The sequence below is a fragment of the Nuphar pumila genome, chromosome 15, assembly GCF_984573655.1.
Source record: "Nuphar pumila chromosome 15, dmNupPumi1.hap1.1, whole genome shotgun sequence".
In the NCBI taxonomy this organism is placed as follows: domain Eukaryota; kingdom Viridiplantae; phylum Streptophyta; class Magnoliopsida; order Nymphaeales; family Nymphaeaceae; genus Nuphar; species Nuphar pumila.
Window position 1 is genome coordinate 16,264,886 of NC_143263.1, and position 72,089 is coordinate 16,336,974.

A 72,089-nucleotide genomic window follows, 5' to 3' on the forward strand; every position below is an offset into this window, starting at 1 on the left:
ATTGTCCTGCCTTGCCCCGTTTGGATTGAGGATGGAGGACATGAAACAGGGATGGAGGTTAAAATCAAAACTGGTGCAAGGATGGAGGCGAGCGGAGATGGAGGGTAGGATTTTGAGACGGGTTGGGGGTAGAGACCTTGCCTCCCCACGTTGGTCAATGGCAGCTTCGATCTGCGTTAATTTGTCTCATGCATTGAAACCAAATTGAGTCGGCTTGGCAAGTTAAAGTAGGCTGAATGGAGGGTTGGTCTCGGGCCTCGGCTTTGCATAGACAGGACACCTGTGCTAAGCTGGACTGGGACTTGAGAAGAAGGTGACACAGATGAGCAAATGACATGGCTTTAAGGGCTTGTTTGATGGCTTATTCAGGATTGAATAAAATGAACAAATAAAATAGACATGGTGTGCTTGAACTAGTTTTCATAAACACTGCTCCTACCAACTGGGGCTCGGCATGGTTGCTAGGGGCTGTCAGTAAGTCTCCTTGTGGTAAGAGGTTGAAGGTTCAAACCCCAGTGGTATGCTCAATAATAACTGGTGGGGTCTGCCTAACCCCAACTTGCCTTTCAAAAAAAAATAATAATAAACACTGCCCCCGTGTCAATACCCCACCTAATTTGAGGATACGTAGGTAGTCAGTCGAGTGAATTGGAGTTGGATTTGATTAGGCGACCACAACCAGGATTTCCTCCTTTGGCTCTGTTGGGAGCCGTGTGACAAATATTGCAAGATTTATGAAAAAAATCTTGCGAAAATATTATGAGAAATTACCTAAACGTTTTAAACTTTTATTTCTCATGATATTTTCAATATATTGTGAGTTTTTTCTTAGAAACATAAAATTTGTGTTTTAAATCCGATATTTATGTTTTTATCGGTTATTTATCATTAAAATTTGTATTTCTTAGTTTTCACTATTTTTATTTGTATTTATTTATAGTTTTAATTTACTTTTTAATGCTGATATTTTGCCGAAAAAACTCAAGATTTAAAAAAAAATCTATTTCTTGCTAGTTTTTGGCTGCCTATATCTTGCCGTTTTCTACTTTTGTCATTGTGGTTGGGAGCAGTGATGGGAAATTCACCAGGTTGTTGAAAAGCTGGAGTATCAAAACACTATCATTGGTCGGGCGCCTGGTTCTCATCAAATCAGTGTTTGCTTCTTTTCCAGTTTATTAGATGTCTTGTTTTCTTCTTTCTGGTTCAGTTATAGTGACCATAGAAAGAACTATGAAACTTTTTTGTGGCATCATCTGCACCTCATGGCCTGGAATATGGTTTGTAGATCCAAGTTAGAAGTGGGGCTGGGCATCAAATACTTCTGTGATCACAATGTTGATTGCTTATCAAAGTTGGGATGGTTGATTCTGAAAGAAGCCCCAAACCCATGGGTTCGTGTGATTCAATGTAAGAAACTTCAAGTTCCCCAAGTTGGTGCTCAACGGATCATAAGGTTGGAAGAGTTGCTGTAATGGTCTTAGTCACATTGGGAAGAACATTAAATGGGAGGTGGTAATGGCCTTCAAACTTCTTTTTGGCTAGACCATAATTCTCCTATGGATGGTAGTGGAGCGGGGCGGGGGTGTCTCAAAATCCTACCCTTTATCCTTGCACGGGTTTTGATTTTAACCTTCATCCCTGCCTTCATCTCTGTTTCATGTCCTCTATCCCCGGTCAGGCGGGGGTTGGGGCCTAGTTTTCTCTGGGTCCACTGCCATCTCTAAAGAAAGATTGAGGACAGGGCAAAGCAGGACAAGGCGGGGATCGAGGACAAGGACGGGACGGGGTGGGGGAAAGCATAAGTCCATCCCTGCACGGGTTTTGATTTTAACCTCCATCCCAGCCTTCATCCCCGGTCTACATGGGGCGAGGCGAGGTGGGACCTCATTTTCCCTCATCCACTGTCATCTTTAAATTCTCCGTTAATTGAACATTTGGGGCTCCCTCTTAGCAGACTCCTGCAGCCGGTTAATGGATCCTTTATACGAGCTAGATCATGACACGCCAGAGGTTATTAGTCTGTGCATTGAGAGGACAGGTTTTCGGGTATGTGAGCCTCTGCCTTACCCGAATCAAAGTGGTATAATCTCTTGGGCCATCCTAAATCCACTCTCTCCAACTTGATCTGGTACAAAGATCATTACCCTGAGGCTGCTATCACATTATTCTTTGCGAGTTTGGGGTGGCTTCTTACCCAAGAAATAGAGATGGCAGTGGACCGGGGTGGGAGACACGGTCTCCACCCCTACCCTGTCTCAAAATTCTGCCCTCCATACCGGCAAGGGTTTTGATTTTAACTTTCATTCTCGTTTCATGTCCTCCATCCCCAATCCAAACGGGGCAAGGTGGGGCGAAAATCTATTTTTTCTCTTTCCACTGCCATCCCTAAAGAAGGAGAGGAAGGTTTACTAACGGGTATTGGAGACGGGGCAGGGCGATTAAAGTGTAAGTCCATCCCCGCCTCCATTCCTGTTTCATGTCCTTCATACCCACTCTAAATGGAGCAAGGCGGGGCGGGAGCCGTTTTCCCTCAGTCCACTGCCATCCCTACCATGAAAGGTTGCAATCGTTGGGTTTTTCTTTCTCTAGTTGGATGCTGCCTTTGCAGTGGCCCACCTGGCTTGGAAGCAAGTTTGTAGAACATTTGGTCAGCGAGGTTCCCTTAAAAAGCCCATTGGAGATTAGCTACCGTTCCAACATAAACCCCTTTTCCTAGCATGGATTGTCTCTTTTCAAATCATCATTTGGAAAGGGTCAACGTTGGGTCTGGAGCTAAAGATCACAACGGATTAGCTACCTTGGACTTGTCCAACATGGATCCAGACAATTCCGGATCAGATGCAATCACATGGCACAAATTTTGTGCATTAAGCACCTGATCGCCCTCCATCAGGCCTTAGGCCCCACAACTGACAAGCCTGTCCCCCAAGATGGAGGGTGATCAGGTGCTTAATGCACAAATATTTTTGCAATCATATTGCACCTGATCTTTTCAGGTCCTGGACTTGATCTCTCATGTAAAGTTGTTCTGTCTTAATAAACAACCAAATCAACAGAAACCCAAGCCTTCCTAGGTAGCATCCCCGCGTCCATATGACACGATACGTAGACACGTTTTGCATGAGTCGAAGCCTTTTGCCAACGGCCCATTCTGGGATGGGAGAGAAGTATATGCGCTGTAGAGGTCATTTACGGAAATGAACAGGGGCAAATCGTCAAGGCCCATTTTTTGCCCAAAAGCAGAGGTACTTTTTCGCTTTTATTGTGTGTGTGTGTGTTTGGGGGGGGGGGGGGGGGGGGGGGGGAAGAGAGAGAGGGAGGCATCTGCTGTTGCTCTCTTCTCTGACTCCTCTGGGTCATGGCTGGAGACGAGCCCTCTCTCACTAGATGGACCTTTCAGGTACACCCACTCTCTCTCTCTCTCTCTGCAATTCTGTAGTCTTCGAGCTGCTCAGAGCTCCTAACTGTTCCTACCTAACCTCGTGCATAACGCGACCGAGTTTTCTTCCCCTTGCGGTGGATTTAACCATGTCTCAACTGTACAGCTCTGGCTTCTGATCCATTATTTGATCCATTCTTTATTCATTTTGTATTCCATTGGTTGAATTTCCGTTAGGAGATCAATTATCCCAAATTTTATCATTATTAGAGGAATGGTTCTTGTGAATGTGAATTGTAGGTGGTAACATTGGGATTTGGGAGAGTTGCTTCAAATTGAGTAAATTAAGGAAGTTTTGGGACTTGGAACAATGTCTGTTAATAATCAACATGAATGAAGGAAACTGCTAGGAAGATAGAAAGATGCACATGGTAGTTACTTATACGCATCCCATACGATTACTTGGAGCGATTTCGGTGATGGTCGATGCCTTATTTGTGGTCCGAACATCAGATGCATGTTGCAATGAAAGGAGATCATAGGAACGTGCATGTACTAAGGCTACAGTTTTTTTTTTGAGGGATGGAAACCATTGTTTTGCATCCTTAATGATTTTGTTGAAGATAGTGTTTGGAAACAATCGGAAGCAATGCATTCATGTGCATCATAGAAGACAAACTTGTGCTGATTCAGGTTGGGCTTGAATCGAGAATGTTTGAGCTATTCTTGCAAACTATAACCAATGCTTAAGCAAACATATTAGGTTAAAAAGAGGATTTTCCCCCTTTTTTGCGTTTGTTGAAGGTAAATAGCTAGTTGGTGAGGGGACTTTTTTTGTTTGTTTGTTATCGGTAATTAACTAGCTGGAGCGGAGAGTCCAGGAGTTAAACACTGTCTACTGACTATACCATGCAAGAACCTAGCAACCTTGTATTGAGATCTTGTGTTAGTTTTGAAACATTCAACAGACGCTTTTACATCTATAACCTCAACAAGTCAAGTTTGAAGCAAGTGTAGCCTAGTCATGCTTACACTCTACTTGGTTCGGAAGCATCGGAAGATCTATAAGACAGACGTTTTAATAATCTTTGATGAATGCTTTAAGAATAGAGCATTACTAGAAAAATTAGACAAGTCTATGCTTTGTGATTATTTTGAAAGAAGAAGGGCCGTGAAGTATTTCAAGATTTGTACCAACCTATAGTCATAAATATGGGTTGCTTGTGATAAATGGGGGGACGGAAATGAGAAAGGTAAACTTGAATGAAGGCCAAACTTTATACATGGCCAACTATCAGCTTAGTTTTTTGTTTGAGGTATTTGCCAAGAGACTCTTGACAAATTTTTAAGATAAAGAAAATAAAATTTTAAAAGTTAAAAAAGCAAACATGATTTTGAAAAATGAAAATTTTAAGAAAATAGTGATGATATCACAATATTATAGTAGTTTTATTATGATAAATTTGTTAAATTTGTTCTGGAGTTTTTTCTTGCTAACTTTCATAATATTGTTCTCTTGACTTGAAAACCTTTATGAATGCCACAAATTCAAGAAAACACTGTTATTTGTCTTGCGGTTGTAATGAAATAGGATGTGCACAAATACAATGCCACTAAAGGGCTACAAGATGCACAATCACAAAGGACACTTATGGGCAAAATACACAAAGCCACAAAGGGCTAACACACAAAGATAAAAAATATAATATTTATTTAAGATTGAATACACACAAAATGCATAACATACACGGGGCTTGAAATCCTATATTTATACACAAAGTGGGGAGTGAGGAGCTCCCAATATAGTTGTTGGGAGCTCCCAACAACTATATTGTCAAGGGCAATAATGCCCTTGACAATATAGCAATTGTTACCAATAAAAATAGAAAAAAATTAGAAAAATACAGTTTAGCCCTTAATGGGATGTTCCTATTACAAGGGTCAAAAGACCAAAATACCCATAAAGGGTAGAACAAATTACAACCACAATATATATATATATATATATATATGCACAAGAATCACACATATCATATTCTAACACTCCACTCAAACTTTCAGAATGATAACTGAGAGTTTGCCAAGTATAAAGTGGAATCTGGGGGAGGGCTACGCCTTCGTGAAAAAATTTGCCAATTGATACTCATATGGTACATATGGTAACAAGATGATATTCTTCACAAAGATAATGGCAATCCATTTCAATTCGCTAATGAAATGTATGATTGTTTGCAATATAGACGACGCTCTTGTTATCACAACATAATCTTGAAGGTTCATTTATATAAACTCTCAAGTCTTCTAGTAACTGTCACAATCATACCAATTCGGAAGTCGTAGTGGCCATGACATAATATTCTGCTTCTATAGAGGACATGGACACCTTTTGTTGTTTTTTCATCTTCATAATATTAAGAAATCACCTATAAAAATACAAAAACCGGTGGTTGAGCGATGATCATTTATATCTCCTCCCCAATTATAGTCAAAATAAGCAATAACATCCAATGGGGATGAGGATGATAAAAACAAACCATGACTAATGGTATTTTTAACATATCTAATTATCCTCATTACAACATTCATATGTACTGTAGAGGAAAAATGTTGAAATTGACTAGCAGTATGAATAACATGGGCAATATCAGGACGAGTAATAGAAGGGTAAGTTAGAGCGCTAATCATTTGGCGATATGGAGTTGAATCCTTCAAAGGTTCTCTATCATCTTTCTTCAATTTTGCATTTATGACCTCTGGCATGTCAACTTTTTTTTTGTAACGACCCCAAACTGACCCTTGAAAATTTTGCAATTTTTTTTAAATCGAATAAATAATTTTAAAAAATTGCGGAAAGATATCCCAATGACCCGAGGTACATCATAAATTTAATATACACAATCCAACATACATACCATACATCGAATAAATCAAATCATGAATTTAAATTGAATTGAATTTAATAAAATAGTCCCCATTTAGGGTTCAACAAATTCTCCAAAACAGTAACTCCAAAAACTATCAGAATCCGGTTCACAAAAAACATAACCCTCAATCCCTCCAGCAAGCCGGTCCCTCCATCACTGAACCTCAATACTTAAAAAAGGTTTTTAAAAACGAGGTAAGAATCAAAGTTCTAGTACGAGACCCTCTCGATATCCAACAGGATAAATTGATAAAAATGCTCCACACCCATTTGTTTTTTACGAAATTCAATATCTTCGGGGCAATGCCATTTTGTCTCTAAAAGAGTAAATTCTTTCCAAAGTTTGGACAAGTCATTATAGTATTTTCTAATACTTTTTTCACCTTGGGTCATGGTTCCAACTCTATGTTGCACATTACACACATTTGCAATATTCTTAAGAGAATGCATTCTCTTGAGATGCTCCCAAGCCTTGTTTGCATGTTCAAATTTGGCAAGGCTAGATCATTTTTTAACATCCACACTACTAATAAGCCAAGACATGATCTTGACATGTCCCATCCTCAAAGCTTTTGCACAAACACACTTTCACATAAACTTGAAGAAGAGCATCACTTATTTTCCAAGCTTAAGTGGCACACTTTTCAATGCACTGAAAAATGGCTTGATCACAACCAAGCTCTGATACCATGTAAGAAGATGAGAACCACAATCGAATTTTCAAATGATTCTCACAAAAGAGATCTCTCACAAGAACCACGAAGGTTCATAAAGAATGCACACTCACAAGAAGCACTAGGGTTCAATCAATTTTCTTTTGCAGATTAGCTAGGGTTTTCTAATTCTGAAGGTCTGATGTATCTGTACAGGATTTCAAAATTTTCTATGATGCAAAGTTTGGCCGGAAGAGAGAAAACAGATTGCAGGATCAGAAGGAAAGCCAAGCAAATGGTGGGGAAAATGTTGGGACATCTGGTAACGGTTATGCAAATGGGATAGACCAGGAAAATAGAAATGTAAATAATTCATCTGATATGGCTATATATGAACAATTTCAGGTATGGAACACGTCATATGTATGGATAGCTGGTTGCTTCTCATAGTTTTTTTTAATAGTTGGAAATGTTGCATTCAAATTATTTGTTGCTGTTCTTATGGGGTGTTTGTTTCACCCCAAAATATGGGAAAGAGGCTCTCTGGTGGGCCCCATGATCTTTTTTGTGGTCACAATCCTCAACAACACCAAACCCCTCAACCATGGGAACCAACCATGGGAAAGCTCTTTCCCATGGGGCCATGCGTTTCACAAGAAAGCTCATCCAAGCTGGTGGGTACATAACAAAGGCCCCCCTTAAAGAATTGCTGGGAGAAAATATCACTTTTTCAAGAATTTCATAGAGTAATAATTCTGCATTATACAGGAGAATAAAGGCCTGGAACAACTTCCTGGTGGTCTTCCAGACAGAACAGCAGCACCGTAAGGCTAGCTTTCTAATTCTGCTATTTAGAGTATTTGCAACAAAATAAGTTCAAATATATGCATATGCTTGCATGCCCTATGTTGAGGATATGCATCAATTATCATTTGTTGCATATCACAGGGACTGAATATTGTGGGTGTTTCCTGGATTGGCAGATGTTACTTGATTTATATAGTGCTGCTCATGCTTCTTTGCTAGTTTATCTTGAATAAGAATAAGTTTACTTGTGGAACATATCATGCTTGTTTACTTGTGCATGTAAACTTCATGAGTTTGCATGTTGAAGCATGAATGGACAATAAGATCTCAGTATATTGAAAGAAGCATGAAATTAAATGCTTCATTTTGTCCATTTATTTACATAACAAAAAAGTGCTGACACCACAGCTTGCTCAATGTTTTGCTTTGTTCTGAACCAATAACACCATGCAACTTCATGTACGTAAACAATGTGTTTGCATGAATGCACAATAAGATCTCAGTATATTGAAAGAAGTATGAAAATCAATTCTTCTTTATTTATCTATTTATTTACATACATAATAAGTCTTGGTACCACAGCTCTCACAATTGTTTCACTTTGTTCCAGGACCAATGACACCATACAACTAATTCTTTTTATAGAAATCTTTAGTTTGTATATTCCACCAACTGTGTATTGTTCGCTTTCAAGAATTTACTTAATATATGATATGTTAGTTGAGTGCCATTCAAACAAATAATAATTTGATTATGTTTATAGCCATATAAAAAATTGTAATTACTTTTGCTATTTATTATTAATAGATGGTTGAAATCAGGGCCAAATGATATTCTTAATGGAAATAGTTTCTAAGCAAGCCAAATTGGCTTAGCTGGGTCTGGAAACTAAACCTAGGACAGTGAAAAACTGTCAAATACTAGTTACTGATAGTACACATTGTGTTTGCTTTCTCCGCAACCTGTTTTCCTCTACTTTCCCTCACTATCAGTGCATCCAAGTGCCACCCTACAAAAAATGCAAATTAAGCAGTACATTGTGTACTAAAATTTGGAACTCAGTTTGTTCCCCATTCGAGTAATTTTTTCGTCCTCTTCAAGCTTTAAGAAAAAGTATAAAGTTAAGTCCATATGAGAAGCATAGAAATCAGTGTTCTTTTTAATATACCAGAAGCTATGTCACAGGGATTCGGCTAGCAGGGTGCCGCACCCGCGTTGACGCGACGTGGGTGCAGGTGCGGCACCGGGTGCGGTCAACCCGACCCTGGGTGCGGGTGCGGCACCGGCTGCGGTCAACCCGACCCTGGGTGCGGTCAATGCACCCAGGGTCATTTTGGTCCAATTTTTTGGACTTAAATTTTTTTTTGCCAAGATCAAACTACAAACACAGCAAGACCGAAGCTACACCAAAATAAACAACAAATCCTACGGGATTCCCTTTTTCCTAACGCATCAACATGGAGAAGAGGATTCCTTCTTTTCTAAAGTACCATCATAGCAAACAACTATCATTCAAGCAATCAGGTTACGTTAGCGTCAACCACAAAAAAGAAAGGAAAAGATCGTCCCAAAAATGTCCACCATCTAATTAGATATTTGGCAAGATGATAGATCGATTCATAAAGAAAGAGGCTAAAAGACCGAGGGAAGGAAGATCGACGCCGAACCTGACCCTTCACTTTGAGATTGATATGTTCCGATTGATCCATCGGCTTCTTGTCTTCCTCCTGAGTCACGACAGCTCCAGACATGGCTAAAAACCCTAGACTGCTCCTCCTTCCTTCCCTTCCCTCTGAAGCAGAAAGAAAGATTCCGAAGAAGAAGACGAGTGAGGGACGACGACGAAGTAAACGAGAGAGGCAATAAAAAGGAGGAAAAATAGTGGGCCCCTTCCCCCTTTTATAAGGCGCGTCTGGTAAGGGAAAAAATAAACGGGATTTGAATTTTCGAGCGAATCGGCTAGGGGAGCGATGCCCTTTCCGCCATCTCTTCATCTGACGGCCATGATTTGAAGGTACAAATTGTGTGGTCGTGAGGGCGTATCAGAAAAGGAGTAGGAGCATCACGCAGATTCATAGTTATCTGATGAGTATCTTTCGTGTTGAAGGGAAATCCAACTTGGACAATTTCGGGTTGGTCGTGGTCCATGGACTGGCTGTCAACGGGTCGGGTTTGTGTGGGATCAGGGTTTACCCATTCTCGCACAAATAACACTCAACGGGGTTCACGTAGGGCTGGGAACAAGCTGGGTTCAGCTTGACTTGTATAGGCTTGTTTATATATATATATATATATATATATATATATATATATATATATATATATATATATATATATATATATATATATATATATATATATATATATATATATATGCCGCACCCCCGCACCCGGGTTTTTTGGAAGTGCCGCATCCCCACACCCGCACCCATGTGACATAGACCAGAAGTTGATTAGAGTATTAGAGTATTTTATGTCACTAACGTCTTAGATTTTAATGGCTTGAGGATGATCCAGATTCTTCATTTAAATAACTAATATAATTAGTTGTATATGTAGAAATTCTGTCATGCTGGTTCTGAACAAGTTATTAAGCTTCTAATAGTATATTCTTCTGTGAAGCCTTTACACATTGGCAATATGAATTGCCATGTAGAAACCGTGCTTATTCTTCTGTGTTCTTGCTGTTGTCAGTTTGTTGCATGTGATGGTGCCTGCTCTTTTGCATAAGTGACCACACCATCATTACTGATATTACAACAGTCTATTTTCTACATTTTATTGAACTTGCTAGTTGCCCGGTAGACCATCCATTTCTTTTATTCTTCTTACATTTGGAAGCTTTGCTTTGTGAGAATTTGTATGACCTCATTGTTCTGATTGCTGATTACATTTAATCCTGTGCTCTTTAATGTCTGTAGGACAAAATCGCTGCTTCCGGCTTATGAATCTGCTGAAATGCGTGCATTAGCTGAGAGTCTGACTAGGTAATCCTTATAATAGGGAATGATAACTGATTTCAACATAATACTTGGTTTGGAATTGTCACTTGGAATGGTTCACTCAGTTATCATATTGTCATGTTTTCTAAAATGCCACTGACATTTGTGTATTTTTCTTCCTTAGGGATATCATCCGTGGGAGCCCAGATGTGAAGTGGGAGAGCATCAAGGGCTTGGAGACTGCAAAACGTCTTCTTAAAGAAGCTGTAGTTATGCCCATAAAGTATCCCAAGTATGTTAATTTAATACATGTGTTACAATCAGTTTGAGACAAATGATTGTGATGCTTTATGGTAGACTTGGTGCAATTGTTTACAGTTATAGCTAAAAAAGGTGTTTTGACAGTTATGATCTTATCATTTTTTTCCCTTTTAAGTTTTTAAAAATTCACTAAATAGTACAAAAGAAAATAGAGGGAGTAAGGAATCTCCCAATAAAGAAAAGAATGGATTCAAAAGAAATAAAAGTTGAGCAGAAAACCATTGGCCAAACAATGACGCATGCTATCCAATTAATCTGGAACGTTTCATGTGAAGTTGCTGGTCAGCCAATGGGCTTTGGCATACATTTGAAGAGTTATGTGCATCTCAAGTTCTGAACATAGAAGTCCTGCTACAATGACAAGAAACCTTGCATTTTTCTTGAGCATGAAAGTGGTTGTAGCAACTATTACCAAGCAATGGCCTATGCTTGTTTGACATTCTGATTCAATATGCTGTTCCCTGGTCTCTGCAGTTCTTGACAGCTTCCACATATGCAATGAAGATAGTCGAAGGGGAAAACACTGTTTTGCATACATATGCTAAGCACTTGGAATCTTCATATTTTTATGACCTTTGTCGGTCTTTTGGAAACTTGGAATTCATTTGGGTCTAAATCCTAACTTCAGTTTTGTCTTTGTAGTATGCAATAGGTACACTTTTACGTGGTTTTTCTTGGTTGCAATTTAGTTGTTGATGAGATTGTTTGTTGTGGTCATTGCACAAGTTGAAATTTTGCATTCGGTTTCCCAAGTCAAGTCTGGTTGATGGTAAGCAGCATCACTACCATTGCAGTAGGTGTGAATTTGATAATTCTAACTGGGCTTTGGGAGTTCCTTAATGTTGTTTGTTTGTGGTTGTGGTGCTTTTATGTGTTTTATTTGAATGCTTTTTCTTAGTTTTTTTGTAAAACTAAATGATTGCTGATATGTACTATTTTCTTTATCTTTGGGTGCCATGCAGAAATGTGAATGCTTGTTACTTTAGAATGAGAAACCTATGTTTTGACGTGCTGCTGGTGGAGCCTTGGCACCCATTTTTATCTTTTTCTCTTAGTAGTTTCTGGAGGTTTACAACCATTGAATAAGATAATGATGCAGCTTTATGTGTTGAGTGAAATGCATTCAACTCTTTATTGTCGTGGCTGCTATTATTACACCAGAAGAAAGTATAAGCAAGAGTTAGTCTTCTCATAAATGTTGTTGTTATTGCTATTTCTATATTGCAATTCTTTGTCCTTTTTCTTTCTGCAGTTATAGCTCTAGCAATATTTCTAACTGATTGGCTGCAACGTTATGGACATGGAGTTAAAATATTGACTAAACATTCAGATCTGTTTTTTTCAACATGTGTTAGTATTTTCCAGATGGCGGATGAAAAATTGTACTGCTTATTATGCTTGTCAGGTATTTCACTGGTCTTTTATCACCATGGAAAGGAATTCTGCTCTTTGGCCCTCCAGGAACTGGGAAGGTGTGTAATCTGTGATACATAATCAATCCTGTAGTCATATAGTTTATGTGCACTTTACATTAGTTATTTTACACGTATTGTGGGTTGTACACTTTCAAGCAACGGATGACCTGACTGACAGGTCAATGATATAAGCCATGTGAGAAGTTGCTAATATTAACATGTATATTGCATTTATAAAGCATTAAACTAGTATTAACATTTAGCTTGTGTAGTATGATACTAGTGTAAATATGCACAACATTTAGCAACTGAGTGCTCTGATTGAAGTGCACTTGTAGGAGTGAGCTGTGAAGCATTACTACGGGAAAAAATATAAAAGATCATTATGCTATGCAAGTTCTCTATAACAATTAGGTTCCTTTCTTAAAAGTATAAAAGATCATTATGCTATGAAAGTTCTCCATAGCAATTAGGTTCCATCCAATGTTGTGAAAAGCGTTGAGGCGTAGCGTAGAGCTCCACCAAAAACTGAAGCAAGGCGTAAGCCTCGAGGCATAGAGCATAAGCCTTAATTTAAAAAAAAACTTTAAAAAATCCTTAAAAAATTTTAAAAATACAAATAAATAAAAAATGCTTTATTGATGAAGCAACAACCAATAAGAAATAGAAAATATCAAATAAATATCGACAAATATGAGATTATGTAAAAGTAACATTAATGTGTATATTGATCTATGTAAGTATCTAAGAAATAAAAAGTAGGCCACAAGAAAACATTAAATGAAAAGTAAGCCATCTCCAATTTCATTAAAGAGGCTGCTATCTATCTAGATGCATATCAAATGAATTTGAGATTGTTACTTGAAGAGATGAAATAGAAACATTTAAGCAACTTCCAGAAGAAAACATATAGAACAAAGCAAACTTGAAATGCAACCGATATGAATAGCATGACAATTATTTGAACATCAAAATTAACACATTAATATAATTTTTAGAAAGGTTAGCTGGTTTCATGGTTCATCCCTTGAGTCGGAAAAAAAGTTCAGAGGGACAGAACAATGCTAATTTTCAAAACAATGTTAATTTTTAGAAAGATTAGCTGTCAAAACAGTGTTAATTTTAAACTTGATGAACAATAATAAGGTCAGTCAACTAACAAGAAGGACAGAGAATGTGTTTGTGTTGCGTGTGTGTGCAGCGAGAGAGGGAGAGACAAAGAGAGAGGGAGAGACAGAGAGAGAGAGGGAGAAAGAGATAGAGATAGAGAGAGGGGGTGAGCGAGAGGGAGAGACAGAGAGGGCGGGCTACTGAGAGAGGGAGACAATGAGGGCGAGATCTTCTTCTTCTTCCTCCTTTCGATGGAGAGAAAGGTGAGACAATGAGAGGGTGGAGGGCGAGAGACAAGAGAGAGAGGGAGAGAGATGAGAGTGAGAGACGAGAGGGGGGAAGCCCTAATGAGTCGGACCTCCCACGCGTACGCCATGATGCGTGCACCTCGTACGGTTTGTGCCTCAAGGCCAAAGGGCCGTCGCCTTGTGGCGAGGCATGCTTTTAACAACACTGGTTCTATCCTTAAGCAAAGAGAGAGAGAGATTCTTTTTAGCACCTTTCAATTTCTGTTGCATGGGATATAAGATAATTCTTCTCATGAGTTAACTGTAATTGGATCCCAGAACGTTGAATTCATTACTTTGAATTTTATTTTCTTTATGTGAATTATATAGATGTATACATGTATTTGGTTATTTATTTATTGTCATGATTAATGACTTTTATCTTTTTCTTTTACTATATGCCATTAGCACCTTTCAATTTCTGCTGCATGGGATATAGAATGAGTTCACTGTAATTGGATCCCCAGAGTGTTGAATTCATTACTTGCATTTATTTTTATTTATGGGAATTTTATTTGCTTTTTGAGTTTTTCGCTTTGGAGATGAGTGATTATCTTTGTCTTGCAGACAATGCTTGCAAAGGCTGTTGCAACTGAGTGCAAAACTACATTTTTCAACATATCGGCATCATCTGTTGTCAGTAAATGGCGTGGTATGAAACAAATTTTGCATATACTCTTGGATGCCTTCTGACCTTTAAGAGATCGGGTGCCACCAATTTAAGTATTTTGTTGTGTGTACTTGGTAATGCCACTTTACCAAAGTGGACAAACGCTCTTAGTCTAAGCTGATTGATCAACTTATTGTAGCATATTGTCCAATAAAGTCATTTCTTTTGTTCTGATATATGCTATTATAATTTAGTTTTTGGCAGTCTCCACCAGTCTTTGGATTTCTCATGTTTTCATTCTCAGGGTAGAATGTTGATTAGCAACTATAATTGTGATAGTGGATTTTGAAGGTTGAAAGAATTTTATTGCAAATTGTGGCAAGGACAAGTAATTGCACAAGAAAAAATAAAGAAAAATAATGCTCTCTCTAGCTGGCAAACTTGTGGTGTTCTTTTCCCCCTCACTAGCATTGTTACATTTTGTTGGTTAGGCTGATACAGTTGGAAGTTGGTCGGTTATCTCCGTTGGGTGATTTCGGCATTGTGCATCATGTGGACAAAAGCCTGAGAGAATTCCTTACTGAAGATGAATTTTCGTAGTCCATGAGTCTAATAGCAGACATTAAGGTCAAGAGACTTGATGAGAGTCTAGAGGATGAAGTGCAGTCTATGTCACAGACATAGGTATATGACATGATATGGCTGTCATTGGTACGACTCGAGGGTTTTGTGAAAATAGGACATAGGAACACGACCATCTATGTCACATGGGTGCGGGTGCGAGGGTGCGGCACTTTCAAAAACCTTGGGTGAGGGGGTGCGGCAGGGCAAAAATGTAATATATATATATATAATTTTGAAGTTTTAACAGTTAACATTGTCATAATGTCATTCATCATGCATGCAATATATCAACCTAAATATCAATCAAATAAGTAAAGCAATTACATAAATCAACCTAAATATCAATCAAATAAGTAAAGCAAAAAAAAACTAAACCAAAAGTATATCCTACAATGTATATGACGATGGAGTAATGAATCTTAATAATTTTCTTCTTCATCATCAAATGCATCATTAGAAGGAATACTGGGTTCAGCTAAATCCATGTTTGTTATGTTGAAATCATGCTCTCCCTCGAAGTCACAGTCTTCTGGGTTTACATCCCAAAATTTGGATGTTCCTTGTCTGCGTTACAAACCCAATTTGAAAATATTAAATACAATACAAGTATATTTAAATGAAAAACTAAGAAATAATCAAATAACTAAGAGAGCAAATTAGTACTTGTATTCATCATTGGTTCGCGAAAGTAATCGAAGATTTGAATGAACATATACTAAATCCACTGCACGCTTGTTGGTGAGTTTGTTTCTCTTCATGTTGTGAATTTGAGAATATGTGCTTCAATTTCTTTCACAACAAGATAAACTAGCAGGCTGCGATAACAATCTTAATGCAAGAGATGTATTTTGGATTAAGAGAATGTGTCATGCAATGCAAAGGAGTGTTGCTCTTATCTCATCTTCCGACTAAAATTGAATGAATATGGTTAAAAAAATTTGAATCATCCAATGCATGATTTTTTTCTTCATACTTGAAAACTATAACTTGTATTTTTTCAATCATATTATCCCACATTTCATAAACCCTGTGAAGCATGGGCTAATCCTTATCAACTTCTCTTAACATTTTTCAAATAGGTTGCGTAAATTGAAAGAAGTATATCACTCTGTCCCAAAACTCATCATCAAGACTTCACCATCACAATGATGGATGCAAAACGTGTTTCAGCGACCTTCAAGAATTTCATGTCATAATGCCTATTAAATATAGCATTAGCACGATGGTGGTTAACAACAAAATTCTTAATACTTTTGACATTTCTTTCTAAATCTTCAATCCATGAACATAAAACATATGCATGTGAATTTTCTTCTTCTTCTTTGGGGTTGCAGATGCTCTTTAGGGCTAGATTTAAGCCCTGTGCTACATAGGGAGTCCAAAAAATATGAGGGTACTCACTCTCCAAACTCAACGTTGCACTTTTACAAACTGGAGCATTGCCTATAATGATTTGTACCACTTTCTGATCACTCACTTCTTTTATGACTTCTATAAACAACCCCTTCAAATACTATACATTTTTATATTCCCCAGATACATCAACTGCTTCTAAGAATATTGGACCACTAAGCGAACAAACAATGAAATTGATCAGTGGACGCCTTTGAATATCTGTTCATCCATCAGAAATAATAGAAACTTCATTTTGCTCCCATGAATATTTTTTAATCTCCAGCAACCTCTCCACATTTTCCCTCTCTTTTGCAAGAAGTGTGGTTCGTATTTTTTCTGAGCTTGGAGGCACATAGCCACTCAAATTACAATTTGCCAAAGATGTTACTAAATCCTTCCAATAAGGATTTCTAGCCGCATTAAATGGGAGTGAACTAGAATAAAAATACCTCCCTACTTTTCTATTCATATCCTCCCATATGTATTGAATGATGCTTGTATCGTTCCTCTACTTCCTACATTAACTTTTTTTTTTAGCATCTTCTTGGTGACTTCCAAATGGCACACTAATTGCACAAGAATCACTCATTGTCTTTCTCTTCTCATATTCTTCTTGTATTTTCTTGTATTGTCTTCGCATTGCCTCATTAACTTTTCTGCATCCTGAATGCCATGTCCTGATATCTTCAACAAATGAGCATTCACTCTTGTATAAGACCCAACAAAATCTCTTTCACGGAGCTTGCATCAAAATCTCTTGTTTCCACCACTTCCATCTCCAATTTTTGTAAGCTTATCTACATGTACCCACAGTGGCCCTACATCATCACTCCCACTACAACTATCAACAAAACTAGCAGCAGAAGCTGCAGAACCCACGTATGGGGATGAAGATGACGCAAGTCCTTTCCCTTTATTTGTCATTTTTATCCTGAAAACATAAAAAAAATTATATTAAAATCAATTATGCAGACAATCAAGATTTATAATATTGAGTCCAATGATGAGTTGTGGAGTCTGATTCAAAATTTTTGCCCTTATTGGGGGGTTCAGGGGCTCCCCCCCCTCGGCGCGGGTCTCGCTGCCGAAAATAGGAAGGGGCTCGGTCCCTCCACTGAAATCAGAGGGAGCAGGGTGGGGGGCTCGGCCTCTCCACTGCCGAAAACAGGGAGGGGCTCAGCCCCTTCCCTGAAATCAGAGGGAGCAGGGAGGGGGGCTCGACCCCTCCCCTGCCAAAAACAGGGAGGGGCTCGACCCTTCCCCTGAAATCAGAGGGAGCAGGGAGGGGGCTCGACCCCTCCCCTGCCGACCCAACAAGAGAGCGAGGGGAAGCAGTGAGGGGGGCTCGACCCCCTCCCCTGCCGACCCAACAAGAGAGCGAGAGGGTGCCTGCGACGAGGGAGAGGAGGAGGTGGCGTCGGGAGAGGAGGCGAGCGAAGTTGCGCGAGAGAGGAGAGAGGATTAGGGCAAAAAAATTTTGCTCTAATCCTCTTTCGCAGCCCCTTTTGATCGGGCATCATTTTTTTTTTACGTTAAAAAATTGGACAAAAATGACCCTGGGTGCGTTGACCGCACCCAAGGTCGTGTTGACCGCACCGGGTGCTGCACGCGCACCCGCGTGGCGTCGACGCGGGTGCGACACCTGCTTTGTCGAGTCCCTATGACTTAGACGGCCATATATATATATAGTCACTAGAATATGAGAACTGGAAATATGAGAACTAATGTGTGAACCGCAATTTTCAGGATTTTTTTGTTCTTTCCTCTTGAATCCAATCTTACGGATGTGATCTACATGCTTGGTTTTATAAGAACCCACTCTTGAATCATCCAATTTTGACGCTTAAATGCGATTTTAAAGGCTTTAAAATCAATGGCTTATAATCTTCATAAATATTCAAGCATTCAAAAATCACATTTTTTCATCTAAAATACACGATCCAATGGTTGATTTCTGGCAAATTCACCATGCCAAGCACATCCACATGGTTGGATTTGCAAAAAAAGGTGTTGGAAATGCCCATGTTTCTAGTTCTCATATTCTAGTGACTCATATCTCTCTCTCTCTCTCTCTCTCTATATATATATATATATATATATATATATATAGAGAGAGAGAGAGAGAGAGAGAGAGAGAGAGAGAGAGAGAGAGAAGTGTAGCTTCCATACTATTTATCTCCCGGTCCATCCTAGACCCCTTTAGAAAACATAGTTGCATGTGTTTTTTGCTTAATCCAAACCTAGGGATGTAAACTCTACACTAGTAGAAAACTTGTATTAGATTAATCATTTTTTATGTTTGGATGTGTTTTTTGCTCAGTATAAAAATCAATGGTTCATATTTCACCAAAAACATGATTAACTAAAAATCAAGGATTCTTGTTAAATAAATTCAATCCAAAGCATGGTTTTTAGTGAATAAGCAATGGGAAACACATCTATAGGGTTGGATTGTACAGAAAACACATGCAATTATGTTTTTTTAAAGGGATCGGGAAGATAAATGGTTTGGAAGCTACACATTTCTCTCTCTCTCTCTCTATATATATATATATATCATGAGTGTGTGTGTGATTATCACATTCAAAATTCTTGTTCTAAGGCAATAAATCATGGAAATCATTTTACGTGGAAACTTTTGAACAACAATTTTAATTCATTATGATTAAAAATATCAAATAACGAAAATAAGTTGAAAATTAAAATGTACTGTAATTGATATTTTTTTTAAAAATGCAAGTGAATTCAAAATAAGCATCCAAGATCATAAATGGAAATAGATAAAGTTAAGGACACAGTGTTGACTGTTTCCAGTACTTGTTGGACTGTGTCCATGTATCCATGAAGTTGTTAAGATGTATCTATATATACATAGTAGAATGCATTTAGGATAAAAATGTATTTTTATTTTCTTTATTTTTGTTATTTATTTTTTGTATTTTTCATGCCCTTTATAGGGCATTTTTGTCATTTAGTTAGGTCAGCCAATTAGCCGTTAGAGCTACCTAACTGCTAGTTATTCTAGCTGTTGGTATGCTCTAACGGCTAGCTCTTATCCCTTTTTTGTATATAAATGGGACTAAGTCCCTTGTTCATTTCAATGCATTCTTTGTGCATTTGAATTATTAATAAAATATTGTTTTTTAAAAGTTTGTGTGCTTTCTTTGGCCCATAGTGGCTCTTGTGCTTGTGCCCATAGTGGCTTGTATTTGTGCCTCTTGTGAGATGTGTGGGCTCTCTTAGTCCATTACAGAAGTGTCATGGTGTTTTCGAGTGTCTTGGTGTATCGATTGTCAACACGAGATATGCATGCTGTGAAGTGTTCGTGTGACATAAAGTTTAGGAGTGTATCGGACCTTTCTGATAAAGACTTGTCAGTAGGGCATACATGATACCAGAAAAAAATACTATGTAGTTTGGGATCCTAATCCATGTGCGCTCAAGATTAATGCTCATATATTGTGCATAGAGATCTATGCCACAAGACCACTTGGAGCCTGTTTTTTTTTCTGTTTTATTTTCCATGAATGTTTTGGATAATTGTGGCATTGATATATGTTTGGGTTTAGGGCGCATTTGTGTGCCAAAGAAAGGGCCTCTGCGCAGGATAATGCGTGGAGCCCTCTCTCCACAGAAATGAAGTCTGATGCCCCCCACACCCACCCCCTGCGTCAGGCTTTGTTTCTGCTGAGAAAGGGGGCTCCTGTTGAAAAACAGGCCTTTTTCCTTGCGTAAGGAGATTCCTGTGTTTCAACAGGAGTTTGTGTGGCCTGCGGAAATGCATTGGTCCGTGTGCGTTTCTGCGGAAACCCCCAACTTTTTTTGGCACACAAACATACCCTTAAGCTATGGTAGACTTTATCCTCGTGGACTTGGATCAGTAAATCATAGAGCAATAAGATATTGTGAGAGTAGTGAATTTGGAATTCAAGCTGTGTTTGGTTGCAATGGCTTTTCTTCTTTAAAATTTGCACTTTTTTAGGGTCATATCTACAGTTAGGGCTGTCAATGGGTGAGATGAGAGATCTAAGTTTGGATACCCACCCAACTCAAATCTAGGTTTTATAGTTTGTTTACGAAAATGAAAACCTGAGTAAAAATCTGGTTGAGTATAGGGTTACATTTTTAAATCCGACCAATAACAGAATGACTAGCTTGGATACCTGATTTGGACATACATACAAGGTGTGTATCATGTGACATTAGAAAAAGAGAAGTGTCAAATGTGAGATTCCATCCTTGCCTTTTGGTGTAAAAGTGGTTAGGGACAACAACTACAATTAAATGTGTTGTGTGAAATAAAATTAAACGGTCTATACATGTACTTGAAATTAATTAAATACATAAGCCTACTCAACCCCACAATGTTGTACATATCATAGTGTATCATATGACACACTATGATATGTATCATAGGTACAGGGAAAACCAACATGATACACACCTGAAACACGTTTTAGGTGTATATTGTACCTATATCAGGTATATCAACAATATACTCATGTACCATGTTATACTACAATACAGGTTATAATTATATCATATGATACAAAATCAGCACAACTTAAGTTGCACCAATTTGATTTTTTTTAGGCATATAAGGCCCCTTAGGGTCGGTTCATACTCACTCTTAGGAGTTATTGTGAAAGGCACCCCCACACCCTAGGGATCTTAAGACTGATTTGCAAGTGATTTCTTGTAAAAGGGAGAGGGATTATGCGAATTTTCACCAAGAAAACATCTTTTCACAACAATTTTCATTCAAGAGGGTGGATTAAGGTGATCTTTGTGGTAAAAATCTCTATCATCTATTCTTGAGGGCTTTGTGGTAAAAAATCTTCTTTTCTTACTTTTTGATTTTTTATCTTTTTATTTAAATCTAGCGATGTGGAAAAACTGAGACCTAGAGCAGTCATTGTAAATTGATGGAAAGTATCTACAGTGTAACTTTTGTGGTCTCAAGATTAGCAATGATGGATCAATAATTTCAAATGACATTTCACAGGACCGTGTCATTCTCCTCATCTTCCAAGAAGTGTTTAGGATGAAATGAAGGGAAATCTGAGTAGGTAGACCAAGGGTCAAGGTTGCACCACCAATGCAAACAATGTAGCTTGCAAAGTCATTGTTAGTGGTCATCCCAGATTTCGACAATGAAAATGAAATGGTGTCAAGAGAGCACATTTTGCAGAGCCACTGTCAGAGATCATCTTGGGTTATAAGAATGAAAATTCATGTTTGATCAAGATTCATCGTCACTCCTATTGTGAGAAGATATTTTGGATTCCATAAATGGAGATCTACATTCGAGCATTGAAGAAAACAAATTAGTTTAGTATTAAGTGTAGAGTGTTGAGTTATATTTTAAAAACTAGAATGTTAAGAATCTAGGGTATTAGATGAAATGTTTTGTGTCATGAACTATATTCCAAGATCAAAGTAGTTTAATCTTAGAGTTAGGGTGTTTGATTATATTGTTTTCTTTGTTTGATATATAGATGTTTTTCATTTTTCTTATTAGTTGTGAGTGCCATCTACTGCTTATTATCTTGGTTTTGGGTGTTTGATGTTTTATGTGGTTGATTGTCATTTGTTATGTGATATTTTGGCTTGGGTTTGTAGTTAGCAACATTGTTTCTTGCATTCTAATTTTTTTGAAAATATTCTTTTATTTTTTAAGAAAATATTTACATTTTTTATGATACATATTCTATTTTGAGTCTGACCTACAATACATATCCTATTTTGAGCCTAACCAATACGATCACCCATATGCCTTTTACAACCTTGCAGCTCATGTACTAACTGTTAAAATATTATGTCTCTTTTAAGTGTAAACTGAAATACCCATCAGGGGTATTTCAGTCCTTTTACTCAATAGGTGTCAGCCACCCTAATGGGCTAACATTTTTACTTTTTCTTTTTTTATTTACTTTTGCTTTTTACACTTTTTTTCTTTTTGACTGTTGTGAAAGGGACAGCTCCATATAGCTGTTGGAGCTGCCCCAACAGTCACAAATGTGACCGTTGGGTGCAGCTCCAACAGTCATATTGAGCTGCACCTGTGGCTTCTTTTTGCATTATAAATAGGCCTTAGTGGCCCTTGTAAACATATTTTTTTTTGTGAGTGCATATGCAATATTGTAAAGCCCCTCTTGGGAACTTATGAATTGAAGTTCATTTTGTTTCATGCTTTTGTGCATGTGTATCCGTGCCTTCGTGCACTTGTGAGTGTTCTCCTTTGTGCCTTTGTGCACTCTTTGTATTTCTTGTATTGTGGTGTTACACACAATCTCTTTTTGTAGAGATTTTTACATGGTATCAGAGCAAGGTTGTTTTGAGAAAGAAATTGGTGTGATTCTTCTCAATATCAAGTGCCTCGAAAAACATGCCTTCAACTTTTTGGTGATTGGAGTGGAGGCTCTTCTTCATTCAATATTTTAGAAGATTACTACAACAAAAAAGATTTAAAATCTTATTGTGGTATGTATTCTTTTCTTTCTTCTTTTCTCTCTAATGGGTGAGAAAGACTCACATTTTTCTCTTGGTTTCAAGCTAAATGACTCAAATTATCATGTATGGGCCGGAAATATGGAAGCTCACATCAAAAGGAAAGGGCTTTGGGGTTACATTCAAGGCTCGATTCCGGAACCCGAGCCTAAAATTACTTTGGTTAAAGAAGGGGAAATCAAAATCCTTGAGAGAGATGAAAGAACTAATGCTCTTGAGGAATATAGTAGGAAACATGAGCAATGGGAAATGAAGAATTTCAAGATCTTGTCTTGGATTTTCTCTTCCGTTGAGATAAGGATTAATGCCAACATTATAAAGTTTAAAAAGGCTTCTCAAGCGTGGGAGTATCTTGAGAAGATGTATACTTCTAGGGACTTGTCCCATAAGTATTATCTTCAAAAGAGAGCGTTAACTCTTGTTCAAGGTGATATGTCTATAAGAGAGTATTTTGCGAAACTCTCTTCAATTTGGGATGAGCTTGCCATGCTTGAACCCAAGTGGAGTGGAGAAGCCATAGAGCTTCGTCATAAGCAATTAGAAGAAGACCGATTCTTCAATTTTTTGAATGGGCTAAGGCTCGAGTTTGAGCAAATAAGATCTTCTCTCCTATCCTATTTTACCTCTCCTTCTCTTGAAGATGTCTTAACTAAATTAAGTGGAGAGGAAACCCGTATGGGCATTAGCAAGCAAAATCCTAGTGTGCTTGTAATGTCCACAAATCAAGAAGAATGTGATGGTGTTAATGTCGTTTCTAGACCCGATAACAATTTAAGAACATATGCCGTTTCTAAACTCCGCCTGTGTAGTTATACACTGCCGGTCCCAAGCCCGGATAAAGGAGGAGGGTTGCGGTAGGCCTGTGACAGCCAGCATAAAAACTTTGTCATACCTTATGAAAATGAACCAATATGAGAATTTCGTTGGGGCGTTCCCTACTGAGCGACGCGCTGTACTCTCTAGGCCCGGAGGCAGTGATAAATGGGCAAGGGTTGCTAGGTCGTCGCCCAGAAGCGACGCGTCACACCGGCGCCCGAGTGTGGTGTCAAATAGGCAAGGGTTCCCTCACTTGGTTGGACGGGTGGGGGTAAAGAAGTTAGTCCAAGACCATAAAATTAGGTTAGCCACTTGGAACATAGGGTCTTTAACTGGTAAGTCGGTAGAGTTAGTAGATGTTATGTGTAGGAGAAAGATTGATATTTTATGTCTTCAAGAGACCAAATGGGTAGGTGAGAAAGCAAAAGTGATAGAACCTTGGGGATATAAGATTTGGTATACAGGAATAAATAGGAATAGGAATGGAGTAGGGATTGTTATGAGTCGTCAGTTTATAGATAATGTAGTTGAGGTCCGTAGGAAGGGTGATAGAATTTTACTTATTAAATTAGTATTAGGTACGGATATTATTAATATTATTAGTGTTTATGCACCTCAAGTAGGTTTAGATGATTCCATTAAGCATCAATTTTGGGAAGATTTAGATGGAGTAGTACAAGGGATCTCTTATGGAGAAAAGCTTTTCATCGGCGGTGACCTTAATGGACATGTAGGCATTAGTAGAGATAGATTTGAGAGTATTCATGGAGGCTATGGTATAGGAGAAAGAAATGAAAGTGGAGAAAGGATTTTAGATTTTTGTTTGTCCTATGATATGATCTTAGCAAACACTTGGTTTAGGAAGAGGGAGTCTCACCTAGTAACATTTAAAAGTGGGGTTAATATGAGTCTGATAGATTTTTTCCTACTTAGAAAAAGAGATAGGGGTTGTTGCATCGATTGTAAGGTTATACCGGGAGAAAGTGTAACTACACAACATAGAGTTTTAATTTTAGATCTTAGAATTAGACAATGCCGCAAAAGGGATAGACATAGGATAGATCCTAGAATTAAGTGGTGGGCACTGAAAGGAGCTAAACAAGGAATGTTTGTAGAGCAGGTAGTTAAGGAAGTTGATTGGTGTCTCGAGGAGGATTCAGAATCAATGTGGAATAAGATAGCGGGTGGCATGAGAAAAGTGGCTAAGGAGGTATTGGGTGAGTCTAAAGGCGGTGCACCACTAGGTAAGGATACATCATGGTGGAACGAGGATGTCAAATTAGCTATTAAGGTTAAAAGAGAGTGTTATAGAAATCTAAGTAAGAGTCGTGATAATGAGAATTTGGAGAAGTATATGTTAGCAAAGAAGGAAGCTAAAAAAGTTGTTCGAAACGCGAGGGCTAAGGTATATAAGGAGGTTTATGACAAGTTGGATACCAAAGAAGGCGAGAAGGATATTTATAGGCTTGCAAAGATGAGAGATAGGAAATCGAAGGATTTGGGTATGGTTAGATGTATCAAAGATGAAACGCAAAGGGTTTTAGTCAAAGATGAGGAGATTAAAGAGAGATAGAAAGATTATTTTGATAAGCTATTTAATGATAGTCATGCTCAAGATCTTGGAGACTTCTCCATTCCTTTTCATGAGATAAATCGTGACTTCATGCGCAAGATTCAAAAGAAAGAAATTGCAGAGGCTTTGAAGAAAATGAAATCAAGAAGGGCAGTTGGCCCAGATGGTATACCTATCGAGGCTTGGAAATGCTTGGGAGAGAAAGGTTTAGAATGGTTGACAAATCTTTTTAACTTGATTTGGCGAACAAATAAGATGCCTAATGAGTGGAGGAAGAGTACTTTGGTGCCTTTATATAAGAATAAGGGTGATATACAAGATTGCACAAACTATCGTGGTATAAAACTCATGAGTCATACTATGAAACTTTGGGAGAGGGTGATTGAGTCTAGGTTGAGGAAGGTTGTCATGATATCGGAGAATCAATTTGGTTTTATGCCTGGAAGATCAACTATGGAAGCTATACATCTTCTTAGACAACTTATTAAAAGATATAGAGAGAGGAACAAAGATTTGCATATGGTTTTTATTGATTTAGAGAAGGCATACGATAGAGTACCTAGGGACGTTCTCTGGTGGACAATGATGAAGAAAGGTGTTTCTCTCAAGTACATTAGTATAATTAAAGATATGTATGAAGGAGTAGTAACCAATGTCCGCACTTGTGGAGGGGTGACAACCGATTTTCCGATAACGGTTGGGTTACATCAAGGATCTGCTTTAAGCCCTTTCCTATTTGCGATAGTGATGGATGAGCTTACGAGATCAATTCAAGAAAATGTGCCGTGGTGTATGTTGTTTGCTGATGATATTGTTTTGATTGATGAGTCTAGAGCTGGGGTTAATGCTAAGTTAGAATTATGGAGACAGACATTGGAAGCAAGAGGTTTTAAGTTGAGTAAGAGTAAGACAGAATATATGGAATGTCGGTTTAGTAAGCAACGAAGTAGTGATGGGAGTGTAGTGAAGCTTGGTGAGCAAGAAATACCGGTGGATGATTGTTTCAAATATTTGGGTTCTATCATTCAAAAGTATGGAGAAATTGATGGAGATGTAAATCATAGGATAAAGGTTGGGTGGATGAAATGGAAAAGTGCTACTGGAGTGCTGTGCCATCGTAGAATGCCATTGCGGTTGAAGGGAAAGTTTTATAGGACGACTATTAGACCCGCTTTACTATATGGTACGGAATGTTGGGCTGCCAAGAGACATCATATTCAAAAAATGAGTGTAGCTGAGATGCGGATGCTTAGATGGATGTGTGGAAATACAATAAAAGATAAGATTCGGAACGAAGAGATACGTAAGAAGGTAGGTGTTGCACCCATTGAAAATAAGATGCGAGAGAATCGTTTACGGTGGTTTGGACATATTCGGCGAAGGCCTAATGATGCTCCAGTTAGAAGGTTGGAGAAATGGGAAAATATATTAGTTAAAAGAGGTCGGGGTAGGCCTAGGAAGACTTGGATGGAGATGATAGGAACGGATATGAATGCTTTGAACCTCACCGAGGACATGGCGTTGGATAGAAATGATTGAAGGAAAAGGATTCATGTGGAAGACCCAAAATGAATTTCTTTTTTGGTTCATATCGCTGACCCCAATTGTTTTGGGATGAAGGCGTAGTTGTTGTTGTTGTTGTATAGACCTCATTTTAAGAATCAAAATCAAGGAGGAAGAAGAGATTATAGCAAAATCTCGTGTCACTTTTGCAAAGAACCGGGTCATATCAAACCGGTTTGCCCAAAATGGAAGAAACTTCTAGCAATGGCAACTACATCTCAACCATCCAAAGAGGAATCTTCAAAAGAAACTCTATCTCTCTATCAAATTGTGGAGGCTCTTCAACCTCTTCTAAATGAAGCTATTTCTGGTGCCGCCGTATCCACCTCTTCTCCTCCAGGTAAAACTTCTTGGCTCTTAGATTCAGGTGCATCCTTGCATATGACCCCAAACATTTCATCTCTTTCTGAGTATTCTAAAAATGTGTCACCTTCTTTTGTTTCGACCGCGGATGGTACTTCTCTAGAAATTAAGGGAATTGGAAATTTTAAAACCCAAAACTTCTTTATTCCAAAAATTAGACTTATACCAAAATTAAATTTAAACTTGTTTTCCGTTTCTCAACTCACGGACCTTGGGTGTAACATTCAATTCTCATCTAATAAATGTTTAATACAGGATCACCGGTCCGGGAGATTGATTGGGGAAGGCTTTAGGAAAGGAGACTTGTACTATGTGGACTTTCTTCAAATTCCTAAAAACACCTTTTGTAATGTGGCCCAACATAAAGACATAAATGTTTGGCACAAGAGACTTGGTCATCCCAACATTACCAAGTTATCCTATCTACATTTTGTTAAAGATCTTTGTAAAAATACTTTCTATTGTAATGATTGTATTCTTGGAAAAATGAGAAGTATACCTTTTGAACCAAGAACTATGTTTAGTACTAAACCTTTTGAAATTATTCACTCGGATGTTTGGGGACCGGCACCTGTCATATCCAAAGGTGGTTTTGCTTACTATGTGATTTTTGTAGATGATTTCTCACGATATTGTTGGATACATTTTCTCAAACATAAGCATGAAGTTTTTTCATGTTTTAAAACATATTTTATGATGATTAAAAATCAATTTAATAGTAATTTAAAGATATTTAGGACCGATTCCGGAGGTGAATATCTCTCTAATGAGTTTAAGAAATATCTTGAGGATTGTGGCATTGTCCATCAAAGATCGTGTCCTAAGACCCCACAACAAAATGGTTTGGTCGAAAGAAAGCATAGGCATATCATTGAAACCACTAGAACCCTTCTCATTTCCCAAAATATTCCTAAAAATTTTTGGGCCGAAGCGGCTCTTGCTTCCGTCTATCTTATCAACCGACTTCCATCCAAAAATTTAGATAAAATTTCTCCCTTTGAGATTCTATATGAAAAAGAACCTGATTATAATAGGTTGAGAGTTTTTTGTTGTAAGTGCTTTGTTCTTACCGATAAAAATGATAAACTCTCACCAAAAGTCATTCATTGTGCTTTCCTTGGCTATTCGGAAACTCAAAAAGGATTTCGATGTTATGACTCTAAGAATGATAAATTATATGTTTCAAGGAATGTAACTTTTTTGGAAAATGATAGTGGTTTTGAAAAAAATGAATCTCATTTAGAAAATGCCGATTACTCCTTTATTTTTGACCTTTTATCTAAGGATGATGATATCTCTAGTGATGATGAATCAACATATAATAGTGAAAATGAAATGGTTGTGATCAACAATAACTCTAACCCTTCTACCCCTCAAGAAGAAAATGTATCTAGAGAACCCATCACTTATTCACATAGAGATAAAAGCACCTTTAGGAGTGCTATTGAACTATATAGTGAACCTAGTGAGACTATTTTCACTCATGATTCTCATCCTAGGAGAACTGAAAGAACTAGAAGGACTCCTTCTAGATTCGTATCTTTTGATTCTTTCTCTCCTAAATATCGAGCTTGTTTGAGTGCCATTCACTCTTATTTTGAACCAATTTTTTTTTGAGAAGCCAAACAATGTACTGAATGGAGAGAAGCCATGGAGAGTGAACTCAATGCTCTTAAGAAAGCTAACACTTGAGAATTTCAATCTCTTTCCAATGGCAAGAAAACTATAGGATGTCGATGGGTGTTCAAGGTCAAGACTAAGACTGATGGTTCTCTTGAAAGGTATAAGGCTCGTCTTGTAGCTAAAGGGTACAGTCAAAAATATGGGATTGACTATGAAGAGACATTTGCTCCAGTAGCTCGTATGGTTACTGTCAGATGTCTTATCACCATTGCTTCAATTTGAAAATGGAATATTTACCAAATGGATGTCAAAAATGCCTTTTTAAATGGAGATCTTAATGAAGAAGTTTACATGGATGCTCCACCTGGTATGGAAATTCCTAAAAATAAAGTTCTTTGTCTTCGTAAAGCTCTTTATGGATTGAAACAAGCACCCAAGGCTTGGCATGATAGGTTTAACAATGTAATGACTGAAAATGGTTTCACTTCATGCTATACTGACATTGCATTGTTTGTTAAGAAATCTGATGCAGGGATTGTTATATGTTGATGATATGTTAATAACAGGTGATGATATCAAAGGAATCAAGAGCATTAAATCTATTTTGACTTCAAAATTTGAAATGTCAGACTTAGGATTTCTGACATATTTTTTGGGAATTGAGGTTGCCTATTCTCAGAGAGGCTATTTTTTGTCTCAAACTAAACTTGCTTGTGAGATTCTTGATAGATCAGGAATCACAGATGACAAGGTCTGCGAAACTCCTGAAATAGTAGGTTTGAAGATGAAGATTGATGATGGGATTCTCTTAAAAGATCCCACACTTTACCGGCAACTGGTTGGATCCCTAACGTATCTCAGCATTACCAGGCCTGATATTTCTCATGTAGTACATGTTGCTAGCCAATTTCAACATGCACCTACTAGAGTCCATATGAGCGCCATCTTTCGCATCATCAGATACATAAAGGGTACAATAAACAAGGGAGTATTTCTATCTTCTACGTCTGAATTAAGTTTAATTGCTTATACTGACTCTGATTGGGGAGGTGACACAAATAACTGTCACTCCACCACTGGTTTCTGTATTTTTTTAGGTGAATCATTAATCTCTTGGAGATGCAAGAAGCAGCAAAAAGTATCGCTTTCATCCACCGAAGCTGAGTATAGAGCCATGGCATCTACTACCATGGAGATTGTTTGGATTCGCAACTTATTGGAAGATATGAATATTCAAGTTCAAGGGCCCACAAAATTATGTTGTGATAATAAAAGTGCAATCTACATTGCCAAAAATCACACATTTCATGAGCGTACGAAGTATATCGAGATGGACTGCCACTATGTTCGTGAAGAATATTTAAGAAAAACCATTGACCTTCCTTATGTTACATCAGAATATCAACTGGCAGACTTCTTCACCAAGGCGCTGTGTTCTCCAAGATTTAACTTCCTTCTTGGCAAACTTTTGGTCGTGACACCCTAAGTTTGAGGGGAAGTGTTAAAATATTATGTCTCTTTTAACTGTAAACTGAAATACCCATCAGGGGTATTTCAGTCTTTTTACTCAATAGGTGTCAGCCACCCTAATGGGCTAACATTTTTACTTTTTCTTTTTTTATTTACTTTTGCTTTTTACACTTTTTTTCTTTTTGACTGTTGTGAAAGGAACAGCTCCATATAGCTGTTGGAGCTGCCCCAACCGTCACAAATGTGACCGTTGGGTGCAGCTCCAACAGTCATATTGAGCTGCACCTGTGGCTTCTTTTTGCATTATAAATAGGCCTTAGTGGCCCTTGTAAACATATTCTTTTTTGTGAGTGCATATGCAATATTGTAAAGCCCCTCTTGGGAACTTATGAATTGAAGTTCATTTTGTTTCATGCTTTTGTGCATGTGTATTCGTGCCTTCGTGCACTTGTGAGTGTTCTCCTTTGTGCCTTTGTGCACTCTTTGTATTTCTTGTATTGTGGTGTTACACACAATCTCTTTTTGTAGAGATTTTCACACTAACTTGGCCCTTAACATTGACAGCCCTATCTAGGGTGGTGTTACCCAAATGTTTTAGCATGTTATTTTTGTAATCAAATACAAGAGAAATGTGTTCAATACAAAAGGCTATTAAGAGCTTACAAATACAAGAGCTTACAAATGCAAAAGTCACTAAGGGAAAATGCAAGATCACAATATAATAGGCAAGCACAAGCCACTAATGGGCAAAAGAACATATAAAAAATAGATATTTTATTAAGTAGAATGCTTAAGAGAAGCATAACCTTGTGTGGGCAAAGAACCCACATATATATAAAAAAGGTGGAGTAAGGGAACTCAACTTGCCATTGGGCTAGCCCTAATGGCTAGAAGACCATTACCAAAAGTGCCCCTAATGGGCACAACCTATTACATAAAAAGAGAATAATAAAAATAAAAAGAAAAGGTACAAAAAATAAAAATACATAAAAATACATAGGACCAAATATACATACATTAATACATATATACATATTTAGGACACATTCAGTTGAATCATTCTGATTTACTTTCTCATTTGAATGAGAAAGTGAATCTGATTTGTATAAGCAGCTGAACATAAAAAGTTAAGCAGTGAGAAAGTGAATATCATTTGCCTTTGCAAATGAGAGTCACTTTCTAATTTGCTTGAGATTCAAAATCACATGAGACCCCATGTGATTCTGAATCTCAAGCAAATTAGAAAGTGATTCTGAACCATGCTTTTTGAAAGGAGCAGCCGAACATACCCTTAATGTGTATACATATTAATATGCAACTCAACTAGCCATTGGGCTAGCCCTAATGGCTAGAAGACCATTACCAAAAGTGCCCCTAATGGGCACAACCTATTACATAAAAAGAGAATAATAAAAATAAAAAGAAAAGGTACAAAAAATAAAAATACATAGGACCAAATATACATACATTAATACATATATACATATTTAGGACACATTCGGTTGAATCATTCTGATTTACTTTCTCATTTGAATGAGAAAGTGAATCTGATTTGTATAAGCAGCTGAACATAAAAGGTTAAGCAGTGAGAAAGTGAATATCATTTGCCTTTGCAAATGAGAGTCACTTTCTAATTTGCTTGAGATTCAAAATCAAATGAGACCCCATGTGATTCTGAATCTCAAGCAAATTAGAAAGTGATTTTGAACCATGTTTTTTGAAAAGAGCAGCCGAACATACCCTTAATGTGTATACATATTAATATATTTAAAGAAAATTAATATATTTTAACACTCTCCCTCAAACTTATGATGAGATCACTGAAAGTTTGTCATGGAGAAAATGAAACTGAGGAGAAGGTAATGCCTTGGTGAAGAAGTCGACCATTTGCTATGTCACATGGGTGCGGGTGCGGGTGCGGGGATTCGGCACTTCCAAAAAACCCAGGTGGGGGGGTGCGGCAGGGGAAAAAATGTAATATATATATATATATATATATATATATATATATATATATATATATATATATATATATATATATATATATATATATATATATATATAAAGGGGGTTGGGGGAACAAACGGTTTTTTTTTTTCAATATTTGCAGCTGTCAGCTGCTGACAGACAGCTGCTGCAGCTGACAGAACAGCTGTTGCAACTGACAGCAGCTGACAGCTGCTGTCAGCATAATTTTTTTAAAGAAAAATTTCGCAGCCCATTTGGGCAAATTTAAAAAAAAAAAAAAATCCAACAAAAAAATGGACCTTAATGATCCTGAGTGCGGTCAACGCACCCAGGATCGGGTTGACCGCACCCGCGTCGAGTCGCGTCGACGCGGGTGCGGCACCCTGCTAGCCGAATCCCTGTCACATAGACCATTTGATATTTCGATATAACATACGACAATGTAATTGTTTTCTTTAAATATTCTTCATATCATAGTTGCAAATCATCTCAATATGTTTGGTTCTTTCATTTAAGGTATGGTTGCCAACTATGTAAATGGTACTCTTGTTATCACAACACAACCTTGAGGGTGATTGTAAGTGAACCCTCGTATCTTCAAGTAATCTTCTCAACCATATAATCTCTGATATCGTATTAGCCATGGCACAATACTCTATTTTTGTGGATGATAATGAAACTTTTTGTGATATCGTATTAGCCATGGCACAATACTCTATTTCTATGGATGATAATGAAACTTTCTGCTGCTTCTTGCACTTTCACGACACTAGTGAGTCACCCAGAAAGATACAAAAACTAGTGATTGAGCATTTGTCATTAGGATCACCACCCAAATATGAATCCGAGTAAGCAATCAAATCAAGAGATGATGATAAAGATAACAAAAGTCCTTTAGAAATAGATTTTTATAAGTATCTTATAATTTTCTTCACAACATGCATATGCATTGTGGTAGGAGAGTGCTAACACTGGCTATTAGTATAAACTGCATGAGATATGTCAAGTCGAGTAATTGTCAAATATGTTAGCACTCCAATTATCTGACAGTAAGGAGTGAGATCCTTCAGAGGTATTCCATCATCTATCTTCATCTTGGCATTGATAACTTTTGGAGTGTTCACCCTCTTTCTATCAATAATTCCTGACCTACCTTTAATCTCAGTAGCAAACTTAGTTTAGATTAGTAAATATCTACGAGAAGAATAAGCAACTTCGAACCCAAGATCAAACATTTCAAAATTTTCTGTAAAGACACTTTTGTTATAGTTAACTCTCTGTTTATCTCTTTTAGTAATAGTCATGTCGTCAACATAGAGAAATAACACAATGATACCTACGTCAAATGACTTAACAAAGATAGCATTGTTTGTGTAACAAGATTTATAAGTTTAATCATAACAATACTAAACCTGTCATATCAGGCTTTAAGAGCTTGTTTTAGACCATACAAAGATTTTCTAAGATCAAAAACCTTTTCCAGTGAAATCTTTATTCCAAGTAGTGGATCTATATAAACTTTCTCTTTTAATCCCCCATTTAAGAAGACTTTTTTAACATTCATTTGATATATTGCCCGTGCTTTTATAGAAGCTATACCTATGAGTATTCTAACAGACGTCATTCTAGCTACTGAGGCAAAGGTTTCATCATAGTCTATGCCATATTTCTAAGAGTAACCTTTTGCTATTAATCTGACTTTATATATTTCTAATGACCCATAAATTTTAGTTTTGATTTTGTATACTCATCTGCAACTTATTTGTCTTTTTGCCTAGGTAAGTCCTTTATTTCCCATGCTTTAGACTACTTATCAAGTGCTTATAGTTCTACATTCATAGCTTCTATCTACTTAGGGTAATCTTTGGCTTGGTTGGAGGTTGATGGTTCAAAATATGAATAAATTTTAGCTAGGCAAGCTCTATACTGAGAAGAAAATTGTAATACCGCGTATTTTCACACTTAGTTAAATTTGAGACTTTCGAAAATTTGGCTAAGTATAAAAGAAAAATCGGTAGATTCTCGATTTTAGGCCGAGTGACACTCGGCTGACTGCTAGGCCTTGGCAAGTGGTGTACAGGCCCAACTTGGGCTGTGTGGTACCATGCCAGGCCCAACCGAGCCAGTCGGTTGGGCTGGAGCAGAGCCCAGTCGGCAGGGTGCTGATGGTTTAAAAAAAAAATTATGCAGTCTTGGCATGAATAATTCCAAAATTTGTCTCTATTGGAATTAGACTTGGTTATGCATGCACATGAGTAATAGTTTGCACATGTTTAAGATTCGTTATGTTATGCTTAATCAAAGTATTATTGCATAGTTGTCTCATGTACATGTGTACACTTGAAATGATATGTTTTTGCATGTAATAAATGCATGAGTGTTCACATGTTTGATTCATGAATGAGGGCATGCATTTAACCTGATTATGTGAACTCATGCACATGCATACAAATATTATTGTTTCATGCACATCTTTTTATTGGCATATATGAATGTGCATTGAGAAACATTTAAAAATGAATGCATAGTGGCATGATATTTATGATTTTTGCGTATAAATGTATCGATGATCAAAATGGATCATCATGGGTTGTGTGGGCCTTGAGCATGTGTTGCTTGTTGTTTTAGTTGTTCTATGCATTGCAAAAATCAAATGTGATATTATTGTTTTAATTGCACTGTTCTATGTTGCCATGGGTTGTGGTCCCGTGAAGAGTTTTGCATATGAATGTGCGAACTTGTGCTATTAATTTTGCATGTTGAATTGCAAATTAAAAAGATGAATCATTAACAAGATAAAAGAAATTAAAGAACAGTGTAATTTACGTTTCTTTGATGTCCCTTCTATAGTATGAGAATCTTGGACATTACGGTTTTGAGGAACCGTGAGGATACTAAAACTCTGTGTGTTGTTGTTGCCCCTGAACCCGATATTGAGATTCTTCTCATGGTCACGGTTTTAAGGAGAATCCAACACTTTACCTGAGAGTGGTGTATAGACAAAACTGTTGTTTTGGTATACCAAGAAAGTAACACTTGTGGATTTTGATGTCCCTAGTGTCCCGACATTAGATTTTGATGTCTAATGTTTCGAAGGCTGTTTCGGTCGAGGACTAAGTTTGAAACCAGTAATAAAATATAACTTGTATGCTAAGTTACCCTGACAACCCTACTTGACCTCGAAAACTTTTACCTATTTGGAGTATCTGCGGACAACATAATTAAAAAGAGAAACTTAAATTATGTGCATCTAATAGAGACATGCATATGAAAAGAAAACTTTGATAAAAGATAATAATTTATTCATACATGTGCATAGAAATCATGCATATTCCTGCTATTCATTAGATTATGCACATTTACTTATTCTTTTAATTGTGATATATTGGTGAATGCATGATGTTTGTTCTCTAATGAATGTTAAATATCTTTATTGTTTAATTTGTGGTCCTGTTGTTTATTAAATTGTCTGTCATGCTTAATAATTGTGCTCTATTGCATAAATAGTTAATTGAATTATGAATTTGTTATAATTGCATTCCTTTAAAATATTGCATGAATCTTATTTGTATTCTTTTTACTTATTTGTTTCATTAGAGGGATTCATACACAGAATTTCTTGGATCCTGACACCTCTACTTTTGTGTTTTTCGCAGCCTCATATGCTTAGTGAGGCAACTTGTTTTGAGAGCGGTTACGAGGGGACTACACGATTACTTGGTAGATACCTTTGAACATCGTGGCTCCTTTTTTTGCTTTATTTACATTTTATTGGCTTTTGTTTCAGACTTTATGTAATTTAATAAATAAAATTTGTGCTTGGTTTGGATGATGGGTATAAGATCCTTGTGGTAGTGGTTGTGTTTAAACTGTAAAGACCCCAGGGTTCTGGGAATGTTTTTGCACTTGTTTAAAAAAAAATTGTCATTTTTTTAAGGGTACAAGTTGGGGTCGTTACAAAAATGACTCATAGGGCACAAATTTATCCAAGGGTCTCGAGACTATCAGATTGCCTAAGGTTATGTTGTTCTTGGTCTCCTACTTAAGAGTATTTTTCTAATGCACTACTGGGTTGTCTATTACTTTCTCTTCTACTATATTGAATTAATGTGGGTTCGATGCCAACATTTTATCATTATTTTCACCATCCTGGATATTTATTTGTGGTTCTCCATCAACAATATCATTCACAATTACATCATTAAATTCATGCTCATTGCAATTTTTAGGCAATAATTCTAACAAATAGGAGTTCAATATCTTTCTTAGGCACATCATAATTGAAAAAGCTTTTTTTTTCTAGAAATGAAACATTTCTTGAAATATAAAGTTTATCATTTTGGGGATCATAGCATCTAAAACATTTTTTATTTTCACCATATCCAAGGATGACACTGAGTATTGCTCTTGGTGATAGTTTATCATGTTTGTTGGTTAAACCAAAATAATTGCATCCAGATACTCTCAATCTCAAGTAATCAAGAGAGTTTTATAAAGTTTTTCAAAAGGGGATATATTTTGAAGCTTGGTAGAGGGATTTCTATTAATGATATACACAATGGTAAGAACAACTTAGGTCGAAAATTCTTTTGGTACATGGTTTGATATAAGAAGGGTTCTTGTAGTTTCAATAATACATCTTTGCTTCCTTTCGGCCAAACCATTTTATTGGGGTGTATTAGCACATAATTTTTGGTGTAAAATTTCATTAGTTTCTAAATAATTTTTAAAATCATTTGACATATATTCTCCCCTTGAATCCGAGTGAAAAATAGATATATTAAAGTTAAATAAATTTTTAATCATGTTATAAAAAGTCTTAAAAATACCAAAAACTTCAAATTTGTGCCTAAAAAAATAAATCCATGTATATCTAGAGTAATCATTTACAAATATGACATAATAAGCGCATCCAACTTTTATTGACAATAGGAGTGAGACCCCAAATGTCCGAGTGCACTAATTCAAGTGGTTTAGATGAAAAGAAATTTCTTTTCCAAAAGGTAAGGATTTTATTTTTCCGAGAATGTAATCATCACATGAAAAATCTTCATTATAAAATTTCTTTAAATGAGGTATAAAAGATAGTTTGGATATGCTAGGATGTCCAAGCATTTCATGCCACAATATCTACATTTTGTATATTGCAATATAAAATCTTCTTTAGAATAACAAGATGATCCTTGTACTAAAGGCATCCTTCTCTATGACCTCCAATCAGCCTCTCTAACTGGTGATTCTGCATCATACGGTTCAATGAGAAGGAGACATTACAACTATAATTGGTGATCTGGGAAACAAAAAACAAATTCAAGTTTAGTTTGAGAATAAATCTAATTTTTGAAATTGAGAAGTTTGAAATTTTTTCAAGATTTTCAATTATTTTAATTTAAGTGAAGTTTCGTTGGCCGTGAAAACATGGGATTTACTTGAATTAGTGCAATAATCGGATATCAAGGTGTCATTTGGGGTCATGTAAAATGATGTTGCAGAGTCTAAAAGCTAAGAAATCTTATCGGAAGGCAAGGACATATTTACAACAACACCCGTGATGGAGGATAAGTTTTTGAGGAGCGGTTGAAAGGCCTCCACCAATTGAGACAAAGTCATGGTTCCAATGGATTAGGAGTCTCCACTGGTTCCATTTTTGTCCTCTTGGGAAAGACCTATTAATGCCACCTTCTCATCCCTTCCTTTTAGCTTTGAGCAATAGGGCTTGATGTGCCCTGACTATCCACCACTATGGCAAAGAATCTTCTTTCTCCCTTCTTCAACATGTGACTTTCCAAAATGTGGCTTTCCAAAGTGAAGAGATTTGTATGTATTTGTATTGGCATTGGGCCTAGAGACAGCCAACACATTATCTTTGGATTCACACATAGCCTTTTGTCTTGTTTCCTCCATGCACCTTGGCCAAGACCTCATGCAATGGTAGAATCTTCTTGGTGATGGATGATAGCCACCCGTACTTGCTCAAATTCAATTTTAAGGCCTCTCATGAGTTGGAAAAATTGCTCTTTAAAAATGTGATTCTTCCATTGAAGAGCATCATTAGGTGTCCCAAATAGGTGTCAACCTGGCTATTTCATCCCATAGTCTTTTTAAGAGTACTATAGTACTCTCTAACGGTTTTGTTACCTTGCTTGCAATTATGGATGCGGTTTCGTAACTCCCATTTGTGTGCAACATCCTTTTGAGTGTAAATTTGCTTGATGAAGACCCGAGTTTCATTGGCTATTTCAAATTCAAGAATGTTGACACAAATCTCTTCTTTCATTCTTCCCATAAAAAGTGAGAGGACTTTGGCATGACCAATCTCTCATTCTTTAAGTGCTTTTGTAGTCATCCAAGGCCTTTTCTCTTTCACTTCCTTTGAGAGTGTCCTCCTTGGTAGCTTCATCTTCTTCTACTATGATTTGGTGAGAATAGTTGAGGTTCCGGTGTGGAGCCATCAACATATTGCCACAAGTCTTTCCCCATTAAGATCCTCTTAACTGATATGGCCCACATGTTGTAGTTCCCATTGAATAATCAGAACAATCGTAACCACTTATTTGTCGGTCATGACAAAGAGAGGAAGAATTGAGAGAATAAGAGTGTGTGAGAGAGAATAAGAATGAGAAGAAGGGGGGTCGAGCTTTGCGTACACACAATCTCATGAGCACACGAACCACCAACTCACGATCCAGCAAACTCACAATCCCACGATCTCAAGAGCTCAAGGCTCTCATACCCATGTAATCAAATACAAGAGAAATGTGCACAATATAAAAAGCTATTAAGAGCTTACAAATACAAGAGTATGCACAAATACAAAAGCCACTAAAGGAAAATGCAAGATCACAATAGAATAGGCAAACACAAGCCATTAATGGGCAAGAGAACATATATATATATATTATTAAGTAGAATGCTTAAGAGAAGCATAGCCTTGTGTGGGCAAAGGGCCCACATATATATATATATATATAAAGGTGGAGAGAGGAAACTCAGCTAGCTGATGGGCTAGCCCTAACGGCTAGAAGACCATTACCAAAAGTGCCCCTAATGGGCACAACCTATTACATAAAAAGAGAATAATAAAAATAAAAAGAAACGATACAAAAAAGAAAAATACATAGGACCAAATATACATACATATATACATATTTAATGTATATACATATTAATATATTTACAAGGAAAATAACATATTTTAACAATTTTGAATAATTGTTGTTTTAGTATGGTTATTGATGCAACTTTTTGAGAAAGTATTTTTAAAAGAGTTTTTCAATGAAATCGCTTGTGTAAACCGTACATCAAATTTCAATTTTTGGTTCACATCAGTGGCGAAGTCCGGGTCGAACACAGGGAACAGAACGTGTTTAAATACTTTCATACCCCACACAAATAAATCTTTATTGTCTTGAATAAAAATAATTAAATAAATAAAATGTATTACCCTCTGTAGATGGCTCAAAAATAAAAAGGCCTATTTATAAACCCAACTTAAAATAAATGGTCCTATGGCCCCAAAAAATAAAATAAATAAAAATAAAAATTTGTAGGGATTCTTTTCCTCACGATGTAGCTTTCTTCTCGTAAAACGTGCATGACCCTTCGCTATCACGCTCTTATCTTTTAAAGTGATCCCACCTGCAAAACACACAAACATATTGCAATGAACAATTTCTAAAAACAAATGTTAGTTGTATAAAAACAAGGAACAATAATTAAAACTAAACACTCTTAACAAACTAACTATTTTGATCTAACAACTAACTAACGTGTAACAAACTAATATTCTAACTACAAAATGAATTGAAACTGACTCTGACTAACTGATTAGAATAAAAAAAAATAATTCAGATCTAAACTAGCTAGTTATAAACTATTAATGCTAACTATGAAAACTTGTTAAAGTGCATGACATAACGCCTAATCAAACCACGATGCAATCACCATAAAACAATCTAAAATAAACTGATTGTAAAACAAAGTCAACACTAACTCTATCTAATGAACTAAGTAATTCTATACTTAACAACGAACTATAAGAACCGTAAAGCAGTCTACCTAATGAATGACATGAAGTAATATAAAATTCTGATCTAATCTACTAGCTGAGAATGATTAACAGTAAAACAGATTGAATTACTAACTATGCAATACTAAATCAACTTATTAACTACATTAAGAATTAAAACTATTCTTGCTAACTATTATATAGAAAATCAAAACAAGCTAAACTAACTAAAATGTTGACTCAGTTTAACTACCTGATTACACGAATTAACTATGACAGAATCAAAGCAAACTAACTAAGTGCCAAAGAATAGTAATAAAACACGTCTAACTGACTGTGCGCAGAGTTAAGATAAATCTAACTAGTAAAAAAAATCTAAGTGCCTAACACAACTATTCTAACTGATTCAGGCAATTCAAATATGCAGACCTGAAGCAATGTGTGATCGGTGTAATCTTGGATTCAAATCAGCAATGACAGATCACGCTGATCTGCTGGATTTTTCACGTGTGTGACTAAGAAAAAAATTCTGCTTAAACAATTTTTGATCTACGCATGCTATGCTGTGATCTATGCTGATTTTCGTAATTTGCAAAAGCTGCTGACCCACAGACTGATCAGATCAGGCTACTCAGCTAATCAGGTGTCTGCCAAAAAACTTATATAGACCACAAGTCTGGGCTCGGTTGTCAGTAAGTCTGGAACACTAATCGAATGGGACAAACCGAGTAGACTCAACCTGATTGATCAGACGGATCAAATCAGGTTGGGTCTGGCGCCTGTTAACGCAGGCTGGCCAACCAGATCGGGGTCTTAGCGCTGGGCAGACTAGATCAGGTCTGATCCGAGTTGCTCTGACCGAAAGTGTGCAGTCAAGTGGTCAGATTGGCCAATCAAAAACAAAACGAGCAGCCTGCGCAATATATATATATATATATATATATATATATATATATATATATATATATATATATATATATATTCTTTTCTATTTAGTCAAACTGGAAGCAGACTACCTATGCTAAAAAGAATTTTAATTGAACAAGGATTTCTAGTATGACTCAAACAGGGAATAAATAAATAAATAAATAAAAACAAGAAAAACTAATGCATGCAATACTGTACAAGGAGAAAAGGGAGAGAGGCGTACCTGATGGTCCGTCTCCAACGGATGGGTTGAGAGAAAGAGTGGTCCTTCTATGTTGGCTGTGCATCGCGTTGCCCTCCAACGAGAGAAGAAAGGGAAGCCTGTGATGAGAAGGGAAGGAGGGAAGAAGAAGAAGAAAGAGAAAAAAAGAGAAAGAGAGAGGTGGGAAGCCGACTGGAGGAGAGAGAAAAGAGAGAGAGAAGGAAGAGGGGGCGTGAATCTCAAGAGGAGAAAGACGCCCCTCACCTCTTAATCCCTCTTATTTAAAGAAGAAATTAGGGTTAGTGCTAAAAAATATTTTCTAAAAATGCTCTAAATTTTTCATAAATTCAAAAAGACTATTTTCAAAAAGACTGTTAAGAAAAATTAATTATACAAAAACACTCAAATGGGCTCACTTTGCTCAATTTTCCTCTTTTAGAAAAATAGGAAATGCCTCACCAAAATTTGATTAAACATGGGTTTTTATTCTCTTTTTGCAAGTAATCATGCACGTAAAATATATATAATATGCATACAAATTATGCATGATCAGTTATATTTCCTAGCATAGTTAGATTCTTTGATATCTTTACTTGTTTGTTGCTTATGTTGAAATATAGTTCTCCACATGCATCATCTCTCATTGGTCTAATCCTAGTGGAGGATACACTAGTCAGAAAAGTCCGTTCTTCATAACAAATTTATGCTTTTATCTATGTCACAGGGATTCGGCTAGCAGGGTGCCACACCCGCGTCGACGCGACTCGACGCGGGTGTGGGTGCGGCACTGGGTGCGGTCAACCCGATCCTGGGTGCGTTGACCACACCCGGGATCATTTAGGTCCATTTTTTTTTTTTTGGATTTTTTTTTTTTTAATTTGCCCTATGAAATGGGCTGCGAAATTTTATAAAAAAAAATTCTGCTGACAGCTGCTGATGGGCTGCGATTTTTTTTTTTAAAAAAATTCTGCTGGCAGCTGCTGACAGCTCCTGCCTTTTCAAATCCTTTTTTTCGTAAAGGATTTTCTCTCTCCCCTTTATATATATATATATATATTTTTTACATTTTTGCCCCTGCCGCACCCCCGCACCTGGGTTTTTCGGAAGTGCCGAATCCTCGCACCCGCACCCATGTGACATAGGCTTTTATGCTCTCGAACTGTTCGAGTCGAACAAAATGGAATTGCTAAACATGTATGTAACTGCCACATATCTTATTCCAGTTTTGTGGAATGGCTTTGGGCAGGAGCTGCTTGTAGCAGCACTTTGTTTAGTTAGCAAAAGGGCTTCCTGCACCTTGCCTTATGTTTGCTATTTATCTTGTGAGGGACCTGATCACTTTGTGCTGTGACAGTGAAAATTTCTAGGGGTTCCATGGAGCTTTTTGCAATATGACTGAAGTTGGTGATTGTGTTAGGGTAGTGCATCACCTATAATTTTCCATTTCTTTGGTGGTTGGAGTCCTTGTCTCTCATATTGCTGAAATTTTTGCATATTGTGGAGGTCCGAGTCCCTTAAGATTTAAAAGCATATATAAACATGTTATTTGCATAGAACCAATACTTGATTGGTAAATTAGACAATCTGTGTCTTGGTTGCTGCAAGGTTTTCATAATTGCTAAACTAGACAATCTGTCTTGGTTGCTGCAATGTTTTCATATATGTTCTTGCAAATGTGTATAGGTGATTCAGAGAAGCTGATAAAAGTTTTATTTGAGCTTGCAAGGCATCATGCTCCATCAACAATATTTCTCGATGAAATTGATGCTATAATTAGTCAGCGCGGTGATGGACGTAGTGAGCATGAGGCTAGTCGGCGTCTCAAGACAGAACTGCTTATACAGGTTATGTATTTTTCTTGTTATATGGATGTGACTTGGTTCATTCAAAGTATGAGAATTAGAATTCTTTAGATATAACTAAGTTTTTTTTTTCACTTTAAAAATGCTTTCTAAGTGAATTCATGTTTACTAATGTAGAGCAAGGGCTCATACTCCTTTTTTATCTGAACTCATTCGGGTGCAAAAAGATGATGACTGGCCTGATTACAACTTTCTGAAGACGCTCAGTCTTTAGATCCACACTTTTAGATATTTTCATGTGATATCTTTTTTTTCTCAAGTATTCCATTGAACTGAGCTCGAAAATGGAAAAGAAAACCAAACTTGTGGCTATATATTTCTTTGATGGCAGGATTTTGATATTACTGCAGCATGAGCAGTTTCTTTATTATACGAAATAAAATGAAAACTAACCAAGGGGAATGTTAACGGATTGTTCCTAAATGCTCTCATAATGCTGGTGTAATGAATTGAATGCCCAGCACTTAGCACTCATGGAAACATGAAGGCATCTAAGATGATGGACATGCCTGCATTCTAAATTCTTTTATTCTATGAATTGGTATTGACTTTTCCTTCTTATATGTCATAAATCATGGACATGCCATTTTTGTATAATCCTTAGCCCCTTTGGAATTTACTGAATGATTGAAAAAAAAAAGCTATTGGCATCTTACATGTCATCATAGCATGTTTTTGGTCCTTGTCATGTTTTTTGACCGAAAAGAAGGTTTTGTAAAATCTGATCTCATCTTATGCGAGTTATGGCTTCACCTGAACACTTTTTGTGACATTATAACCATTTATATTTTTAACTTCAGTTTATAGAACATATGTGTTCCTGCACTCTAAAGTGGATTTTGACCTAGCTTACGTGCTTCCATTGCATGAAAAAGATGGCAGTGACTCAGCGACACTAATTTCCTTCTCTCATTGACAAAAGAGTAGAAAATATATGAAACAATCATGCACTGGTTTCCTTTAGATTTATTCCAATTTAAATATTTTATTTTTGTAGTGTTTTTTAAAGGATGACACTCATGCAAGGGCGCACTCCAGATTTTCTATCGAACCATTCCACATTTAATAGTTTGTTTTCCTCCAGGATAGGAATCCTAGACACTGATGAGGCAGATGCATAGTGTTCCTTTCTAACATTATCTTTAAAATGGATTCGTTCATCAAAGCTGTTGCAATGACACATAGAATTAGAATAGCATGGCAGAACAAGTGCGGCACTGTGAAATGGTTATATAAAGTTCACCATACTTCTAGCTAGTCTGTATAGGAGCATTTCATGCATTCAGCCATCTATTTTTTGTTTTGCTATTGCTTCTATGAGCTTCCCTTTTTTTCTACTACCACTACTGCTACTACATCATTCTCAATTGTAGTTTTCATTGTGCACAAAGTGCAGATATTCAAAAGGATGAAGCATGTAGTGGGATGAAACAAGAGAATGTTGCATGTAACATCATAGAAACAGAAAATTTGTGAGTTGTGCAAAATGAAGCATTATGATTACAAACTGATGGCAATAAGATTTCAAAATTTCCCAGCTTCTAAAATGAAGAACATGTGATTCTTATTTTGGGGAAGGTGATTATCTTTGTTAGAAGAAGCTATCTGTTCCCAAATTTCAGATCAATCTTTTTCCCGGTTAAGGTTCAGGTACCAACATTTTGGGGCCTAAGTACACAGGCAAAATGGTTACACATAGCTAATATGGGAAGCTTGATTTACTGCTTTTTAGAGAAAAAAAAGTGGAAGAGGTAGATGGCAAGACCAATCAACATTATCTGAAGTGATAGTTAACAGTGCCTTGAAAGCCAAAGATAGATTGGATGACATGCTTGTACTTTGGCCCCATAAATGGGAAGATAAATGAGTGACAGTTGGGGGAATTCCTTACATGCTAGCAGTTTTGGCAGTCATATAGTCACTTCTCTGCCTGAAGTATGCATGGACTCAAAAGAAACAAGTCTGGCTGTTAGTAGTGGACAAATATTATAGTTCACAACTAGATGTGTAGGTCAAGATTCTGGAGAATCAATGAGTGAACTATGTAGGAAGCATCTATTTGAACAAACTAATTTATGTAATGCTTTTAAACAACTTCCCACAATATATCAAAATCCACAGGAGGCACTGATCAAAATCATTGACAATGTTAATTTTTGAATAGCAACGGAATAAATGAGAGAGAGAAGTTAGGAACATTCAGGTCTCTCATTGTGGAAAAAATTTACGCTCCTATATTTCAAATAAAAGGAAGGATGCCACAGGGTTGACTAAGATAGCTGGATGGTAGAGTCACACTGTCATAACCAATCTGTTCAGGTTTGAATCCCATGTCCAAGGAAAAAGGAAATTACCACGTAGATTGATCATAGTAGAAAGCAAACAACGATAATACCATAACAAATGTTGGTATTAATCACTTTGGGTGTAATATGTTTCATTAAATTTTGAGCGCATAATGAGTGTTGATGCTTAACAAAGAACTACGATTGTTCTTAGGCCTCAAACCTACTTAGTACTCAAGTCTTAAGAATTTCCATTTGTCATCTGTTATGTAGGCCATAACAGCATATGATAAAATAATCTTTTCAAAAAAATATATGACAATAATGGCAATCGATTTGATAATGTCTGATTCGAGTATAGATGGATGGTGATGGCTGTAAGGAAAGCCAGGCTGTTAATTGAACAACTGTGTTCCTCATGCCAACATATTATATTTGTTAGAGTGAACACAAAGATTTGTTGACATACTCCTGCAGGTGCATAGATGCATGGCCATCCACAAATGCAATCTTGCTATCTAGTTATTGTAAATTTATTTTAACCGAGACCATAAATATAGAGTAATTGAAGCCTCTGGCTTGAGTCTGGCTTTATATCTATCGGGTGCCATCTTATTTTGTCTTGATAATGACATAGTGGTCAACAATGATTCTTTTGCTGTTAAGGGAGCTAATTTTCACCTAAATTTGATATGGCTTGCTTTGTAACGATCCCAACTCATACCCCTTAAAAAGTGCAATTTCTTTTTTAAACAAATACAGAAACAATCCCAGAGACCCGGGGTCTTTATAGTTTCACTCACCATTGGATAACCAATCAACCACAAGAGATCTTATACTCATCTTTCATACCAAACTAAAATCAAATCAACTTTATTCACTCAAATGTAAAGAGTCTGAGACATAAGTAAACAAAAGTAAAGAAAGAGTCACGCCGTCCCAAGAATCTGCCCTGCAGTCGTGTAGTCCCCTCATGACTCTTCTCAAAAGCAAATCCTCTCCACTAGGCATCTGAGGTTGCGATAAACACAAGAAGTAGGGTGTTAGAATTCAAAGAATCCTGCGTACGAATCCCTGAATCAAATAAGTAAAAAGAACATAAATAAGATTCATGCAATATTTTAGAAGGATGCATTTATAACAACTTCATAATTTAAATAATCACTTAAGCAGTAAGGATCAATTGCTAAACAAGAGGAAACAATTATCATCAATAGAGAATATCAATTATGCAATAAAGACAAGTATCATATAATAGAAAACAATTATTAAACCACAATTTAAGCAATATAAACATTTAACATGCATTAGGAAACAAACATGCATTCATCAATATATCAAAATTAAGAGAACATGTAAATATGCATGATCTAATGCATATCAGGAATATGCATGATTTCGGTGCAATGCATGAATAATTTATTATCTTTAATCAAGTTCTCTTTCATATGCATGTCCTTATTAAGATGCACACTCATTTAAGTTTTATTTTTTTTTATTACCATTGCTCGCGGATACTCAAAACGAGTAAGAATTTTCAAGGTCAAGTGGGGTTTCCAAGGTAACTTAGCACACAAGTTTTATTTTATTACTGGGTTTAAACTTAGCCCTCGACCGATATCAGGAAACAACATCTAATGTCGGGGACACCATGAAAACCAGCATCCACTGACGTCACTTTCTTGGTATATCAAAACAACAACTGTGTCCACACACCACCCCAAGGCAAAGTGACAGACTTTTCCTAAAACTGTGACAGGAAAAAAATCTTAATATCGGGTTTAGGGGCAACAATAACACACACGGAGTTTTAGTATCCTCACGGTTTTTTCAAAACCGCAATATCCAAGATTCCCACACTAAAGAAGGGACATCAAGGAAACATAAATTACACACATTTGATTTTTGCAATGCATTTAATAGCTAAAACAAAGAGCAACACATGCTCAAGCCTCACACAACCCATGATGATTTACTTTATCATCAATTCATTCGTATGCAAAAATCATGATTAACATGCCACTATGCATTCCTTTCAAATGCTTTTCAATGCATATTCATGGATGCCAATTTAGGGGTGTGCATAATAAAATTCGTATGCATGTGCATGGGACCACATGGTCATGTTAATTTCATGCTTTCATTCAATTTGCATACTCATATCAACTGCATACTCGAATTCACATGGTCATGTCACATGCAATGCTTTGGTGCAACACACATTTCAAGCAAACATGTGAACATTCAAATAATGGTGCATGTGTCCAATGCGTCAATTTAATGTGTGCCTTTGCATAGGATGCAACCTTGCAGTACCACTTCGGGTCAACCTAATATTTCATGTACAAGAAGGCGAATCATGATACTCTCTTACACGCATGTGGCTGAATACATCAGGAATAGTAAATCTGGAACTTTACAAGACAAACAAAAATCTCATATGCTAATTCAACCCTCATTCATACGTACATTTAGATATAAAATAAATCTAGATGAGTTCTCAACACTCGTTTTTGGATACACACAGACTTACAGGGAAAAGAAATCTCATATGCTAGATTTCTTTTCTTTTTTTTTGTGAAAGAAATCTAGCACCCAGCTGACTGACAGTCGGCTGGGGCTCAGCCTCAGCCCAGTCGGCTAGGGCCGACTGCCCCAAAAAAAACATTATATTATTTTTTTTCTGCTTTTCCTAACCTACCAGCCGACCCCACTCAGGTATGTCCGGCAGGCTCGGCAAACCCGGCAAGCCCAGGCCAGCTGAACTCGGTTCAGCTGGGCCTGTCATGGCTGCCAGCACCTGGAACCAGCTGCCAGCACCCGCAGGGACTGGGTATTGCCCAGCCGAACCCAGCTCGGCTGGGCTGCCAGCTGGTCCAGCATGAGCACAGATATAGTTTTTTTTTCTCTTTCAAAACGTGTGAGCATATGCATATTTTCAATTAGTCTAGCATGCAAATACTCCATACTTCAAATATGTATATACTAGCTTCATCAAGCACGCATATGCAACGTAAACATTTAGATTCTCATGAGAGTATACCTACAGCCTCAACGATACATGTGTTACCTGTGCTGCCATCAAGAAACATACATCGATATGTATATTACTCTTTTTGAAATCGAAATTTCTTGTGGATCTAAAGGAATAGGCTGAACATGCAGTTTTAACTTACTATTTTAGCATACATCCGATGCTCCTTCAATAAGATATTCAAAAAAAACAAATCCGTCATGAACAAACACATGGGAAGACTATATTTACCATAAAATAAAATTCTGGTTTGGTGTAAATATGTCATGCACAAAAATTTCTTTGTTGCTAGGTGTGAAAAATCGAAAATACCTTCATGAAAGAGGATTTACAAAACTTCATCCATGTATTTTAGAGTAAATAACTAGATTTACTCTTTTCTCATGGATTTTTCTCAAAAACATCACATGGAAATCCAATCCATGTTCTTTTTCTCATTCGAAACAAGAGAGAAACCCGTACCATGAATCTAAAACAAAGAAAACAATGGTGGAAGGTGGATGGATGGTTGGAGAAGCTTGGATCTCCTCTTCTTCTTCCTCTCTTTTCTCTCATTTTCCCTGTTCCTCTCTTTTTCTCTCTTTTCTTTCTCCCCTTTCTTTTTCTCTCTCTTCTCTCTTATTTTTTTAATATATATAGGCTAATAGGGGGGACGTCCCCCCCTTCTCCAGCCCATCTAGAAGGGCTGGAGAGAGAGAACTCTCATAAAAAAAATAAAACTCTTCTTTATGAGTTTCTTTGGAAATTTTAAAACTCTTCAGGTTTGACTTTTCAAAAATTTTGTTTAAAAAGAACTCTTAGTCTTCTCAAACCTTCTTAGATGATTCTAGTTAAGTCTAGGGCCTCTACCAAGGGTCCTAAACAAACATAAAAATACAATTTCGGAATTACCTTAAATTATTTATTTATTTATTTAATATTTAATTCCAAATAAATTTTTGGAGGTTTCCAAAAATTAGCAAAATAATGTGGGAGGCTTCTTAACATAAATAAACCCCAATTTAAAGTTTTTGATGAATTTAAAGTTAGAAAAATCATTGGGCATGGATTTGGATATGGATCTAGATCCAAATCCATCTCCGAAATCCAAATGGGTTCTGAACTGGATCAAATCCAGATTAATATGGGTCTTGGATAGAGTCCAAATCCATATTAATTTGGATCAAATCTGTCAGATCCGGTCTGATCCAAGTTTGGATCCGAACTGACAAACTGCTCAATTTTTAAAAAATGCAATTTTTTTCAACCGTAGCCCGAATCAATAAAAATAAAATATCGTTGCGCTCAGAATTTCGAGACACATCCAACGACATATTACACAAATATCAAATTTCGAATTTCACCCAAAAATAACCCGAATTTCGCTTGAATTTAAAGGTCAGAAATAAAACTTTTTCTCACGTTTTAAGTGGCTCGTTTAGACCTAGTTGATGAGACCTGGGCCAAGCCCAGACTCAAAAGCATCGATCTAAAATCGAGGTTCAAGCAATTTTTCTCCCAGACTTAGCCAAATTTTCGAGAATCTCAAATTTGACTAAGTGTGAAAATACGCGACATTACATGCTTCCATCGTGGAAACTGTCCAACATTGAGTTCACTGCCTGATTAGTCTCAACCTGGCTGGAATATCTATGTAAAATTTGCTTCCTGATATTGTATATTGTCTTTGCGGGCATGACTTTACCTAGCATTTGGATAATTAAATTTGGACCTTCAAAAGTATTGGTGTTAAGAAGTCAAATAAATAGCCATGATAGCCATTTCTTGGGGATAACTTATAGGTCTCTATGTCCCTTTAGACATTAGCAGTTTTACCTACACCCACCTATGGGAACCAACATTCGGGCAACCAAAGGAAGGTGCAATATCTATAACCAATGATGATCGAGCGGCTCTCCTATGGTGTTTGAGCATTTCATCAATCAGACCTTATATATTTGTTCTTTATGATGTATTTAATAAGAAATATGCTTTACATGAAGATTTTACAACATCTAGACATGTTTTTCGAAACATGAAAAATTGATGGCTCACAATTTTACAATACAAAGTATTGTCTTATTTGAGAAGGCAAAACACTACAAAGTATTGTTGGTCATCGATTTTTAGCGCTTTAAAAAATGCATCTAAATACCAAAAATTATAATCTAAAATATGTTGCTTACTAAATAAACAGTAAAAATGCAATATTTAGAGCCCTATTGATAAAAAATTGATCGTTTGAGAAAGAACTCTGCCCGATCATCATTGGTTATAGATGTTGCACCTTCCTTTGGTTGCATGGTCCCCTTCCCATATATATATATATATATATATATATATATATATATAGTGTGTGTGTGTGTGTGTGTGTGTAAGAAAACCATTTGCTACCCTCGTGGGTAAGAAAACCCCTAGTTGGAATTCATATGGGAAAGTTGTTTTGACCAAATTTGACCTCATTGATGTCTTCAGCATGGTCAAAATAGTAGGAATCAACCCTTGCATCATAGTTTTTCAACGTAAAAATATGTTTCTTTGAGGTTTGAAAAATTGGTACATTGAGTCCATTGGTTTTTCATCCCTCATAAAATCTGACATATATGTCAGAAAAACATGATCCAAAGGTCAGTTTCTAATAAACTTAATATGTAGATCACATCTGAAGGGTCAGATGTGGAAAAAAATCTGAAAAAAAAAATATTAAAAATTTTCACTAGGGGTTCCTTACCCATGAGGGTAGCAAACGTTATCCCTATATATATATATATATATATATATATATATATATATATATATATATATATAGAGAGAGAGAGAGAGAGAGAGAGAGAGGAGTAGGTGCTTACTGCAGTCGAACAAGGGTTTTCGGGGTCTTTTTTACAAATCTTACCCCACAGATGCGTTCAACATGGTCGATTTGCTAGAAGATGACACTTGGATCGTGTTTTCTCGATGAAAAAAATTTGAATTTTTCTGCTTGAATCTGTTACATGGACACTTCACCTAGGCTAAAGTGTCGGTTTCGGACACTTCTTGACACCAACATCGGCTCTGACACACCATTTTTAAAATTAAGAGTGCCTAAAAATTTGGACATGCGTGTTGAGTGTTTGACACCTTAAAAGGTATCTTGACATGCCGTGTCCAGTGTTGGGTATTATAGACACGTGCATCCAGCTTTGTGGACACTTAAACAAGTGACAAGTATTTTAAGAGTTGGAAGATACTTACCTGTGAAGTGTCCATCACGCATCGAGCATCCAACACTGCCCTTAGTCTTGACGATTTGTTTTAACCTTTTGCACTTAAAGTCTTACTTGTTCATATTACATCATTGACATTTGTGTAAATCATCAAGGATCAGATTGCAAATCAGAAAGGAATGTGCATTTTATATTTTATGGTTTTGTTTGCATAACTCTCTCTAATATATATATATATATATATATATATATTGGCTACTAATTAAGGTAAGGAACTAATGAGTAGAAATCACTCTTTTCTTAAAAAATGTCCATTTTTTTGTAGATCAAATGTTACAGATGTGATCTACATGGTTTGTTTATTAGGAAACTTGTTTTGAATCATGTGATTATGACAAGTAATTAGGTTTTTAAAGGTATAAAAAAACAACGGCCCACAATGTGCCAAAATTTAATAACTCAAAAGATCACATTTTTATATCAGAAAAGCACAATCCAAGGTTTGATCCTTAGCAAACAAACCATGTTGAACACATCTATGTGGTTAGATTGAGTTGATACAACTTGCACCTATGATTTCTAGCTCAGTAGTTCCTTACCTTTATTAGTAGCAAATATTTTCGTATATATGTATATATATATATATATATATATATATATATATATATATATATATATATATATATATATATATATATAGTCACTAGAATATGAGAACTACTGTGTGAACTGCAATTTTCATGGATTTTGTTCTTTTCTCTTAAACCTAACCATACGAATGTAATCTACATTCTTGGTTTTATAAGGACCCGCTCTAGAATCATCCGATTATGATGCATAAAAGAGTGTTTTTTAGGGCTTTAAAATCAATGGTTCATAATCTTCATAAATATTCAAGCATTCAAAAATCACATTTTTTTCATCGAAAGTACACTATCCAACAGTTGATTCCTAGCAAATTTACCATGTCGAACACATCTACATGGATGGATTTGCAAAAAAAAAAACATTGAAAATGACCATATTTCTAGTTCTCATATTTTAGTTCTCATATATATAGGGTGCTTCTATTGTGGTACTGAACCACCATAACTTATGATGGTATACATTTGATTTACATAGATAGTAAGCTTCAAAAGAAAATTATAACCTTTGGATCAAGTTTAACATGTTCTATCTACTATTTTTATGTGTCAAAGTTGACTCCAACATGATGTTTTATACCATTTTTTTAACCACCCTTATCTTCATGAATTGCGAGCCATTGATTTTTCACCATCTCAGAAAATGGAATCTTCTAGTGCATTAGACATGATAAAACCTCCTAGCATAGTAAATAAACCATGTGAAACACATTTGTATAGTTAGATCTAGAGTTGTCAGTCGAGGAAACGGGAGCGGGAAGCAATTCGGAAAGCGAGACATGTCTAAAATTTTAGGAAGTGAGAAGCGCGGGACCACTTAGAAGCGAACCAGGAATCGTTTCGGAAGCAAGAAGAGGAGATAACCGAAAGCAACCTAGTCAGCGAATCAGGATTCAAAGGGGGGATAAAGAAAGAAGCAACCTAAGATTCGAGTGTGAAGTGAAAGAAAAGTGAATAGGAATCTAAAGGGAAGCGAAAATGTAATTATATTTTTTCTAATTTACCAAAATATAATATTTATGTTATCATTGACAAAATAAAACGTATCTCTAAAAACTGAATCATATAATTTAACAAATACATATGTTGCACACATTTAATAAATAATATATGAAGTAGAATTCAGAATTCATATTCATGTTGCAACCATTTAAAAAATGCATCATGTTGCAAGCATTTAATAAATAATACATCAAAAAGATCCAAAATTCATATTTTGGTTGCAACTATTTAACAATTGCTTCATGTTGCAACTTGCAAGCATTTAATAAATAATACATCAAGAAAAAAATCATAATTCGCATTCTTGTTGCAATCATTTAACTAATACATGCAAGCATTTAATAAATAATGCATTAAGAAAACTAATAAATTTGATTAAGAAGTGCACTTTTTTCAAGAAAAGAATCAAATGACTTGTTATTTGATGTGATCTCTGCAACATAAAAAAATGAGAAATCAATAAACTAAAAGATTACATGAAGATATGGTTAAATTTTCAAGTGCACAAAATAAATTACACATTTAAGCACTAAACAGTAAAAATTAAAAACATAATTTAAGCATCCGACTAGATCTATAATCTCTTTTTTTAGACAATGAATAAGCATTCATGGTCTAATTACTAAAAAAAAGAATTTCAAATTCCTCAATAGGAACAAATTATCTCTGTCTTAGACAACTCATAGCCATTGACGTTTTAATTACTAAATCAGCCAGATATAAATTTAAATTTCATTAATAAAATTGAAATTTAAAAATTAACTAAACAGACAATAAAAACTGTCTTTGTTAACCCAGATCTATTAAGTTCACCACATAATGCATTGCAACTCTTATCCAACAAGTAAAACCAGAAAATCTGAATTTTAAACAAATGCATTCATTACATTTAAAAAGAACCAATTTGATCAAAACCATAAAAAATCTCAAATCTGAACAAGAAACTATGAAAGGCCTATCTCAATCGGACCAAAACTAACAGATTATGAAGTGAGAGAGAGACAGAGAGAGTATGAGAGAAAGAGAGAGGGAGAGACAAAGAGAGGGAGAGACAAAGAGAGGGAGACAAAGAGATGGAGAGAGTGAGAGTGAGAGTAAGTGAGAGATGGGGAGAGTGAGTGAGTGAGAGAAAGCGAGACTGAGTGAGAGATGAGAGATGGAGATACAGTGAGAGCGAGAGAAGAGTGTGTGAGAGTTCGAGATACAGAAAAAGCGAGAGAAGAGAGATGAAGACAAAGGGAGTGAGATTGAGCGAGAAGAGAGATGGAGAGACAGAGAGTGAGTGAGAGTTCGAGAGATAGAAAAAGCCAGAGAAGAGAGACAAAGAAAGAGAGAGCGATAGTGAGAAACAGAGAGAGTGAGAGATAGAGAGAAGAGAGACAAAGCGAGTGAGAGAGAAGAACAAGGAGAGTCAAAGAGAGAGAAACAAAGAGATGGAACGAGAGAGAGGATGTAGTGATATACGTACCTGAAAATACCCATCGCTGGAGGTCAGTGGAGGTCGCCGAAGATCGGTGGAGCACTGGCGGTCGCCGAGAACTCGAGAGAGAGAGAGGGAGAGAGTTGCAAAGTGTGAAACAGAAACCCTATCAATTTGGGTTTTTTTTACGAAATTTTCAAAAATAATCATTTTGCCTTCTTTAAAAAATGTTTTTTTTTATTTTTTTTTGGTAAAAGCAGCTTAAGAAAAGGGTAAAACTGTCCACCGACCTTAAAATATAGGTAACTTGCTCCTTTAATGGGAAGCTTGTTTCCCTTTAATGGGAAGCGAGTTTCCAAATAATGGGAAATGCACTTCGCATTAATGGGAAAGTGTGCTTCCCAATAAAAATGAGTGCTTCCCCCCACATGTTTTGGAAGCGCCACGTTTCATGCTTCCGAAGCACGTTTCGGGGAAGCACGCTTCCCCGGGCCTATTGGTGCTTCCAGTAACCTTGGTTAGATCAAACATTTGGTGGCTAGATGCATACAAATAAGAGTGTGTGCCACCATACGATATCATTATCAGTACAGAACTGCCATATATTTCCTTAACACACACACACATACACATACATATATATATCACTCTTCAATGGCTTTCAGAGAAATCCGTATAATTCAATATGTACTTTGAAAATGTGAAGATGGTGAAAAGTGTTCTTTTTGTGAAACGTGCTTCCTTAACAAAGCAATTGATTGCTTGAATTACAGATGGATGGCTTGATGAGGACAAATGAGCTTGTTTTTGTTTTGGCTGCAACAAACTTGCCTTGGGAATTGGATGCTGCTATGCTTCGGCGACTTGAAAAACGTGTATCCTTTTCTTGCCCCTTTGGTGGACCAGATTCTGATGTAGAGAATTTAATGTTAATTAGGACATGGTTGTACTGACTGAGCCTGTTTTATTTCCTTTTCTCTACTAGGTTGACCAAATACTGCCTGGAATCTATTTGTGATTAATTTTTTGTTTGATCATAGAAAATCTTTACTAAGATGAATATGTAAAGTTTTCCAATCATGCTTCAGCCTTAATATTAGTACTTTTTCTTCCTTTTTCATTCTCATTTTCTTTTATCTATTTAATTTTCTATTTTAAGAAGTTGAATGGGAAATCAAAAGTGTTATGTAGCATTTTATACATGCACTCCATTTTTCGGGTTAAGTAATGTTGAGTGTATATTCAGTTATAAAACTAAATGCCTGCAGCGAGAGGCATATGTCCAAATTATTTCTGTGGACATTGTTAAAATCCATAAACATCAGCATGGCATGAATGTGTGAGACATGCAACACCATAAAATGTATATTAGTCATGCTTTATGTTGTCATTTTCCTTGACTTTTCATGTGAAGATTCTTGTTCCCCTTCCTGAACCCGAAGCAAGAAGAGCTATGTTTGAAGAACTCCTGCCATCTACCAGTGATGCTGAACTACCATATGATTTTCTGGTAGAGAGAACAGAAGGTTATTCTGGATCGGACATCCGTCTGGTCTGCAAGGAGGCTGCTATGCAACCGCTCAGGCGTTTAATGGCTGTTCTGGAAGAAAAAGGCAATACATTGGGAGAAGGTATTAACTTTATTTGTATGAATAAATACTTGTATCTTTACCGTTCATTATTCTATGAACTTAAGTTAAATGGTTATTTAAATCGTTTTAGATAACATAAAAGGTATTGTTTTGCATTAGCTCATCCATTTTGTTATAGTTGTAGGTTTTCAGAAGCAAGAAAGCAATTAGGCTGTGTTTGGGAGCCGGTGTTGGCGAGGAGATGAGAGGGGTGATGGGAGTGGAGATGAAGCTGGAGCTGTCAACATCTTTGTGAAAATATAGTTGAAAATGGCCCATCTCCGCTCCCAACGCCAGCCTCATCTCCCAAAACGGGGTTCCTAGACACCTGTGGGGGTAGGTGGTATTAATTACACCCTCATTAAATACCATCTCCACTCCCATATCCTGCTCCCAATCAGAGCCTTATTGTTAATGAGGAATGTGATGGAAAATTCTCAACTTGTTCCTTCACATTGTTATTTTATAGTCTGAATTTATCTTTGTTAATTCTTTATAAAATTATAATGGAAAAACTTTTATGTTGGTGTTAAACGAATTTAACAACTTGTGGTTCTTTATTGGTTTGATAATAAAAGGGGCTCCATCTGCACAGCTTGTTTAATGGAGAAAAAAGAAAACAACCTCCATATGTAATTTCGTTAAAGATTATTAACTATATCTTTAGCAAATATTATTTTATGATTTCATCACAACCTCTAAGTTGATAACAATGTGCTAGAATTAGTGTTAAATGTTTCTAGCTTAGTTCTTGTACTTCATTTAACCCGAAGAATTTGTTACGTTTCTTATTGTAACCTCCTAGTTAATGTTTTTCTTGCTAAATGTTAGTATTACTATTAACTTAAATTCATCACTAGTCCCATGAAATTAAGTTTGTGGTCTTTGAAAATACGTGTTAATTTCTTGTTTTCTTTTCTTTTTCTTAATCAGTCATATCTTCTGTTATCACTGGGATGTAGAAAAACATAGTTACAGAAGAAATTATGTCACATATTGTAAAAAAAAATTCTTATCATTTCATTAACAGGTTTACGTTTTATTACAGTGCGATCCTTGCAAAATAAAATTTTAGGGAAATGTGTCTTTTTTTAATTTTTTTAATAGATTATAAAATTGACCATCATGTTCATGGCTTAGCAGATCCGAAAGTTGGTCCTGTAATTGGAGAAGATGTTGAACTGGCGTTGAGGAATACTAGACCATCAGCTCATCTCTACATACATCGTTATGAAAAGTTCAACAGTGATTACGGGACTCAAATTCTATGAATAATCAGTAAAATCTTGTTTAAATTTTTTTCTTTATTTCGTGTATAATTTTCTCTTCAAGTTTTTACTTTAGACAGAAAAATGCATTGTATACCATTTTCAAGTGGACAAGGTGTATCGGACACAATTGTTAGCGTTAAGAGTTGTGTATTAGTCGTTTATTTTGGTTTCAATTCTCTGAGGTGGCATTTTTAATTCATTTATGTGGACGTGGATGAACTCTGGCTGTTATCATTCCTTAATCAATACTTGGTTGCGTCTTGTTGCTTCACCGATGCTGTTGGAGACGATGAAAACATTATTTTTTCAGAGAGAGAAAAAGAGAGAATAATTCACAAATACCGGCCTAGCTTTTGATTGATTACAAAGACCGCCTAATGTTTTTGAGTTTTCGGATAGGCACCTAGGCTAAAAAAATAATTCACAAATAACCTCCCGATGTAAGTTTAACCCTTTATGGCCTCAACTTAAAGACTGTTTTATCCTTATGATACTAAAAGATGATCATACCATTCATAACTTTACCTTTCACGTTTTTAACCCACCCTTGTAAATGATGGCTTCTACCTTGTGACCGGTCGGAAACATCCCCTACGGGAACTGTGTTCTGCCTTCATTGTGCTCTCTCTCTCTCTCTCTCTCTCTCTCTCTCTCTCTCTCTCTCTCTCTCTCTTACCGTTGAGTATTTCAAGTTTGAATATGTCAAGAAATCTAATAAAAATTCTTGAAATTTCCAGCATTTTCTGATAAATCCATCAAAATTTTTCTTGGTTCGACATGGGTATCTCTTCTTGATGATTTGGAAGCTGAAGATGTTGAGAAAACTGATGGGTCGGTCTTGATATTTTCAAATTTTCGCTTTAATTTATGAGACTGCATGACTTCCTGCACAGATCATTGTGTTAATAGTTCATGATTTTGATGATTGATTTTGGTTGGTCACTTGATGGTTTTTGTTTTCTTGTTTCTCATTAAGGGTTGGTGGTATGAATGTACTGAAGAATTTTGAGCTGCCGACAGCCTCTAGCAGCCACAACAGCAGCGACCCACACCAGATAAAATGTGCAGAAAATGACTGGATAATTTGACCTGATTTTCTTAAAAAACTTATAATTTCTAATATTTCTCTTGATGCCCAAAATCATAAATATCTAACATTGTTAAGATCATTTTATCGTTCACAACTGCAAATTTAGGTCGTTTTGCGATAAAATTGTACTACCTATAGGCTATGTCTATCGTATGTTTCTTTATGTAGAAACTCTTCAGTTAACCACCGTCGTCGCAAAAGCTATATTGATGTCGAAGAAGGGCATTGCGATTCAGTTGACCGTCCACAAAAAAGGGTACTTTCGATTCATTTAACCTGCTTCATCTTTTGTATGTCGTTTACAGTTCGCTTACTGAATATAATGCAACCGTTCCTTTACTGAATATTCAGCTAATTTCAGTGCAACATCCACAAAACAAGGTGCCAAAAAACTCAGTAAAGTGCTCGAAAAGAACATCGACCAGATGCGAGATGAATTTGCAGAAGGACACACTATCAGTAATTTTGTACGTATGAAATCACTATCAGTTATACATTTACGTATGTCGTGGTCATGTATATTAACAAGTGCATATTTGTCGTAAACAGACTATAAATGATTTTGTCATATATATTCAAAGCAAGGGATTATCCATGTCGGTCTGCATCGCCACCCCTTATTTTATGGTATATCGGTTATCTTATATGTTTATTTTCTTTTTTGATTTACTAATGTACTTGCATGTTTTAAACTTACTATTATTACTGTTTCGCTCAATGGAGTATCGTCCGTCGAATGCCATATGCGGTTGGATTTCTATATGGACTATAATACTGGGGTGATGATGACCAAATGACAGACTTTTCGTCAAGTGAAAAGGTTTATGACCATATCGATTTGCAGAATGTTAAATCGATTTAAGATATTATTTTGATTCTTAATATCTATTTCTATGTTGATTCTTAATATATATTTTAAGCTATCAATAGGAATTTACATATCAATTTAAGATATTGTTCTGATTCTTAATATTGATTTATATGTTGACTCTTAATATCGATTTAAGATATTATTTTGATTCTTAATATTGATTTCTATGTTGATTCTTAGTATATATTTTAAGCTATCAATAAGAATTTATATATCGATTTGACATATTATTCTAGTTCTTAATATCAATTTATATGTTGATTCCTAATATCAATTTAAGTTATTATTTTGATTTTTAGTATTGTTTTTTATGTTGATTCTTAATATCTATTTTAAGTTATCAATAAGAATTTACATATCGATTTAAGATATTGTTTTGATTCTTAATATTGATTTATATGTTGATTCTTAATATCAATTTAAGAATCTGCTTTGATTCTTAATATCGATTTATATGCTGATTCTTAACATCGATTTTGAGATATTGATTTTTACATTGTGGCAATCAAAAAAGCATTGGGTCTTATACGTGTTGGATATACAAAAAAAAAATATAGTTATACAACTCCTTGGACAATAACATTGGTGTAGACTGTGACATTGTGCATTTAGTAATTTTCTATCTATAAGATTATTGTATCTTCTACCGTGGCCTGAAATTTACTTGTTTTTGCATAAACCACAAGTTAGATTTTTCAGAGATATGTTGGGTATCGACATTGGCCTGTGGAGGCTTCACGTCGTAGAGGATGCTCCTTTACAAAATAATGGCGCTGATTGTGGCATCTTTGTCATGAAGTATATTGAAACAATATACTATGAACGAGTACCAGAATTCACCGTTGTATGTTGTACACTTAAACATGTTTTATTATCCTATATTATTGCTGACTACATTTCTATATTGGTCTGACTTTCTTTTTTTTTCTAGGATGATATTTCTAGATTTTGCACAGAACTATGTGAAAAATTGATGAATTTTCTAATTGTGAAAGATACAAACCCCAGACTGTAAGATTACCTAGAAAGCAATGAAGGACGCGAGGCCCTCAGGAGTAAGAGAAAGTCATTTTAAACGTCTACATGTTTTCAAGGATAACGTGAAGAGGGTTAAGTTCTACTGCTGAGAGAGAGATGGCAATTTTTTGTTCAACATTCAATTTCCCGAACATGATAATTTTTTTGTGTATAGACATTTGTAACAGATTTTATAGACTGTGTATACAAATTTTGTAAGACTGTGTACGAAATTCACATTAATCCATAAACCAAAATTATGCACCTGGCACACGTGTGTTGAATACGCAAATCGCCACCTCAAGCACGCAAATTGCAACAATGTCAATTCTGTAGGCACATGTTTCAAAATCATAATACAAATATCTTACAAATTGACACATCTTACAAAATTATGCACCTAGCACTTGTTAATATTGATTTATAATATATTATACTATATTGTCGTATATCGATTTGTAAGATATTATTATTTTCTAGTATCGATTTGGTGATATTATTTTGTTTGTTAATATCGATTTATAATATATTATGTTGAATTACCATATATCAATTTGTAAGATATTATGTGTTTTATAGTATCGATTTGGTGATATTGTTTTGTTTATTAATATCAATTTGTAATATATTATGTTGAATTATTGTATATCGATTTGTAAGATATTATGTGTTTTCTAGTGTTAATTTATGAGATATTGTTTTGTTTGTTAATATTGATTTATAATATATTATGTTGAATTGTCGTATATCAATTTGTAAGATATTATGTGTTTTCTAGTATCAATTTGTGAGATATTGTTTTGTTTGTTAATATCGATTTGTAATATATTATGTTGAATTATCGTATATCGATTTGTAAGATATTATGTGTTTTCTAGTGTTGATTTGGTGATATTGTTTTGTTTGTTAATATCGATTTGTAATATATTATGCTGAATTGTCGTATATCAATTTATAAGATATTATGTGTTTTATAGTGTCGATTTGGTAATATTATTTTGTTTGTTAATATCAATTTGTAATATATTATACTGAATTGCCGTATATCAATTTGTAAGATATTATGTGTTTTCTAGTGTCGCTTTGTGAGATATTGTTTTGTTTGTTAATATCGATTTGTAATATATTATGATGAATTATCATATATTGATTTGTAAGATATTATGTGTTTTCTAGCATCAATTTGTGAGATATTATAACTTCATAAATCATAAAAACACATGGTTACACGAAACTCACTGAGATGGCAAATCATATATTATGTGTTTTCTCAGAACAAACAGGTTTGTGAGATATTATTTTGTTCGTTAATATCGATTTGTAATATATTATGCTGAATTGTTGTATATCGATTTGTAACATATTATGTATTTTCTAGTGTCGATTTGTGAGATAATATTTTGTTTGTTAATATCGATTTGTAATTTATTATGTTGAATTTCCGTATATAGATTTATAAGATATTAAGTGTTTTCTAGTGTTAATTTTTGTGAAATATTGTTTTGTTTGTTAATATTAATTTGTAAGCTATTATGTTGAATTGTCGTATATCGATTTGTAATATATTATGCTCAATTATTGTATATTGATTTGTAAGATATTATGTGTTTTCTAGGGATGAGTTTTATGATATTTGTAGTATGATTTCTATTGTAGAATTACAACAAAGAATTATAACTATACAACAAAGAATTATAGATTTATAGCAAAGAATTATAGAATTACAACAAAGAATTATTGATTTACAACAAAGAATTATAGAATTACAACAAAGAATTACAGAAAGATAAACATTACAATAATTTACACTAATGAAAGTTAAATGCTACAACTATTTTGTAGTTGAAGAATCCACACGTGATTCTTGCGTTGTGTTGCTCACTTTTGAATTGAATTGAGCATGTCATTAAACAGAACAATATCAGGCACTACATTAACTTCAACAAGAAATGCAAACATCCTCCCAAAATTATTATATACTAAAAGACTTGTCAAACTTATGACATCATTCCACTGAAATAGGTCGGGGGGATTACAGGTTCTAACGTTGTAATGCACGTCTGTAGGGTATTGCTGCATGTTGGAAATTACACAAGTTAGATATTGATAAGTTGCACATAATACAATTTACATGGAAAGCAGTATACTGTATTACATACATGTTCATGCGAAGGGCTTTGTTGCTTAGGGGTTGCTTGTTTCTTACACATTTTCTTGTAAACCAATTCCAGTGCACCCTTTGTCCTCCGACGATTGCGATCAGAGGCAGGTTCTCTTTTGATACCCTTTCCTAGGTGAATATTTTCATCATAATCTACAAGGTTTACTTCTGACTTGCCAAAGATGATGTTGACGCTTTGGCGCAACTTATCATAAGGGTCAGGAGAAGCATGATTTTTACCTATGCTATTCGATCTCATTTTCTTAGATTGGTTTTCATGAGCTGCAACAGACTCATGGTGAATTAATTATACTTTTTCAAGTAATTCCCTTGACACTTTTGTCATACATACATCGGCTTCTTCACTTTTCGATATCAAATCTGCAATATGCATAAGTGACCTACATAGTTGTTGGTAACATGAGGCTATGTGACACTTCTCATCAACACCAGATGGACTGACATTATTTGTATCCAGCAGTTCAATCTTTGCTTGTCTCGTCCATTTTCGCATTATATATGACTCAGGTATTTCTTGTATCTTCTCTTGATTAAGTGTCTTTAATGCATAACGACATAAAATACCTTTGAATTCAAACATTTTACACGTACATTCAACTGTTCTATTGTCAATATTGTACGTAACATGTGCTTCTTTCCTTTTTGGCTACTCTTCGTCCTACCATACAACATGGTATTTGTGCATATTCCCATATTGCATAAGTTCTTCTATATTGCAATTCATGACCTGTATAACCTTTTTCTTAGTTCATTCAAATATAGTTAGTGTATACAGATCTGCAGGTTGCGTCAATATTTTCATGCCCAAAGTTACAGGGAGTGTGTTGAAGCATTTCACATCTTGTTCAAGCTCAATCTGTTTAAGACCGTCTACAAATAATTAATATTGTTTCATGAAGTGAAACATTGTTAAAAATAAATACAAGGTTTTTTTCAGTGTGACATGCATAGATTTAGCTCTTTGTGTGCTTATCATACCTGCACAAAAGTATTGTCTTCCATATGATAATGATCACTTCTCTTTGTCTGCATATAAATTTTGTAACCATACATAGTCTTCAAAGTCGTACATCTGAATTATTTGCTCCCAATCTGACAGAAAGGTGATCTCCTCCATGCTCCCAAGTACACACTTTCTAAACTTTTTATCAAACTCTGTCTTCTGATTAAAAATGTGTCCTATATTCTTTGTTTCATTTTGAAAGATATGCCATAAATATAGGCGATGATATGCATATGGCCATACATGAGACACTGCAGCCGCAATTGCATGATTACCATATGTAAGTACAGTTCCAGGGTGCTTATCATTCATTGCATGTGTAAATACTCTGAACAACCACTCAAAGGTTTTTTTGGTCTGGTCATACAAAAAAGTGTCGCCTAATATGCAACTCCGTGAGTGATGGTTCATTTCGACAAACTACGCAAATGGCCACTGACCCGTATTAATCTTCATTGTCGTATAAAAAATAAGCACATCATTGAAGCATTCATAATCTACTCTTGACTTTAAATCTGCCCAAAACATATTCACAACATACCTATCTTCATCCAGTTGCGTTGCACTAAAGAAACCAGGGTCATTGCTTGAATTCTTTTGTAGGTAATCAACCAAAGAACGTATTCCTTCATTCTTCATGTTGTCTAACATCTTCCTTCTTAAATGGTTTCTTAGATCCATAGGTGTGAATGGTACATTCTCACGACCACCATCTATGTGTATGCACAAATTGTACGTCTTCCTTGGTGCAATGCTGGCACTATCAGCTATTTCAACAATTGCAACATGCACTTCAGTTACTTTACGATGTTACCTTAACATAGGAGTCATAAATGAAGGGCTAATTCATGGTTATGATCATTGATTAAAGTACAAACTACATATTTCTCATTCGGAAGTCTTCTTAACACCATTCTTGCTGGACATCCATATCTTGAATCTGGCTTGCTCCTTGTTAGATTTTCACTTGACTTCTTTCAACCTTGCTTAGAACAAACATATGCCTTTCTCACCACGACACCCTATGCATTTTTTGCCCAAGAATACCTTCTAACACTGAAGTCAAGTTTTAAGGCATAATCATTGTAAAATTTGTATGCAGCTTCCTTATTATTAATATGCATTCCTTCTACGGGAACATAGTCAAGTGTACTATCATGTAGACTTGAGGTGCCTAAACCTTTGTCAAGTGCACTGTCATGATTGTCTACCTCATTATCGAATTGCATTTTGTCTGCTAGAATATTATTATCGAATTGTATTTTGTCTGCTGGAATATTCAAGTCTAGAGTGAATTCAATGCTTGCACCCTTCTTATCATGTGCATCATTAGTGCACATATTCACTTCTTCAGGTGCGTTGATAGTACGGATGTCCGTTGCTCCATGACTTTCCAGTGATTGAGACACATCATCTTCACTGCAACTAGTTGATACGCTCAACACTGTCATGAGCAAAATATCAATTTGTATTAGCAGTGCATATGTTTACAACGATTTATTCAAGATGCATATAACAACGGCTACCGATTAGTTAAGCAAGTCAAAGAAACGATTGAATGAATCACAGTATCAAAGCAACAACATAATAGCTTACAATTAGATAATAACAAACAAAACCATATCTCATAAATCGACACTAGAAAACACATAATATCTTACAAATTGATATACGACAATTCAGCATAATATATTATAAATCGGTATATGATAATTTAGCATAATATCCTATAAATCATTATACGACAATTCAGCATAATATATTACAAATCGATATTAACAAGTGTTTACCATATCTCACAAATCGACACTAGAAAACACACAATATCTTACAAATCGATATATGGCAATTCAACATAATATATTATAAATCGATATTAACAAACAAAACATTATCTCACAAATTGACACTGGGAAACACATAACATCTTACAAATCGATATACAAAAATTCAATATAATATATTACAAATCAAGATTAACAATCAAAACAATATCTCATAAATCGACATTAGAAAATACATAATATCTTACAAATCGATATACGGCAATTCAGCATAATATATTACAAATCGATATTAACAAATAAAACAATATCTCACAAATCGACACTAGAAAACACATAATATCTTACAAATCGATATATGGCAATTCAGCATAATATATTATAAATCGATACTAACAAACAAAACAATATCTCACAAATTGATACTAGAAAATATATAATATCTTACAAATCGATATACGACAATTCAACATAATATATTATAAATCAATATTAATAAATAAAATAATATCTCACAAATCAACACTAGAAAACATATAATATCTTACAAATCGATATACAGCAATTCAGCATAATATATTATAAATCGATATTAACAAACAAAACAATATCTCACAAATTGTTACTAGAAAATACATAATATCTTACAGATTGATATGCGGCAATTCAGCATAATATATTATAAATCGATATTAACAAACAAAACAATATCTTAAAAATCGATATACAACTACAATCGCGATTTGTATTACATTGCATATACTGAGTGAATGAACGATATCGAATGAGGTAGAGGCCCTTGCTCGCATCTGTAACCAAGCATTCTTGTCAACAGGTCCCAGCATCTTACAAATATCTTCAAGTTTCTAATCGTTGAAATGATAAAATCTACTTGCAATAACAAAACAACTTCTTAATGACACTCACGTTGTCATACATTCTTCAACAATAGCATGATGACATGGAAAGGTACTCACCATGCTTTAACGGCACTTGTTGGAATGTTTGTGCGTCATTGCTTTTTTTTTATACTGCCTAACGAAAATGAAGAAGAGATGACTGTAAAAAAAGATGGTCGACAAATCCCTCTATGACGCCCACCAATGATTGAACCAGTCGTTCGATTTATAGTTATCTTGATAAGGTAGGAATGAACCCGAGAATGTTTTCTATCTAACACAAGGCAGGAATGAGAAGGCGGTCATGTGTTGTAACACAAGCTAAAAACAAAAGTGGAACGTGCAAATCTATATACGGGGAGCGGGAGGACATTTTTGTCCAACGCATATCTATCTTATGGGAGGACATTTCTGTCAAAAGCATATCTACCTTTTTTATATGTTATTTTATTATAAAGTCATCGTGGGCAACATTGGCATATGAATTATCGTGGGTCCCAAGATATTTCTCCGTACACACCAAAACACGCAAATTTGTGTTCCGGGGAGAACACACAACACCCTCGCCTATTTAAAGGGAGGCCCTCCTTATAAAGCAGGCCACCCTCCTCTCTCTCAATCTCCCTCTCCCTCTCTTTAACTCTCTCCAAACTCTCATCTTCTCTTTCTCGAGCCCTTTCCTCTCCCTCACGTTTACCGAGGGCCACCAGGCCCTTCGCCTGTTCATTTTTTTTGTACCTAGGACACCAAGGTCACCTGCCTCCTATACCGCCACTACTCCCTTCCTTTGACGCCACCAGCAGCCACCACCTGGCTGCCTTACGCCACCATTGGTGATGCACCATCGCCAACCTCAACATCCTCTTCTCATTCACGCTGAACTGCTACACCTTCACACCACCTCCACGCCACCCATAACTTCCTCCTCATCTTGTTGAGTTATGAGCAGCACCATTGCGGGTATCGCCACCCGCTGTTGGTCACCACTGCTCCACTCGTGCAAGACCTGTCCTTGCCACCCTGCCACACGACTCCCTTCCTTATTTCCTCTATCACACTCCGATTTTATGCCAAAAATCTCATGAATTTTGTGTTATTTATGCATACGTGATTTTATGAGTAAATTGTATTTTCTCACATTCGAGGCCCCGCTGTTCAGTTTCAGTTCAAAAGCCTAGTGGGTTGACTCTTACTTTGCATAAATTGACTCCTGATCTTTTTAAGGATTGTGTTCTATTTTTCATGACAGTTGACTTACTCTTTGTAAGAGCCGACTCATGTTTCTAAGTTCCTATTTAAAAGCCTAATGAGTCGACTTTTACCTTGCAATGAGTCAACTCTTGATTTCACAAGGGTCCACTCACGCATTGCTAGAGTTAACTTCTGTGTATTGAAATTCAATTTTGTAAAGCAAGGGCCAGCCCTTGCACTGATGAGTCGACTCCTGCTAATCATGTTTTTTTTTGTAAACTGTAAGGGTCGACTCCTGCACTGATGAGTTGACCCCCTGCTTATAATGCAAGGGTTGACCCCTATATTAATTAGTCGACCCCTGCTTATAATGTCAACATTTTGGAAAACTTGGAGGGTTGATTCATGCTCTATAAAGAGTCGACCCTTGTTATTTTTACAGCTTCTGTTTATAAAGTTAGAGTTGACCCCTGGAATGATGAGTCAAGCCCTGCTTATATGTTGAATTTAGGGAGTTGTGAGGGTCAACTCTTGCCTATGTTGACTCTTGATTTATGATGTGACCTTAGGCTCGACTCCTGCACTACAAGAGTCGACTCCTGACTATGATATTTGGCTTTAGCAAAGGTTGACCTCTGTCATGTCTTGCTTGTTCAACTTCATTGCTCGATAATCTAAGTGAATGAGATTTTAGTTCAACATGTTTTCTTTATGAAAGAGGAGCATGAATTTAATTATGTTTGCTTGTATGCATGGTGTATGTAATGTTTAGGATCCACTTTAATAGGCGAAGTGCTCGTGAAGACTAAAAGCGCCAAAGCAATTTTGAATGATGAATAATATATGCATACACATACTTAAAGGGAAACACCTTTATAAGTGAACTGCTCATAAGAGCAAAGGGATACGCCTTTATAGACTAAGTGTAAAAGTACTATAGGATCGATGCAACCAGCACTAGAGGGGGGGTAAATAGTGCTTTTAAACTTTGTCTTTCGAATTTGAAAGATTTTGAATTTTGCAAAGCAATCACACATAAAGAACACAAAGATTTTATCCTAGTTCGGTCATCCAGACCTACATCTAGTCCCCAAACAAAACTCGCTTGAGATTTTCACTATCAAACTTGTATCGTCATAAGATCAAACAGGCCAAAACTAGTCTCACTTTCAACAACAATCTTGCTGAAAGCAAACTTCTCCTTTAAATCAAGGAGACTGTCATTTTACAAAAAAATTAAAATAAACAACTTAAAACCAGCCTATGAGCCTTTCTTATGAATGCAAAGGAAGTAGAATAGGTTTGCAAAGGGTTCTAAAGCTTCAGAAATACTCAACCCACAATTTCATTGACTCACAAAAGAAATTGGAGTGAAGAACTTGAGTGAAAAGACTTAGTGAGTGAGGAAACGAATGCTTGAAAGAATAAAAGTGAAAATACAGAATTTGATGTTTCAAATCATTGATTTTGAGTGTAGATCTCACTTTTATTTACAACTGAAGAATTTCAAATGTTGGTGGTACGAAGGGTGTCAAACTGACAGTTTTGAATAGTCAAAACATTTGAAAAATGAAAGAATGTAACTTCTAAAAAGTTCAGAAAAACAATTATATTAGTCGAGTAAAAAAGTTATCAATCTACTGAAATCAAATATTAGCAGACTGATTGTTAAATCAGTCGACTACTGTGTCTAGCCAAAAAGATTTGAATTCAGGATTTTGAAAATTAGTCGACTAAAGAAAAATTAGTCGACTGATAAAAATCATTAGTAGACTAAAAAAAGCTTTCAATCGACTTTTGTTAAATTTTTTAGAAATCAGACATTCGGGTCGGTCGACTAAGAGTAAATTAGTCAACTGATCAGAAAATTAACATTTGGCTTTGAAAAATGCACGAGAAAATCGATTGACTGATAAAACTAAAAATATAGGTAAAGGGCTTTCTAAAATGATTTTTGCAAATAGTTTTTTTTAGGAAAGTTTTTATAAGTATTTTTAAGTGTAATGCAAGTAAGATATGCAATCAAAGTAAGGCTCTTACAAGAATCTAAGATAAAGAGATTTACACTTGCACGAAATTTTCAATCAATTCTTCAATGTAGAACTAGTAAACTTCTTCAATTCTTTTCTCCTTTCTTTATTGCGATGGTTGAAATCTAGTTGTTTCAGTTGTTCATCATCAAAATATCGAACTTGAATTATTGTGTACAGCTTCCTTGTCTTAACAAAGTGCTCATAAATGCCAGAGCAATATTGAATGTGTGGGTACATATAACCGTATCATAAAATGTTTGGCTACCCAAAATAGGTATGCGGGCTATTGAGCTCTATAAGGCCTATAAGAAGCACATATAATGATAAGTCCCTCTTAAATAAAAAAAAAATCATGTTACCCATTCAGAACTATGCTTACCTTGGAGAGGGTAAATGGTATAACTCTGACGAACATGGTTGTTAATGAAACATGTTCTCCAAGTAACAATAACTCGATGTCCTTGGTCATCGGAGGTAGAGTGCTGGATCTACCACAAGTATGTCCTAAGTTGGTAGTTTTTACAATTTCTGCATAATGTTAGGGTGCATCCTTATTTGATACAAGCCCAGTGTGAAATTCTCTCTCAATTATTATACTATCTCTTGTAACTTAAAAAGTCATTTAGTTATACAGGGTATTAAAAATACATGGCATAATAAACCCCCATATAGTCTCAGTATGGCTTAAAGTTTTCTCCTGTGAGTACCAACATTAGAGGTAAATGTGGAAACAAAGGCCTTCTTATTCACACTATTTGAAATGAAAACATGCCTTAAGAATGCAAATATTCAAGCATGATTATTTTTTTGTATATAACTACATGATTATTTTAAAGCATGTGTTATGCACTTTACCTTTGAGAAACTTCATAAATATCAGCTTGATGTACCGAGACATCTGAGTTGCATGAATATGGTTGATGTATGACTACTTAAGTGATATGTTTTAATATCACATATTTACCTAAAATTGGCATATTGCATGTCAGACTGTCATAATTCTGAGGATTTTAGGTTAGTGATTGCTGACAGTGGATGGCACGAGGTGGTGGCGACATCGAGAACCAGACTTTCAAAGATCAAGGGCCAGCTTAGGATATTTTGTTTATATATTGTTTTGATCCTAAGTGTTCCACAAACCATATATTTTGTATCATGAACTCTGATATGAATGCAATTGTTTTGGCTTTTCAAACTTTTTGAGTTTCATAAAAGATTCTCATCAGTGACCCGCCCAAAGTTGTCTAACCCCCAATGGTGAAAACACCATTTTTTGTTGCATAGAACTCAAAAGAATTTTTTTTGAAATTTTTGGTAAAATTTTGGGTTAGAGATTTTGGGGCGTCACAATTTTGGTTGTTTACTATCATTTCAGAGACATTCTTGTCTGACATGGTATAGTCCTCATTATCATCCAATTCTATGTTGTCAACATGATCACTCCTACCACTAATTGGTTATTCAGATGAATAAATAAAATTAAAAGTCATTGTATTTATCTTTTCATTTTCTTTCATATATATATATATATATATATATATAAAATCATTTTTTGCATTTTTAAATTTCAAGTTTAACCATACAAATAACACCTTTATCATCACACCTACATTTCAAGCATAAATTATAAAGTCCATAAATTCATACCTAGTTATGTATGTCATTCATCTTGGAAGGCTGGATGTTATCTGTATTATTGTAATGAACATCAATAGCACTAGTTTGCAAACATAAGTCAACATCCTCTGCAAGCATTCTTTGATCATATACAACATTAATTGTTCATACACATTATTCATTGTCTGCACATACAAGATTTATATATCTAATTAGTTCAGGCAACTGCATGGCCTCCACGTGCATATTAAGAACATTAATATTGCCAATTGTTTGAGATAGTTGGATGTTCACCTCAAGACTAAGCTTAATGGATAGTGCTTGAGATATATGCACATTCTTCGTAAGATTCTCATAATCACTTCTTAGGTGGATATTTCATTCATCAATTGTCTTGTAAATTACTTTCAACTACTTCTTGTTTAATGTTGTCATCTTACACGATGAAAGCAATTAAGTAAACATCACTACTTCATAACATTAAGTCTGCATTTGGAGAATAACTCTATCGAAGGTTCAATAACTCTTTTTCATATCTAGTTTTATGAGACATCAAATTCATAAATTTTTTAAAACTAT

The 72,089-nt window shown here is 35.8% G+C and overlaps 1 protein-coding gene across 2 annotated transcripts; it reads left to right on the forward strand.

The window, feature by feature from the left end:
- Positions 1 to 3,279: 3,279 nt before the first annotated feature.
- Positions 3,280 to 57,996, forward strand: LOC149814630 (uncharacterized). 2 transcript variants are annotated; one of them, XM_089990321.1, is made up of 11 exons: positions 3,280 to 3,400; positions 7,172 to 7,360; positions 7,724 to 7,779; positions 10,684 to 10,749; positions 10,889 to 10,996; positions 12,431 to 12,497; positions 14,405 to 14,489; positions 43,173 to 43,333; positions 55,695 to 55,796; positions 56,336 to 56,552; positions 57,696 to 57,996. In XM_089990321.1, the coding sequence occupies exons 1-11, from the start codon at positions 3,359 to 3,361 to the stop codon at positions 57,821 to 57,823; spliced, it is 1,221 nt and encodes a 406-aa protein (XP_089846447.1). In that variant the 5' UTR covers positions 3,280 to 3,358; the 3' UTR covers positions 57,824 to 57,996. The 2 variants fall into 2 exon arrangements, with proteins under 2 accessions (XP_089846447.1, XP_089846448.1); XM_089990322.1 differs by lacking the exon at positions 55,695 to 55,796 and having other exon boundaries at positions 3,281 to 3,400.
- The last annotated feature ends 14,093 nt before the right edge of the window (positions 57,997 to 72,089 follow it).

Coding starts and splice junctions, on each gene's coding strand:
- LOC149814630 (XM_089990321.1), top strand. CDS start 3,359: ATGGCTGGAGACGAGCCCTCTCTCACTAGATGGACCTTTCAG. Junction 43,334..55,694: donor AGACAGAACTGCTTATACAG/GTTATGTATTTT, acceptor CTTGAATTACAG/ATGGATGGCTTGATGAGGAC. Junction 55,797..56,335: donor TTCGGCGACTTGAAAAACGT/GTATCCTTTTCT, acceptor TTTCATGTGAAG/ATTCTTGTTCCCCTTCCTGA.